This window comes from Leptonychotes weddellii, chromosome 2, assembly GCF_054177405.1.
Source record: "Leptonychotes weddellii isolate Sample4059 chromosome 2, ASM5417740v2, whole genome shotgun sequence".
Lineage (NCBI taxonomy): Eukaryota > Metazoa > Chordata > Mammalia > Carnivora > Phocidae > Leptonychotes > Leptonychotes weddellii.
The window spans coordinates 125334814-125404430 of record NC_138370.1 but is presented as its reverse complement, the minus strand read 5'-3'; the positions used below and the strand labels follow the sequence as shown (position 1 = coordinate 125404430).

At 37.2% G+C, this 69617-nt stretch overlaps 2 protein-coding genes across 2 annotated transcripts in view; both read left to right on the top strand.

Annotated features, from left to right (window-relative positions):
* The first annotated feature begins 32954 nt into the window (after nucleotides 1–32954).
* ALB (albumin) lies at nucleotides 32955–49155 on the top strand. Its single transcript, XM_006729806.3, has 15 exons — nucleotides 32955–33085; nucleotides 33992–34049; nucleotides 34924–35056; nucleotides 36568–36779; nucleotides 37344–37476; nucleotides 37989–38086; nucleotides 39447–39576; nucleotides 40491–40705; nucleotides 41875–42007; nucleotides 43381–43478; nucleotides 44521–44659; nucleotides 45242–45465; nucleotides 46949–47081; nucleotides 47707–47773; nucleotides 48986–49155. Exons 1-14 carry the CDS (start codon nucleotides 33007–33009, stop codon nucleotides 47746–47748), a joined length of 1827 nt encoding a protein of 608 aa, XP_006729869.1. The 5' UTR covers nucleotides 32955–33006; the 3' UTR covers nucleotides 47749–47773; nucleotides 48986–49155.
* Nucleotides 49156–62038: 12883 nt separating this feature from the next.
* Nucleotides 62039–69617, top strand: part of AFP (alpha fetoprotein) — a 20208-nt gene continuing 12629 nt past the window's right edge. The window contains exons 1-6 of the mRNA XM_006729807.3: nucleotides 62039–62145; nucleotides 63147–63198; nucleotides 64124–64256; nucleotides 66279–66490; nucleotides 67611–67743; nucleotides 68652–68749. Of these exons, the coding sequence (XP_006729870.3) occupies nucleotides 62061–62145; nucleotides 63147–63198; nucleotides 64124–64256; nucleotides 66279–66490; nucleotides 67611–67743; nucleotides 68652–68749 (713 nt within the window). The 5' untranslated portion in view covers nucleotides 62039–62060. The remainder of the gene's footprint in view (nucleotides 62146–63146; nucleotides 63199–64123; nucleotides 64257–66278; nucleotides 66491–67610; nucleotides 67744–68651; nucleotides 68750–69617) is intronic.

Genomic DNA, 69617 nt, shown 5'->3' with positions numbered 1-69617 from the left:
AGATTATCTAGATTGGATTGGATCTCATTGATAGTATTTTTAAGGTCTGCCAATTCAGCTTTCATTTCTGCCCTTAGAGACTCTATGTTGCCATTAATTGATTTCTCCATTCTAGCCATTGTCTTCACAATTGCTAGCCTGAATTCCATCTCTGACATCTTGGTTATATCTGCATCCATTTGGAAATCTGCAGCATAAGTCATAATCTCTGAGTCTTTTCTATTTTGGGGGCTCCTCCTCCTAGTCATTCTGTTGATGGGTGTTTGAGGGAATGTATAGAGTCCAAATTATTGACCAGAACCCAAGCAAGATGCACCCGTTTTCTTGGGACCTTAGGGTTGCTGGCCTCTTGTTTTCCCAGCCTGTCTTCTGGGGGAGGGGCCTGCCATGCTGTTACTTAGGCAACCCTGTTTTGGCAGAGTAGCTCTGCCTCCCTGTGGCGGATGGGCTCAGGGGGAATCAGTTTTGGGGGCTTTTGTTCTCTGGCGCCTTTCTCTGGTGGCTTTCCGCGTCTTTTCCGCTAGTCAGAGCAGAAGAGACCGTTTCCAACCCTCTGCCTCAGAGCAGAGAGACCGCAGTCTGTTCTTCAGTGAGCTTTCCAGACCACACTGTCTCCGTTTCTGTCCATGCTGCTATAAAGTGCAGCGTCCTGGGTCATGCGCCCCTCCACAGCGCTCCCAGTCCTGCCTCCAGGTCGGGGCCCATCTCTGCCCTTTGTGCTTCTAAAACCGCCAGCCGCCCCAGATTGCAGGCGCGACCCCGCCACTCAGGGTTTCCGCCCCAGGGGCTGCCCTAAAGTCCTTTCCCTGCCGCTACCGGTCTGCGAGTCTGTGCCCTGTCTGCAGCACGCGAGGCTGTCGCTCACCGGTGGTGTAGGATCCCCAAGGCCAGGCACCCTCCCGCTGCCGTTTATCCTCCGATATCTGCCGGCGGAATCACGGCTCCCCACTTTGTACCTCAAAACCAACCGCCTGCGATATTCTGTTTGTAGAGATCCAGATCTTCTTACATCTCAGGCTGGTTTCCTGGGTGCTCGGAGTGGTCTGGTAGATATCCAGCTCAATTCCGGGGACCAGTTGAAATAGGGTCCCCTACTCCTCTGCCATCTTTCCTCTCCTCCTGGGCAATCATTTTAAAATCAGAAATAAATAATTATTAGTGTAGAATATTGCTGGAAAAATATGATTTGCTAAGAGAAGACTTATCACCCCACTGATGATTTTAAGCACGTGAAAAATTGAGACCTATTCCTTAAAATGGTAGTGGGATCACACATGGATTGCTTTAGTTCACTTTTATCTGGTGGCTTGAGAATGGTAAATGCTATTGGTTATTTCCCATTTATATTCTCTCCTGTGTGGCCAGATATTTTAAAATCCCATTGAATACAATTTAGAAGTAAAAAAAAGGTCAGAGAGAGGAAATTCTCTCCATGCAAGTGAGAATAGGAAAAGTTAATTTTTAGTATATTTTTAATTTATGAGTAAAGTATATTTTACTCATATTAAAAAAAAACAAGGAAAGTTAGTAATTCTTGTAGGTTGTCTAAAAGTAAATACCAAAGGTCTGTTTAAAATAAAGGAGATATGGCATTTTGTTCAGAGTGATGAGAAAATATTGGCAATAAGAGTGGGAAAAGTAGAAGAAAGAGATGCCTGTCCCAGGTGGTTTTCTTTTTTCTTTTTTCTTTTCTTTCCTTTTCTTTCTTTCTTTTTTTCTTTCTTTCTTTCTTTTCTTTCTTCCTTTCTTTCTTTCTCTCTCTCTCTCTTTCTTTCTTTGTGTTCGGAGCAGGGTGTGGAGGGTGGAGGTGAGTGAGCTCTACCTGGAGGTAGTATGTGACCTCTAACCCCGTGGTTAGTATTTCATGACCAGAGTCAACAGGCTATCTGTAGGAGTAGTAAAATTTTGTGGTAGAACACATAGTAGACAAACGTGTGGGTGAGTTCTCTGCAATAAGACACATTGTGAATGTTCTCTATTTTCCATGTGACATTGGACTTAGTGACTAAACTGTTGCCAAAGGGACTATTACTCTCTAGTGGTCTGGGCTACTCTGCTTGAGACCTGCCCAGAACAACATGTTCTTATCACAAGGCAGTTCTAGAAGGTCAGTATTGATGATCAAAATGATGGTGACTGTTCAGAACTTCATTGCTTTTTGATTTGGTACTAACTTAAAGGAATAATTAATTAGGATTTAGCTTCCCAAATGTTATTGTTGTAGACTTCTTTTTAGTCTTTTTCCTAGTATTCCTGAATTTACTTGTCCTATTCCACAAGATTCTACAGTGTGCTGTCCACACAGGGCAAAAAATGCTAAATTCAACCTTATGTACTTAGGATAAAGCTCTGTGAGGGCCATATTTGGCTACAGTCAGATACAGTAACAGATGAATTAACCAAATAGGGTTGCCCTACCCCAACTTCAAACCCATGAGATAGGCATATAAGCTTACTGCACATACTTCATTTATTCATGTAAAATGTAATTATAAATTAACAGAACAGTGTTGTAGATCACATAAAAAGAACTCTGTCATTATGCTGTTGTGTTAACTTCTGCTCTGCAAGGGCATCCTCATGTTGGCCCAGGTGAACACCCTCTCTCCTAAGAGTTCAAATGGGAAGCAGTAGAAACTGTTTTGGGCTTTCTCCTCAACTTAGCTGTGTTTCTATTTTCATCTTATTACCCTTACTGGGGAAAATAGGTCTCCAAGTGACATTAGTTATGTATTCATCCTAATTCATTCCTTTTGAATTTCCCTTTTGCTCCTTCTCTTCTTCCCCTGGAAAGCGGCTCCACATTTTATTGCTAGATAGAATGGAATGTCCCTTATTCACACTCAGAGTTCTCTCTATCTAAAGCCTGTAAAGGAAGAAGAAGAAGAAGAAAAAAAGACAATGTAGGTTGAGACCATTCAAGTTTTGCTTTTGATATTTGGATGAACAAAACTAAAGTAAATCTTTTCTCTGAACAAAAATCTCTCAAGATTATTGTGTCACTTGAAAATCTAATAATGATAGATGAATATTAACACTTCTTTCTCTTTGCACCCTTGCTATCACAGTTTTAATCCTCCCCAAGGCATTGAATAGGGATATCATATACAAGGAAGCCAAAAACAAAAATATTAAAAAAAATCATGTTAAATATGTATATATATTAATGATTGTGTCTATTTATCTTGTCTCTGCTTTCTTGCCTTCAGTAAATTGGCTTTATTCCTTAACATTTGCTTCAGAAATAATTGTATGCTCTCACTTCAAGGTTCTCCTCTCCCTGTCTCTGTGAGATACTGTGGATTACTGTTGCGATCCAGATCTTTATGGATATTACTACTTTTACCTTCATCTAGCTCATGCTGTTTCTAAGTACACTGTTTCCTCTTATCTACCCCCCCTTTTTTTAATCTGTCACATTGGATCCTCAACCTATCCCAAGCGTATTTCTTATATCTTCTATATACTTTCTTCCCCTAATTGAAACCTGGCTCTCCAGTTCATGGACGAGCATTCATTGAACACCAATTATGTACAATCTTCTCTTTTTGGCATGTTGTATGTCACCAATCCATTGGCTTTCACTGCCTTGAAAGAGGCATTTTTATCCCAGTTGGTTGAGTGATTCAGATTCTGAAAGGCTCTAATTTCTGGGCTAAAGAGAAGCAGCTTTTCTTTGTGCACCAAACACAGGGTTCAGCGCATTATTTGTTTGGATTTTATTTTACAGGCAATGGAGAGTCAATACAAATTTTTGAGCCGAGGGAGAGTAATGATAACACATGACATTCTGGGAAGATATTTGTGGGGGCAATGTGCAGAATTCCTTGTGGTTTGAAGTATGTACATCCATTAATACATTACAACAGCAAAACAGAAATGAGAGTGAACAAGAGACTGAAAGCAGAAAGAGCTAAATGATTTCTGACTGATTCAGCAGAAGACAAAGAAGCCCTTGGTTGGAAAATAAAAAGGAGAGCTGTTACCATATAAGAAAGAGAACAGTTGGTTCAAGAAGATGGGAACTAGAATAAATGGTGTTTCATGGGGGTCAACATAATAGAGGCAAATCAAATGCCACTGACTGAGTCCTTTCATTGGTATGAAACACGTAGCAAAAACTTTCCTACTGGAGGTGAACCCTTGGCATGAGATGCAATTTCCCAGCAGTGGTGGAGACCGGAACCACTTGGAGGGAATTAAAGGGGAAATGAGTAGTTGTCATATAGCCATCATTAGCAGATAATTGTGTGTGCAGGATCCATGGCTATGACACACTTTTCTTTTGGTCGGATCTTACTTCAAGTTGAGCTGAAAATTCCTGTTAAGAACTGAGCCCTATGTGTTGATTCATGTGCCTTGAAGGACTTCCCACTTTGATAATCTGTCACCTTTAGGGAAGCCTGCCTCTGCTGCTGTCCAGGCATCTTGTACTCCCAGGATTCCTTTTCCAGAGCAGGAGTGAGGTTTGCAAAGCTCCAGGTGCCCTGAGACTCCCCTTGTTGGTTGTGGCTACATATATATATATTTTTTTAATTGGGGCAATTAAAAAATTATAAATGTTTCTAGATTTTTAAACAATCAATTTCTTCTTACTTGTCACGATAAAGGAGAATCTTCCTGAGGTTGTCTTTGCTCTGATGGAATACGAGTCAGTTTAACATAAGAGTTGGAAAATCAACTGTCTACCAAGACCAGGCAGATGTGGCCCGAATGTCTGAATTAGGCTAGATGTAAGATTATTGGGATTGGCCATCCAGTAGTAAACTGGATAAGGGAAGCCTCACCCAATGGTGTACAAATTAAAATGCTTTTAAAATACTCTTTACTATAAACAACATGAAAATATAGGCATTTGAACAACATGTTTTAATACTGCTTGTGTTGGATTGAAGTGTAGAGGGAAGGACTTCCCACTGAATTTCTGCTACTGTGACATTATGGGCTAGTCGTACAATATGCCCTATATGGATATTCAGGTTGGACCTCAGCTTTTTTTTTTTTTAAAGATTTATTTATTTATTTATTTATTTATTTAAGAAAGAGAGAGAGAGAGTGAGCAGGGGGAGAGGGGCAGAGGGAAAGGAAGACAAATCCTCAAGCAAACTCCCCACTGAGCATGGAGGCCAACCCAGGCTGATCCCAGGATCCCAAGATCATGACCTGAGCCTAAATGAAGAGTCCGATGCTTAACTGACTGAGCCACCCAGGCTCCCTGTGACTTTAGCTTTTATATCACATCTTAGCTTGTGATTGAGTTAAAAGTTTAGGAAATGAAAAAGCAATAAAAATCATTCATTGAATTGTCGCTATGATTAGCCACAGTGTTATGCTAGGGCTTGGGATAGGTTAATTTTTACATTGTTAGTACTTGAATTCATTCTAACCTCCATCTTTGTCTAGCCTAGTCTGAAGCAGTAGAAAAACCTACACAAAAAGTAAAAGCAAATGTATTTAAAACCTCAATGGAAGACAAAAATATAAATGAATACCGTTGAAGTTTAACATGGCTGTTTATTTTCTCTTTAGTATTTTTATTCCAAGCTGTTGTAATTATAAGCCAATAATGCTATTAACATTCTGAACATTATTGTCAATGTTTATGGCCAATTAATTTCTTTTATTTAATTAAATAATTCAAATTTTATTTGTTATAGAATTAAATGTGGCTTTAGTTTTTCAAGGGGTTATATTTTTTCTTATAAAAATTTGCCTATGATTTTTCATGAAATCCAATAGAAAAATGGAATTACACTACCAGAAGTTTACTTAGGAAACACCTCTGTATTTGAATAAAAGATATTGCAAAGCAAAAATAATGAAGTTTTATGATATTTATGATATTGTAGTAAGATATTTTAACATTAATTTTAAATAGGTATAACTCCAGATCATACAAGATCATTCTCTTGAAGAATAGCAGAAAGGTAGAGATGTCTTTTCAAATAAAGTGTAGGTGAGAGAAAAGACAGGAAATGTATTTTTTTTTTTCTTCAGTTTGGGACTATTAGGTTTGGTTTGTACTATTTCATTCAATTCCTTACCAGTGAAATTTTCCATTTGTAGGGGACAATCTCATTAAACAGCATGTGTGTATGTCCAAGGGTTTGTTTAACTTAAGGAGATACAGTATCTACAAGTTTTCCAAACAAAAATGGCCAGTTCAAAGTTCTATGACCAGTGGCATGTAAGCTGAAGCAATCAGTGCAAGACTGGTGATGTTCTGTTAAAATTTCAAAGGTTACTATGCGTGGGCTTTAGAATTTGTTCAGAGAAGCAGTGATAACCTTGACTCTCTTTCAGTGAAAGTACAAATTTATTCATCTGAGACCCATCATCCACAATTTAATCATTAATGTTTACCTCAAGAGTCAGGTAATCTTATTCTGCTATGGCTTATGTGGTTCTCAGAGCTGGGTGACTATATTTTGTGTTTGCTTTGTCTCGTGCCCTGCCATTTTAAGTTGTTCTTTTTCAAGTTTAATTTTAATGCCATTTATTCAACTCAATGTCAGGTGGCCTAAAATAGTTAATAGGGGTCTTCAACAGTCTCTGTGCAGACAATAGGATTAGGCTTGCAACGTAATTGCTGAACTCAAGTTTAGGCTTTCTGGTGTTTAGTTTCTTAGTTGCTGAAAGATAAATAAAACTTGATTTTATTCTATAAACTGGATATCTCACTTTTAAATGAAGAGGTCTTTTGCTCATTGGTTAACAAAGACTGATCTTTCAATGAAAACATACCAACAATAATTGGTTTGGGTTGAATTTGCCATCAAAACTCATTTAATAGATGCTTAGTATGCAAGCACATTTAGTTACTCATTGAGTACCTCCTAAAGCTCATTCAAGTTTCCCTTTTCCCAGTTTTAATGTGATAGGTTCTGAGTTTTCTTTAAATTTCCCAGAAGAACAAACTTGCCTTTCTACTCTACAATGCATAACCAAACCACAATTATCTTCTGATTTCATCCGTTCACATGACACAAAAATAAATCTTTTTTTTTCAAATGTTGCTCTTAAGGTATTTTATTTGACATATATATTTAAAATATATATTTCTTGGATATTTGGATAGTAGTTGGTAAATCTTCCTATTGAAGGGATTCAGAACAAGAATCCCCAAAATGTATGACTGGCATGTGAACTATTTTGAGCTGAAGGCTCAATTGAGAGACCCTGTGGGCGCAAGAGAAACTTTTGCCTATCTGTTAACTACATAGAAGCATCTAAACTGGGGATCTTTCTGAGAATAAGAGTTATTACTAGAGAAGTTTTATCTCAGAGGCCCATCTCAGGATTTGGTAGGGCAAACATCTAACTACCAAACATCTCTACTTATTACCCTGTGAATTGCCCTCTTCCCCTTTGAAGGCCCAGGCCCCTGCTCTATTCCTTAGTTCAGGATGCATATATACCTCATTATACCTCTCTATCTTTGAACCTTTCATGTATGTGGGGTTCCATACATAAGAAATTAAATTTTATTTTCTCTTGTTAGTCTGTTTCATGTCAGTTTAATTCCGAGATGAGCCAGAAGAATCTTTAAAAAGTAGAGAAAAAATTTTCCTCCCCAACACTATTCTTTCATAGTTAATCTATTTTAGGTATTTTAAATGAAAACTAGGGTAATGGAAAACTACTAGACCCCAACAAGAAGAACCTAGTGTTTTGTCTTGGCTCTACACCTATTTGCGTTTTAATTTTAAACAAGTTTGTTCTTCTCTCTGGACTATTCTCATTGTCTCCCAGTGTTGTTGGAAGAATTATATTTAAAATTATACAAGAAATTATGTTGCATTGATATATAGCATTATTATAGTCATTATAAGGTCCTGGAATAGAAGACTAGTACCTAGTTAATTAAATTATGTGGATCATATTTTGAACTAAAAATAAATACTTATGGTCTAACAATTTCATTTTTATTTGTGAGTATAAATAGCAAGCTTTAAAATGTATTAAATTAAATCATATTCAGTTATTCTTTTAAGTGAAAACAATATTGAACAGAATAAAATTAAATAAAAATTAATTTGTCTCAGAAAATTCAAGTAATGATTTGCTATACACAGGGACCAAATAATTTGGTTCCAAAAGCAGTAAATTGATCAATAAAATACTGGAGGTAATACTGATTGCCATTAAATGTAGTTATTTTTTCATAAGAAGAGGGAGCAGAAGAAATTGGTTACTTGTCTAAAAATAATTTTACATGTTTTATATTATTAATTCAACAAACACTTGTTGGACATCTACTCACTCATTTAACAAATATTTATTAAATGTCCAGTATCATACCCACTGGGGATAGAGTGAGAATCAAGACGGATAAAGTTTCAATTCTCAGGGAGTCTACAGTCAAGAGTGAGAGTTGCTGGGGCGCCTGGGTGGCTCAGTTGGTTAAGCGGCTACCTTCAGCTCAAGTCATGATCCCGGGGTCCTGGGATAGAGCCCTGCATCTGGCGCCCTGCATCTGGCTCCCTGCTCAGCAGAGAGCCTGCTTCTCCCTCTCCCTCTGCCTGCCTGCCGCTCTGCCTACTTGTGCTCTCTATCTCTCTGTCAGATACGTAAATAAAATCTTAAAAAAAAAAAAAATGAGAGTTGTTTTATAATTAAGAGTGAGGACAAATCCACTGAAGACCTTTAAAAGGCAGGGTGAAAAGTCAGATGAAATTCAGACTGTAATAAGAAGAATGGCCAAGAGCTGAATTCCTCATGGAACTTTCATTTTTAAAATATAATAGCAAATATATTATAATGTTGAATGGAATTTCAGGGTTATGATATTTTTACAAGGATAGGTTACTTTTTTTTTTTTTAAAGATTTTATTTATTTATTTGAGACAGAGAGAGAATGAGAGAGAGAGAGCACATGAGAGGGGGGAGGGTCAGAGGGAGAAGCAGGCTCCCCGCCGAGCAGGGAGCCCGATGCGGGACTCGATCCAGGGATTCCAGGATCATGACCTGAGCCGAAGGCAGTCGCTCAACCAGCTGAGCCACCCAGGCGCCCAAGGATAGGTTACTTTTAACAACAGTTAAATCAAATTTGTAACATCAGGAGTTTTGAGGTATTTCCTTCCAGAGTTCTGACAACCCACACATAATCAACCTTGCCCTTTGACCTTGGTTAATATGTAGGGAATCCGGAAGAATTCTATGCATCTTAAATAACCAATTAACTACGTGGATAAAGTCTGTGGGCTCTGCAAATCTTAGGCATATAGCAGAGTAGAGTAATTAAGAGAACTGATTCCTGAAGGCAAACTGACTGGGTTTTCATCCCGGCCCCTCTACTTACTAGTGTACACCCCTGAACAAGCTAAACTACTCAACCTGATGCTTTAAGTTTTTCATCTGTTAAATGAACGTAATAATAGTACCCATCTCAGTTGTCAGGATTAAGTTCATGCATATGTGGGAAGTGTTTAGGACAGAGTCTGATCTGTCATAAGTGCTTTTTAATTGTTTCTTCTTAGGAATAAAATCTCATTTCCCCTGCCCGATGCTACCCAGCTTTGACTCTTGGGGACTTACTACTTTTTAGACATGGAGAGAAAATTCTTCACTTTTTAGTAGTTTCAGGGGAATCAAAATTGTGGAAAGAACCTTCTGAATCATCCAGCTCCACCTCTTTTTTTTTTTTTTTAAAGATTTTATTTATTTATTTGACAGACAGAGACACAGTGAGAGGGGGAACACGGGCAGGGGGAGTGGGAGGGGGAAGCAGGCTTCCCGTGGAGCAGGGAGGCTGATGTGGGGCTCAATCCCAGGACCTTGGGATCATGACCTGAGCCGAAAGCAGACGCTTAATGGCTGAGCCACCCAGGCGCCCCCAGCTCTATCTCTTTATTTCATAGATGAAGATATTGTGACTCGAAGAAGTGAATTACTTGTCCAACATCACTTTAAATAAACTCCTGTTAGGCAGGTAAACCTGATATAGCTTTGTTACTGATAGTCATCCTAATCTAGCTGGGGTTATAAAATATCCAAATGACTTGCACCCCCTGGATTACAAAAACCCACAAAGTTGAACTGAGATCTAAGAGCTTCAATTTACCCAAGGCAACAGAGGAGATAAGAAAACCTAAGCAAAGCTCAGGTTTCCCCAATATGCATTTATCATCCTTCTCTGATTCAAGATGCTCTTTTTGTGCATTTAGATTTTATGTGTGCAGAGAACCTTGTCCATACGTTTTTCAGAATTTCAGATTTCAAAACCCCTACTTTGTGGTGCTTCTCCAGGTCAACTCTGACTTTTGTTTTCTGGTATTTCTGGTGGGTCACGTGAGTCCTAAGATGAGAACCTTTGTTTAGATGGAGCAGTGTAAAGCTACAGATGCTGAAGACAGATCAGCTAAATGAAATACTTCTATTTATCTTTGATAAAAAACCAAAAACCAAAAAACAAGAGGGATTGGTGGATTATGAAAATCACAGAACACTGAGGATAAAGCAGTAGTTGTCTAAGACATTTTCTAGAAGGAATTTACTTTATCAATATGTTAATTTATAGCAAGATCAAGAAAAATCTATAGTAAAAAATATCCTCACTGTATTAGATAAAACAGGAAAAGTAACTTTATTGCAATGCTTGTGTCAGCATGAAAACTTTTAAGTGTGAATTAACTAAATTCAATTTGATTCAATTGACCATGTGAAATCTTGCCTGCCATACTGGCTGAAGCACCCATGAAGAGAGAGGCAGTAACAGTGGCGTTGTATTAAAGGACAGCTATTATTTATAAGGAGCATTTCCAGAAAAGTATTTTTCCCCTAAAATTTTGATATCTGTTAGTTCTTTGTTGGAGTCAGTTGAGTCTCTGGACCCTCAGTCTTACTTTTATGTCATTCTCTGGAGTTCAATACATATCTGTGATGGTGGATCTCTAGAAATTGCAGATTTAACATTCACAGTTTTAACTATTTTCAAGCAACTCCAAAGGTCCTTTGCATATACAGGTTTATCACTGCCCCGAGGCATACATTTTAATTAAGGATGTTGGTATGTGGAGTGAGTCACTCACTTTCTTATTCACTGAACAAGGTTTTGTTGTGCATTTACTATATGCCGACCAATCACCTAAGAGGTCTAGCCAGCCCCACATATACTTCAATATTGCTTTGTGTGTTTCTAGTTTTCATGGCTTTGTCCAGTGACTCGTGAGTGTGGTATTAGCAAATTCATTGATGGGGAGGTAATTTTAAGATCGACTGTACATTCTCTCATATAGTTCAGTCTTTAAAAGGATATTTAATATGGAAGAGTCATTGTGACTAGGTCTGATGAATTGGGTTTGATACACTATTTCTGTTGCTTGATTCTCTAATTATTTGAATGGCACCACATACCTCTTGGTTTATTTTTTCCTAGCACCCGGAATCCCATCTTTTGTGTTAAATTGAATCAAACTGAATTAAATTGTTAAAATGTCCTGAACTCATTAGCTCTATAATTTCTCTGTTGGTATAGCGAGTTTACTATGGGGTGTGCTTATAAACATAAGGTTTGCTACAATTTATTCTAAAATTTTAAAAAATTATGGGGCTCCTGTGTGACTCAATTGGTTAAGCCTCTGGCTCTTGGTTAGGGCTCTAGGCCTGCGTGGGCCTCCACACTGGGTGCAGAGTCTGTTTCAGATTCCTTCTCTCTCCCCCTCTGCTCCTCCCCACTCACATTCTCTCTCTCGCTTTCCCTCAAGTAAATAAGTAAATAAAATCTTTAAAATTTTTCAAAATTGAGACCAGAATATCAGATACTACAATGATCTATGAATTTGATGTATACTCAAAATTGATAGAGTATACGAGAGGGTATGTGTGATCTCTTAGGTATTAGAATCAGCTGAGCAATTCTGATGGCAATGGATAAGTTCAAAAAGATTTGTGATTCGAAGCACTGAAGCTTCCTGTTTTGCTAGATTTTTCCCTGAGGAAAGTTAAGTCTATTAATTTTTAAGGAACAGGGTCATGTAGATTTATATTCTCTGCACTCAACTGAGCAGTACAAATAATCCTCTTGGATGGAAATAAAATACTGACTTCAAAAGATGGCCTTTAAAATACCATAGTTCCCTAATCTAAGATGTGCATTTGTTTTATTGTTGTAACATTTCTAAAATTTGGAAGTATCAGTTGATTTGTGTTTTTAATTTTATTTTTTTGATGTGTTTTTTAGTGCTTTCTTTTTCTCTTCTTTCCTCCCCTCCTAAAGGTTACTATTAAATTAAATTATTATTAAATTATTAAATTAAGTCTATAACTGATGTCATAGTAAAATGGAAGAATAACGTAAATAAAATGGAATATGAGATGATCAGTTTTCATTTCATTTTAACTTCATGAACTATATGTAGTTCAAAAGACAAATTGAACAGTTATTTCTATGGATTTTTCAAATAAATGGCATTTCATTAGCATTTCCAATTTCCCACAATTTTAGCAAATTACAGAATTCTGGCAGTTAATCTCACGTTGCTATAATCTTTACGTATACACTGGATTTTATGAAAACATATTAAAAACTTCATGTTGAAAATATTTACTGTTAACTTTATTTATTCAACAGTTGTGTGTTGGGAAGAAAGCATTTTACTTACTTTACTGTGCAAGCCCTCAGTAAATATTTGGGAGATAATTAACTAAAACAGTGAATCTTTACTATATTTCTTTTTTTTTTTAAGATTTTATTTATTTATTTGAGAGAGAGAGAATGAGAGACAGAGAGCACGAGAGGGAAGGGGGCAGAGGGAGAAGCAGACCCCCTGCTGAGCAGGGAGCGCGATGTGGGACTCGATCCCGGGACTCCAGGATCATGACCTGAGCCGAAGGCAGTCGCTTAACCAACTGAGCCACCCAGGCGCCCCAAATCTTTACTATATTTCAAATGAACTAAAGATTTCTCTAAAACCTTGACTAAGAGTATATGATTAAATTCTATAAATACACTTAGTAAAATAAAAAAGAAAGATGTAGCAAATTTAGGTTGTCAGATTGAATCAGAAATCTGATTCTCATTGCTTAAACATAATAACTAGTAGAAACTTGAAAAATTTTATGTGTAGTCATTGAATATGTGCAAATATATGTAGTTTTGTGACTATATATTCAAAAGGTTGATTTGAAGATACTAATGTAATCAAAATGAAGGAGCTTTTGAAAATGGCACTTACATCTGGTTTCTTCTGAAAATGTTTGAATATTATGTATTTTCACAAAATTATATAATTTATAAATAATAGAAAAATGAATCTGAATAATTAAGTGATTTTTTTCATTATATGTGATATCTTGGTTCTTACATGTATCATGCAAAAACCTTGGAGTTTGCTAAAAATTGAGGGTGACATAGATCAATTTTCAAAGTATTTAGTTTTAATTTACTTAAATATATATAGGTGTGTGTATATGTGTGTGTCTATGTGTGTGTTTTGTAAATAAAGTAGCTGTGTAAGAATGTAACTTTTTAAAATTTTTTGTAGCTCAAATTCATTTCAATTTTGAACCTGCCAAAGTGGAGAAAGTTTCATCTTCATCAATTTAAAATTGCTTAAGACACACCACACAGTTATTTCATCTAAGTTCTTGTACCCTCCCAAAGCCCTTCCTGGGGTAGAACACAGGGCCCCCCTCTCTCTCAAGACACTAATTTTTTCTTTACCTTTCCTCTGCTCTTAAAGAAAAAGAGAGTCTCTCAGGCAAGCCTTTCTTTCCATCCTCCAGGGACCATATCCATATTCTTGCACTTCCCTCTCCCCAGCCTGATAGGTTATTTTTAGTATCTTCCCATGTCCTTTGCTCTTCCTCAAGTATTTCTCCCAAGCATTTTGTCTACTTCAGGAATACTTTCAGCTCCTCTAAGAGCTTAAGTTTTAAAAGCCAACATCAAAAGGAATTCTGTCCATGTTTTTCATCATGTAACATCCCTCTTCCTAAGCGTTCAGAACAGAGTAGCCTATGTATGACCAAAAAAAAAAAAAAAAAAAAAAAAATCAACCATTTTTTTGGGGAAAGGAAGAAAATTTACCAGATCAAATGTTATTCTACTGCATAGGTACTGGTATTTCATTTTGTGGGGATAGGTCATCTTCAGTTTCAATTTCTATTTCTATTTAGTAAATACCCAGTGATTGTAGCATCAACCCCAAAGATTTTGGGAGTCCCCATATAAAATAGGGGGATCCTGAGTCATTCTTTATTGTCACATGAGGATAGAAGGTAAGAATCTTTAGAGAAATGATCTCTCCTATGACGATTGGGAGAATGATAAAATAGGACTGTCTAACAGTGAGCCTTAGTTTATTTAAAAAAATTTAAATAATGCTGAACACCAGAGGAAACTTATGAATAATACACAGTAACTATTATCCCTTGCATTTGTTGCTGTAATGTTGAGTCAGAGAAGTAATTCACTCCAAGGTCACAACCTGTTAATGGCAGTCAGCAGTGTTTTAACACTCATCTTAGATTAGGATTCTGCTAGGTGTCTGGCACTATTCTAGGCACTTAGCATGTATATAGAAAACAAAACAAAACAAAAAGATTTTCTAGGTTTTTTTTTTTAATTACCCCCCCTTAGGGATTCCAGATTAATTTTGGCTGCTTCTTTTAAATTGAAGTATAGTTGACATACAGTGTTATATAAGTTTCAGGTGTACAACATACTAATTCAACAATTCTATACCTTACTCAATGCTCACCATGATAAGTGTAGTCATCATGCAATGTTATTACATTTTTGACTATATTTCCTATGCTATGCTTTTCATCTCTGTGACTTACATATTTATAATTGTAAGTTTGTACCTCTTAATCCCTTTTATCTATTTTGCTCATCCCCCCACCCAGCTCCCCTCTGACAACCACCAATTCTCTATATTTAAGAGTCTGGCTTTTTGTTTATCTGGCTGCTTTTAAATGTATCATTCTAAGACTTTGAAATGGAAAATGTAAAGGTTCTTTACAAGCAGTATGTAGGTTAACCTTGCAAATATTTCCTAGAGTTACTCTCCACATAGTAGTAATGAAGAACAGGATGTATGTGAGTGGGCCTGTGTATTTTCTCCTCTTTTTCCCTCTTGCCAGCTAAAGTATATTCTGCTTGCTAAACATCTTGGACTCTTTGTTCTCATTTGTTTGCTTGGTTTTTTTTAGACACCAAAATATCTACATCCACATGTACTTGTGTGCAGACAATGTGTAACAATAATAATAGATGTAATAATAATGGAGTTTATTAGGTTACTTGCTATGTGCCTGGTACTTTCTAGGCACTTTACATGCATTAAATCACTGAATCCTTTCAAACTAATACATATCTCCAACTTACAGCTGAGGAGACTGAGGCATACAGAAGTTAAGTAACTTGTCCAATGTCAAAAGCTACCAAGTGGCAGAGGCAGGATCATATCCAGACAGTCCCTGTGCTTAGTCACTTCCCTATCTGAATATAGAAGTGGCAAAGTAAGATCTACGTGTTCTCCTTGTAACACATCATGGGTTTTTGACAGCAGATTAGAGGAAGAAAGAACTTCTACAAGCTAAGTTTAATGTCTCTGTAATTGTTTCTCTAATTTGGGTGTACTATGGCCACCCTTTGCAATATTTTAAAAAATTTCACATTGGAAAAGGTAGAGCGATCTTCCCAGGTAGAGAAAACTAATATTAGAATCCCTGGTTTTACTTACCACATTGTCCCTTACAAATGTCTTTCCACTGATGTTTAAAATGTGCTTAGCAGAACTTGTGAGACATAACGAATATTTCTTAGTATTTCTGCAAATTAGGTCCCTATCATATTTAAGTCAGTGATTGTTTTATTGTATTTATCATTTGTGCTTTTCAGAGTTAGCTGTCACCCACATTATAGAATGTTGGGACTCATTTGTTGAATCTCTGCCCATAAGATCTCCCCTACTGATAATACAAATACTGAACTCAGCATTTCTCCCCCTTCCCCCCAAAGCTAGGCTACTCCCTGAGGGTCATTATTTTGTGTGGACTTTCTGTAATTCATTTGCCCAGAGTATACTTTTCAATGAACATAGTTCACTCTTTGTTGATTAGAGTTGTAAAGTATTTGCTGTCCACCTGAGTTTTGCAAATTATCTGTGGTAAAGGTTTAAGTATAAACATCAGGTCATTGACCCTCAATGCAATGGATGGTCTGATATTATAGTTTAAAAATCTTTAAGTGAATTCATTCTTTAATACATTGTAGGATTTCTTCAGGATACTTTGTTGTGTGCAAAAGGAATTAGGAAAAAGTTCAGATGTGATTCTAAAGCTTAAGTGGTTGACTATTTCTATATATTAAAATTTTAAGGCACCATGAACGAGCAAAAGTGCATATTATTTGTATCTCTATTTAGCATTCATAGCCTGATGTTTTGTATTATAGATTTTGTTTGGCCCATCTTTGTTTTTTAATTTGTAAAATTGTTAGGGGAAATTGCTGTGCATATTCATATTTTTGTGCATTTCAAAGAGGCCCCCAATTGATTTTAATATAGTGTATATTCTCAAGAAAGATTTTGAATTAATTATTTGTCCAAGTCAAACATAACTATAAATCAATCTCATTTTTTACATAAGGTTATTTAAATCTTAGGGTCAAGATATACAGGCCTGGTCACCAATTACATCACTATATCAGAGAGTGTGATGTGACTAATCAATAATTAATAATTGTTCACAAAGATAACCAAATGAGATTACATAGAGATATCCATTTGCAATTCAGCAGAACTACAGATAAGTAAAAATAGAAATTTATTATCTTTCCTATCAAGGTAAACTTGGTTTTGATTGTGTCACATGTATGTATAATCAATCAACAATTACTTAGTGAGTTATCACCATATATTTCACCATATATTTAGCTCTGTAGTGCTGTTGGTGATGCAGAAATAAGAGAAGTAGAGACTTAAGGCCTCCGCTGTCTTCAAGGTACTTACAAAGTAACAATAGCTGTCCTAACTGCCAGTAACCAGCAACATTACTTTGCATAAGTATCTGGGTCTTCGTTTCTAGACTGCTACATCAAAGACACTCTCGAGTTTTCCTCTTACTCCATAGCCACTAATGAGTGTTCCTCCTCCACCCTCAGACCCCTACATCTTATAGTACTGAGGGTTCTGTCCTCAGCACCCATCTCTTCTCTGTCCACATTCTCCTCCTGGGTGATCAGATAATCTCACTTAAATCCATGCCTTTGGACACATCTCTGTATTATTTTTTCAGATTTTTATCTATAGCCAGGACTTCTCCCTTGATTCCAGATTCACATATTGAACAATATGATATTTCTACCATGATGTCTAACAGGTATTTTAAACTTAACAGGGCCAAATGGCGCTATCAATTACCTTCCTTAAACCTGGTGTATCTTCTCCCACCTTTCCATCTCCATCCCTTCCCTAAACCTTTTCCCTCCCCATAAATGGTTCCAGCATTCTTTCATTTGGTTAGGTCAAAATCTAAGATTCATTACCGAATGTTTCTTTTTCCTCACACCTCACATCCAGTTTGTCAGTAGGAGCTGACAGCTCTATTCCTAACATATATTCAGAATCTGCCCACTGATCACCATTTCCTCTGCTAGAATCCTTGTCTAAGCCACCACCATCTCTCTTCTGGGTTAGTGCCATGGCGTGCTGGTTTCCTCACATCCACTCTTGCCCACTGTGTTCTAGGACATCTAGACGGAGGTCTCTCTAAAGCTTAAATTAGATCTTGCCATGCTGTTGCTTAGAGATTGACCTATGACTTTGCCCAACTGCCAGAATTAAGTTCAGCCTCTTTACTGAGGTCTAGAGAACCTAACTTGTGCCTTCCTCTGGACCTCTCCTACTCTCCTCTTGTTCACTGTACTTCAGCCATGCTGACCTCCTTTCCAGCCCCTCTAGAATCTTCTCTCTTACTATATTTTTTCCTTTGAACATCCCTTGCCTCCTGCCCCAATCTCACCATGACTGTCTCTTTTTCATCATTTAGACTCAAGTGAAATGTCACCTCCTCAGGCAGGCCTTGTCTGATACCACTTTGTAAAGCTGTAGCCCTTCACTGGTCAGATTCTCTCTCAGTACCTGATTTTATGACCTTCAGCTTATCAGTACTTGAAATTAGCTCTTTATTCATTTATTTACTTGTTTGTTGTCTTTCTCGCTGGAATATAATCTCTTTGAGGTCAAGGAATATGTATGTTTTACTCAATGCTCAATCTCTAGCACCTAGAGTAAAAGCTGGTGGTGGTAGGCCATCAAAAAATAGTTGTTGATGGGCTGGCTAACTGGTCTTTATAGTCTTACCTTATTTATTTATTTTTTATTTATTTATTTTTTTCAGTGCTATATTCTTACCTTTAAAACAGAGGGCCTGGAACCAATTATCTCTAAGGACATTTCTAGTCCCAAGATTTTGCTCCAGTCTGAATGAAAATGAGAGAGAAAAATATGCAGTAGCAGTTCTATGAAGTTCTATGAAGTGCCTATATATCTCACTCAGAACACTCCTAAAGAATTATTATGAAAAAGATGCTCATTACCAAGAGTACCTTGTTTTTTTTCTGGTGTCTGCCTTTGCTGTGGCTTACATTTGTATTTATCATTCCAGTCCACTCTCCTTCTGCTTAATCCAGCATTTTTGTATCTGAGCACCCATCTGTCTTCAAACAAATTCCACAGATGTCTCATCTAGCCTACTCAGCTTAAAAGGCAATCATCAGTACAGCTAAACTGAAAATAAACTCAAACCTAATCTCCTAGAGGACCAGGTCTTTGTGTGGGTTAGAAGACTTTGCTTTTAGAGTTATGGAAGAGTGTTCTTTCTACATCTACTTCTCTAGAAGTGGGAAAGCAATAACTGAAGAGAATATTGGTTAAGATATTTTTAAAATAAAGCTTTGCATGACTGTTTTAAAAAGAGTAGAATAAAACAATTTGAAATAGTAGATTCCAGCTTTAACGTGATGTCAGATTACCTGAAATTTGAAATACTCATGGATATTTTAGTGCTGAATGCCCAACATGGTAGCTGGTGCCTGTCTTCCTCTCTGCCTTACAGTGTCACCTCTACCAGCTATCTATCTTGCTGCTGTAGCCACTGGGATTATAAAAAGCAAGGCCTGTGTGACATTTGGAGACCTTATTTTAGGGGAATGAAGAATAAAGCATAAAACAAATATATCCTCATGCTCAGACCCAAGGAAAACATATTTCAGCTGCCAGTGCCAAGGGATGTAGCTTTGTGAAAAGAATGAAAGTTTTTAGGGACTATCAGTAGAGAATAACTGCCCAAGTTTGAAAGACATCATAGATTAGATCTATACCTAGATTAAATCTATACATAGATTAGATCTATACCCTCCTGTCCCAAGACTGCGTGAGTTCATAATCCTTGCTTTGTTGCTCACTAACTTTTGACCTTGAGCAAGTTACTTAACCTCAGTTTCTTTACTTTAGCCTCAGTTTCCTCATTTGCAAAATAGAGATAATAACAGTGCTGCCTTCATAAGTTTGTTCTGAAGAGTAAATGAGCTAATGCTGAGCACTGCTGAGAATAAGGACTGGCACATTGTAGGCACTTTATAAATGTGGAATAAATAGCTGTCATTTTCCTTCTGACATATTTAGCACTGCTTTAGCAGAGTTGATACAGTTTGTTTGTTTAAGTAGGCTCCATGCCCAGCGTAGAGCCCAACACGGGGCTTGAATTCACAATGCTGAGATCAAGACCTGAGCTGAGATCAAGAGTCAGGCGCTTATAACCAACTGAGCCACTCAGGCACCCCAGAGTTGATATGGTTTTAACCTAATGTAAAGTAACTTGAGATTTTTGCATTTGCACCCTTACCACGAATAAACATAAAATTTCTATTACCATTATTTGCAATTTTGACAATAAGCTCATGAACTTTTATTATGCTTTCATGGATATCAAGGAGTTGATGGACCCTAGACTGGAAACCATTCATTCATGCAACAAATAATTGTGGATCACCTACTACATGCCAGGAGTATATGTGATTATTTACATGAATCTTAAGTTTGCTAGAGATGGATACTCAATTACCTTCCTCAGTGTTTTCCACAATATAATAACTTAGCAAATTTTTACTCATTTGATTTAATTCATGGGTTTAACAACTATCTACTAAGTATCTAATACTAAACTGAGATTTTGCCGAGAATATAATGAATTGAAAAAAATCCTTATTCTCATAAAATAATTAACTTTTAATAAAATCATAAAAATACAAAATATATGACTAAGAACTAAAAAAGTAATAGAGATTATCAGAAGAGAGTGAAAAGAATGAGACCAGGGAAAGAAGGTTCTGAGGTATGTTCTGAAGAGGAGGAGGATTTCTATAAATAGAAAGCAGGGGCCAGCCATCATGGTGGAAGACAACCTAACACGCAGACACTTTGGTCTGGAAATGAACTTGGCATTCTAGGAAGCCATGGGGATGACTTCTCAGCACCTTACACAGCCTTCTCACCTATAGTGTTGCATACTTTGTGTAGGCTTGCAAAAATGTTACAGTGAATATCACTGACTTAATGAGGGAACTGACATGTGACAGAGAAAGAAAAGATACGCTACAGAGACTGTTTCTTCACTTATTTGTTCATTCATTTCCTCATCCATTCAACAAATATTATTGAACACATAATATCACTGGGAATATTGCAGTGATGGGGCAAGATAGAGCCTCTGCTTTTATGGATATTATAAACTAACCAGATTCTTGAATATTTTGAATACTAGGGAAAGGAGCCTGGAATTTATTTAAAATAAACATTACAAGACTTTAGGGAGAGGAAAATTTTAGGATTAATCAGTCTATAGGGACTCGAGGTATGAACATTAACTAATGTTTATTATAATAACTCAGGCATGATTTGGTGAACCAAAGGGGTGTCAGTGTCCTGGGATAAGGATAAATGTGAGATTTCGGAGGATGGATCAGAACTATTTAGGGACAGATTGGATACTTGAGGTTATGGAGAAAGAGGTGTTGAAATTACTATCAGGGAATAAAATGAGTGACATGGAGAATTATGGTATAATAAACCACATGGATAAATTTGGAGAAGAATTAGATTGAGGGTCATGGTGGGAAAATGCCAAATTGATTTTGAACCTACTGACATACTGAGCTTATTTGAAATAGATTTTAAAGGTAGGAAATGATCTTTAAGTGTTTTGATGGTGACCATAGTAAGAAATACATTTTACATGGTGACCTAATATGGATGTATATAGCAAAAATTTCACAAAACAATATTTACCCTACTATATGTAATGTACTCTGATCCATTCTATTCATTTTATTTTACTAAAAAATATTGACCATGATACTCTAAATTTATTTCATGACTTTGTTTGAAGAACTGTTCTAAAGATAGTTGAAAACCAGTATCTTATTGTAGTTGATGGATTGCAGAGATTTTTGGCAATAAGGAATAAGCTAATATAGATTTAGGATTGTGATATAGGGCATCAGGAAATAAGTAAAAGTGCACAGGGTGTAGAAATTCTTCCTAGATGATCATGGCTACAAATAGACTCCAACATATGAATAAGTTAGTTACACACACTACAGAGTGTGGATAACAAATAATATTAAAAATAGTATGCAATATGATACTTTTTCCCTATAAAAACATGTGTGAGTTTAAAAAGAAGGGTGTCTGTGTTAATGTCTGATTGCACCAGATTTTTCTTACTGAGTAAAGGAATGATCCTCATATCCTCCCCTCCCCATCCTGGTAGACACATTTCATATTTTATATTTCCCAGGATAGTGCTTAGAATTTTAAGGTATAGTTAGAACGAACCGAAGAATAACTTGTACATGGATTGATTTAGGTTAACTTAGCTGTCAGTTTCATTTGGCTAATGAAGAAGCAGTAGCACTCATGTGGTCAGTGGCCCAGACAGTTTCTCTACAGATGGCCTTGCCTCACAGGGTGGTTGAGTCGTTGGAAAGATTTTCATATTTGAACTCCATATTTGAACTTTGCTTACTCACCTACACTGAATACAGAAGAATATAAATGTGAATTAGTATTGGCTTTGGACATGGTTGGATATGGATGGAGATGGCAAAGAAATGTCAGCTGTATGGCATATGCTGAGAATTGAGCAACATTCTGGGCAATGAATGTGGCTCCTGGGCCAACAAGGTGTATCACTGAGCTATTTAAATAGACCTGGTATGCCTACTGGACAGAATGTTTTTAGTTTCTTAAATTGTTCAAGATCAAAGTAAGTCAACTTCTGCTAGCCTGTTTACCTTGATTTTCTCTCTCCAACTAAACAAATTCCCAGGTTGAAGTTCAACGAGAATGAAGAGTATGGAAGGACATACAGTAGGAATATCAGATTACTCAAGGCCTCTTATCATATGGGTGCAGTTGCCTCTTGATTAGTCAAATTAAACTGACATTCAGTGAAAGTTTTGAATGGCTCCTATAACCAAGGAATGCTTGGATCCAGTGTTAGATATGGTAAGCAGAAGACATGGTTTATGCCTTCAAGGACCTTGTTATGTTGGGGATGTAGGACATAAATTGCAGCATTTCATCTGTAAAGAAACATTGACCTAACAACCTTAATGGTCAAATGAGAGAGAGAGAAAAAGAGAGAGAGAAGTTTCTGAACAACCAAATAGAGATTCCAAAGTACAAACACCTGTTCAGGCCCCAGTGGTATTTATAAGGTCAGTGAATATTCTGTCCTAGTAGGTTAGGACCTACCTGGTGAGATTTGAAGAACCATGGGACCACTGCCTCAGGTTCTTTCCTTCACTTTGTTAGCTCTCTGAGATTCAATCCACTAGGAATTCACTGACAGAACAGCAGTCCCTTCTAAAATGGCTCTATTTCTAGGAAAGTTAGGTGTGGTTTTGTGGAGGAAACAGTGTTGAGAAGATTGAGAGCAGGGGCCTGAGATAAGGAGAGGCTCTTAGATTTTGTGGATTTAGTTTCATACGATTGTTGATCTTTAACACCTACCTGACTTTGCCTGTAAATTCAGACATGACAAGTTCGGCATGGTGTGTCCATTAGAGCGGGGGCACATGGAACTTGGAGGCAGGGTACCAGTGGAGGCTTGAGGTACCTAGAAGAAGAGTAGTGCTGGGGTGAGTCTAAGCCATATGTTTGAGGTTTGCAGAGGGCAGTGGAATGTGAGAAAGGGATTATTATGAGCCCCAATGAGGGGTCAGAAAGGAAGATGAGAGCCATGATGAACTTTTCTTACTTTTCAATTTAGCCCAAGGCAGTAAGTCTCTGCTCAGTGCACACCTTCATTTCTTCTGACTACAGATTTCTCCATTTCCCCCAAATATTCAACTCCAAGCCCTTTATTAATTTTTTTTGTTTGTTTTTGCTTTTTGAGCATAGTTGACACCCAAACACTTCATTCTTAACAATCACTCTTTTACAGAGAAAATAAAGTCACAATCAGTGGAACCCTTCTCACTGGCTTCTAAATGATCACAAGTAATCATTGTCATTGACTCTCAACCCTGTTTCCTTGCCCCCCTTCACATCCAAATTTCTTGGAAGAGTTATGTATACTGCAGATTTTATCCTCATCTCCTATTTACTTCTCTAGCAATTCCAATCTGGTTTTCAGTCTCATCATTCTACCAAACACAGCTCTATTTAGGACATTAGTAACCCCCATGTAACAGATGCTTTTTTTTCAATTCTTGTCTACTGTCCCTGTCAGTAATATTTGTAACTCTTTACCTATTCCACTTTAAATACCCTCCTCCCTTACATTCCCTGGTATAACATTGCTTTGATTTTTTTTCCCCCTCTTCTTTGGCTACCTGTTCTTTGTTTTGATCTTTGGTCTTTCTCAAGACTCCATAATGGGCCTCTCCTTGTTTCATGCTACACTCTCCCCAGGCTATCTCAATCTTGTACTGCTTAATGACTCACAAATAATATTCCAAGCTTAGGCCTCACCACTGACCTCTAGACTCTATAGCCATCTACTTGACATCTCTTCTTAGATGTCTCAAAGATGCCTGAAATCAAACATGTTTAAATCATACTAATGATCTTTCTACATAGCTCTGGTCTTTGTCCAATGTGCCATAGACCAGTGAGTCATACCACAATCATTGAATTATACAAGGCAGAAAGCTAGAAATCATTATGACACCTCAATTTTTCTCACAGCTTATTTTCAACCCATCAAATCCTGCTAATTTTATCTTCTTGGAGTTTTGTGCTGGGAAGAATAAGCCCCAACCTCTGGCCCATCTCTCCTTTCTGCCTACCTCTGGCTTCATTCTGTACTATGAAGAGGTCTCAGGTATGTACATGTGGAAATGCCTCCTCATATATCCCAGCTCTATCCACACCTCCTCCAAACAGTTGTCTCTTGGCCACTTCTCAGGCCTAAGAGTAAATACATCAGTGACATGGTCTGCCTTTGGGAAGATATAATCAAGTTAGAGGCCCTCTCAGGCTCTCAAAAAATTTCAGGGTTGTTTAGACAGGGAGTTTTAGAGTCTGGGTGCTGTATCATGGTTCGGGAAAGGAGGAAGACAGGTTTTGGTGGGCACATACCCTTGGTTTTACTGACTCTATGCCCTCTGAGGCAGAACATAGCCAGAGGAGGCCTTCTAAATCACGGATTTTAGAGAAGAGGATTTCTTGCTTGGGTCCAAGGCCAGTGCCACCCCTAAACATCTCTTCAATCTGTCCACCTGTCTTTGTTTCTACATCACTGATGTAACTCAAGATGTAACCATATGTTGCTAGGACTACTGCATTAGTCCCCTGACTAGTCTTCCTAAATATATGCTTGCGCTCTCTAGTCTCTTCCCTATGCTGCTGCCAAGTTAATCTTTCTGAAACATAAATAAGATTATATCATTGAACTAATAAAATCATTCAACTTCTTCTCATTGCTTTCAGAATAAAACAAAAATATTGTAGCCAGGATGACATACAAAGGCATCTAGTCTTATATCTCATCTCACACAGTGCTTCCCTCCAACTCTGCCTAGTTTCTCAGTTTCTTTCATGTTCTCTCTTGCCTCAAGCATTTGCACATGATGTCCCCTGTGCCTGGAAGGCTATTTTCTTCCCTCATTCTTCATGTCCGTTTAAAAAAATTCTCAGTTTAAAGTTAGATCCCTAGAAAAGCCCTCTCTAACTTCTAGGCACATAGTATTGTTAAATAAATAGGTCTTGAATCAGGAATAATTTTTCATCACTAAATATTTGGGTGTTCTACAACTTTGTCAATCATCTTAGATAAACTATTTTCCCATGGACGTTTTGTAACTCTCCATAAAAACGATTTTTATTGTGTGTGCTTGTAATATTAAAATGGCCAATCTCATCCTTAGCTTTACCTGGAAATCCAAATAATTGCAAATTCTGCTTTTCTTTTCTGCCTGCTAGTCTGCCTTTCTTTTCTTTCTTACCTCCTACAAGAATTTCCATCATCTAAATTGGGGCCTAACTCTTTGTTTTCTGCATTTTGGCCTTTTATCAAACATTTAGAAATTACATATGTTCATACACTCCTTATTTCCCTTAGTCCTATACCTACTCATTCCATTTCTTTGGGAAGAGTTAATTCATAAGCAAAAATGAACTCAGGGGGCGCCTGGGTGGCTCAGATGGTTAAGCGTATGCCTTCAGCTCAGGTCATGATCTCAGGGTCCTGGGATCGAGTCCCGCATCGGCTTCCCTGCTCAGTGCAGAGCCTGCTTCTCCCTCTCCCTCTGCCACTCCCTCTGCTTGTGCTCTTCTGTCTATCTCTCTGTCAAATAAATAAATAAAATCTTTAAAAAAAAAATGAACTCAGAGAATGCAAATTTGAAGCTTTATAGTCTGTTGAGTTATAGTTAGTTAAGAGGTTAAGAGCCCACACATCTTATTTACGTATGAGATTGCCTTTGTGTTTAGACCTTCTCTACTACTACTTTACTACCCCAGGATAACGTATTTTGTATCCTACATGCACAGTGATTTACAATGTTGCATTATAATGATCTTTCTATGTGTCTGTCTCCTTTATTAGATTGTGGGCTCCTTGAAGTCAGCAACTGTCTTATTAATCTTTTGTATCTTCATAACCTAGCAAATACTTGACCTTCAGTGGTCAATCCATTTTTAGCATGAATGAAAGACTAGATTGTGCTACTTAAAATAAATATAAAGAATTATTTTCTGGATTGTGCCCTGTCAGCAAGAACACTGGTGTTCTTAAATAAATACTGGGTTTGTTGATGCCAGGACAATGTTTGCTTTAGATACCATCTTTCTTGATGTGCCTTTTTTTGCCAACTTTTCATGTAACCACAAAGAGAGATTTGGACTCATCAATAACAGTCATTTGCCTTTAAGACATTAAATGCCATGAGATTAATTCATGTAATTTTAATGAATGAATATTTAGTGTGCATATACAATTAAAATTAAATTAAAATAGTAATTGTATGTATTTTGTCTAATAATTTAAGCTATTGATGTGTTTTGGAAAGAGAGTGCCGTTATCCACATCATATGTTACTGAAATTATTTCTTTATGCTACTTGAATGTATATTTTTGTTGCAATAAATTATTAAATGAACTATATTTACATACAAAAAATTTAGTCCTATAAATATTATTTTAATAAAAGAGTTTTGTTCTTTTCAATGTCTATATAATGAAAAACTAATTTTGAAAAATTCAAAATATGCAATAATTATATTTATTTATTTATGTATTTATTTTTAAAGATTTTATTTATTTATTTGACAGTGAGAGAGACACAGCAAGAGAGGGAACACAAGCAGGGGAGTGGGAGAGGGAGAAACAGGCTTCCCGTGGAGCAGGGAGCCCCATGTGGGGCTCGATCCCAGCACCCTGGGATCATGACCTGAGCCGAAGGCAGACGCTTAACGACTGAGCCACCCAGGCACCCCATTATATTTAAAAATATAATTTTGAAAACATTTACATTATACAGTTTATTATAATTATGCTACAAATGAATTTCTCTTTAAAAGAGAACTAGGTCGATTATTTATTTAATGTATTTCTTAAGAGTTACAAGTTTAATTCACTTCTTAATGTTAGCCCATACACAGATGCTTGAAAATTTGATGAGAATTTCAAGACTTAACTTCCAAGGCTTAGCTGGGTAGTGGGCCAGAGAACTTTTAGTTAGAGGCTGGCACTGGGAGATTACAAAACATCTACCAAATTCTAAGCTTTAGAACACATCAAGAAAAAAAATCATACTTTAATGAAAACTTTCTAAACTTGATCCACTGAAGTTTTTTTGTTGTTGTTAGTTTATTTTTTATTTTTTTTAAGATTTTATTTATTTGACACAGAGAGAGAGCACAAGCAGGGGGAGTGGCAGGCAGAGGGAGAGGGAGAAGTAGGTTCCCCGCTGAGCAGGGACCCTGATGCGGCACTCGATCCCAGGACCCTGGGATCATGACCTGAGCCGAAGGCAGACGCTTAACCATCTGAGCCACCCAGGCACCCTGTTGTTGTTAGTTTTTGTTAGTTTTTTAAATTAAGTTTCTTATTTTAATTCCAGTGTAGTTAACATACAGTGTTATATTAGTTCCAGGAGTACAATACAGTAATTCAACAATTCTATATAGTACATAGTGCTTATCAAGATAAGTGTACGCTTAATCCCCATCACCTATTTCACCCATCCCCCACCCATCTTCCCTCTGGTAACCATCAGTTTGTTCTCTAGAGCCTGTTTCTCAGTTTCTTTCTCTCACTCTCTCTTTTTTTCCCTTTGCTTGTTTGTTTTGCTTCTTAAATTCTACATATGAGTGAGATCGTATGGTATTTGTGTTTCTCTGACTGGCTTATTTTGCTTAGCATTATGCTCTCTAGCTCCATCCATGTCATTGCAAATGGCAAGATTTCATTCTTTTTTATGGCTGAATAATATTTCATTATATATATACATATATGTGTGCACACACACACATATGTATCACAGATTATTTATCCATTCATTTATTGTGTTAGTTTTTTAAATTTGAGTATAGTTGACATGCAGTGTTACATTAGTTTCAGGTGTATGATCCCTGAAGTTTTAGCACAGGAATATTTTAGCTACCTAACCTTTGTTGTTTTGCAAGAGATTTTAAGAAGTCCAATTTTGTAACTTTAAATTAACCTCTTTTTATGTAGTAAGTCTCTTGAATTATGTTTGGAAAAAAATATAGACTATGAGTAGACTAAGCACATTTAAACTCTCAGTAGCGTATTCATTTATTTGATTTCCATTTGTAGCTATTATTATGAGAGAAGAATCACTAGCATCAACTTCAATTTATATGTTTATAGATTCTATTGGTTGTTAACGTATATGAAGAATGAATAAGCATGGCTTTCAGACATTAGCTATATTTTTCTTGGAATGGAAAAAATGATAAAAAGATATGGGAAAGTGTCATTTTACTTGTACAAGGCAAGTTTAAAGGATCTTTTTATTTCTTAAAAATGACAGCCTGAACTAGATAGAGAGTAATCCCCGAGGAGCCATTGGGCAGGTCAGCAATGAATAAATTCTCAACTTTGGATCTCAATTCCCTAACTTGATCTATTAATTCTACCTTCTACCAGTGAGTCCGTTTTGTCATTCTATAAGACTGTTACATTGGAAATATGGAATCAGAAAATGCTCAAGGTGAAGAGTTCTTAAAGATAATTTCATCCAATTGACCCATACGGCATGGAGGTCTATATGGATCTGTGTGTTCGAATTCAGAGCTAGAAACTGACATTGAGCTGAATTAAACTGCATAGTAAAAAGTTGTGAAATTTGAAGTATATTCCACAGGCCCATTGTACCATGAGGAAAGGCAGAAAAAGGGATCCTTCTGTCATGGGAGCTTTGGAGAGAGATACTTAAGAGATGGAACAAACCAAAGATGGTTATCTAGTGTGGTTTTTATAATGTAAGTGTTCTTCCTTCCTTCCATTGTCTTCTGTGATATCTCCAGCAAATTCTACATTTCTCATTAATGCAAGAGGGTATTTTGGGGAACACTGGCTTATGGAGGAAGATAAGGGGACAACTGATATTTGGATTACATTACAATTTTTTAATTTGTGTTAGAAACATCTATGAAAGTCTATACATCTTGGACAATTTATTATCTTGTTTTTTATTGGGAAATGTACCTTCACAAGTGAATAAGAAATTAAACTGCTTAAGTGTTTCAACTGGTTAGTTTGATGCTTCATGGTCTTTCACTGGTCTCCTTTCTGTATTCCTTACATAGCAGTCCAGGTCCTTCATGATAGCAAGGATCTGCATGTGTCCATAGGATAGTAGGAAGAAAGCTAAGGAAAGATTTTCCTGTCACTAATTATCTTTCCAAATGGATCCAAATTTCTTGTATTTTGGAGTGACTTTGGGTTAAGCGGTTGTTTCTAGAAAGTCTCTGTTAAAATATGAGACTGTTATTAGACTTTTTTTTTTTCACATTTTTATGCATGTTCCATTTTATTTCCAGGAGAAGGTAATTGAGAAGTAGTAATCTATTTCAGAGGGAGATAGCATTAAGGACTGGACTAAGAAGATGGCCAGCTAGAGGGAAACCTGGTTTGAATGACTTGCTGAGAACCTTCTGGGATCTAGAAGGTAGTAGAAAGGCATAGGTTTAAGGTGACAAGGAAGTGAGGGACTAGTCCAAGGAGATGTTTCATATGCTTGAAAACTGTGCCTTTTCCATCCTGTCAAAAAATAAAACAAAACAAAACACAGGACAAAAGGGATTAAGACTCAGATTTAATTTCCAGTTATATTTCAATTGAGCTATTTTTTTCTCTTCTAAATGATCAGTATATTATTATTTTTTCCATATGAAGTAATTTTCTTAACCACTCACTCTTTTTAAACTTCTCCCACAAAAATGGAAAAATGTTTAAAAGTCATTGGAGCTAGTTTCCTATTTACTTAGAAACTAGATTCTGTAGGCCATATTTATAACTCCTGGTTTAAACATTTACATTTACTCGCATGCCAGAGTCCTTTGATGACTAACTTTGATGACATAAGAGTTTAAAAGCTTGAAGAACAGAAGATTTAGAAATAATTAACAATTTTGTGGCTTTATTTCTTTATGTACGTGCAGAACTAATAGAAGATAAATATAGGAACTCTTACTTTGGGAATCCACAAAATGTAAATGTTCAAGGTTTCTTATTAATTAAGATGGATTTTAAGTATGCAGATAATGTTATGAATTAAATGTTTTAATTTCTTAACCATCTATTAATCTCTAATAAGGATACATCCATGGAAACTCCTTATTGACACTGTAAGGGAAAATTCTTTCAAGTGTTTTCAATTTTATATTTGAGATTATGAGATTGAAAACTATGGGATCTTCATTAAATATAGGAAGATCAATTCTAAGTTTCTAGAACAATGATGAATTTGATTTTTTTGGTGTTCTATATTTAGCATTGTATTACAGTATAGTATTGCTATACAAAGTAGATGGAGAGACTAATATTATTTTCATTTGTTAAATGAAAGAACATGCACAAAGTATATGTGTGCATGACAAAGGCCTGGTTTTGTGAATAAGCAATACAATTACGTTCAGTGATAAGGACAGCATGTTTGATCAGGCCTTCCCCAAGGATTTATATAAAGAAAAAGCTAGGGTTGGACACTGACTTCAAATAAAAGATGCCTACTCTTTCTCAGAAGCCAAAAAAAATAAATATAATTTACCAAAAAAATTTTTTTTCTATTTACAAAGTTAGAAAGCTAGGATAGGATACTTTTTTTCTTTTCTAATATAGGTTTTCAGACTTAAATAAAATAGTTTTCTCCAATGGGAATAATTCTGCAGGCAGACATTCTTTTATTTCTGTTCATCTGTGGCATAAAAGATAAGTCGGACTCCATTATTAGGACTCCTTGTGCTGCTTAGGAAAAGGCCATCTATCTTCTATCTATCTATCTATCTATCTATCTATCTATCTATCTATCTATCATCATCTATCACCTATCTATCTACCATCTATTATCTATTATCTCCTATCTTCTATGTATCTACAGTCTCTTCTGTGTTTATTTAATTAGCACCCATACCTGAAAATGACATAAAATAAAATATGATCATAGAAAGTATATTTCTTCCATCATGTGACTGAAAAAAAGTAATGCTTCTCTTCAGTATTTGTTAGTCTCTGTGCCTCTGTGCCATAGGGCACTTGGCTGACAGTTTTGACTGACTCAGTTATTTAATTAAGTGAAATGACTGGCTTGAAACTAATTATTGTTTTGTAGTATCAGAGAAAGTCAATTTTCCTACTGGTTGAAATGTGTCGTTCTTTATCTTTAAAGCAAAAGGGCAGAGATAGAGTAGCCCTTCATAGGTAGAGATCAGAATCTTGAGTGGGGAGAATAAGGGAAGCAGTTTGAAAAAATGTTTTTGATAATCATCTTTGCTTCGCTTTGTTTTCAGACACAATGTTAAATTTATTTTGAAATAAAAAAGTAACATTAAAGAAGAACATGTGACGCTTTCATTAAAAAGGAGAAAGGGGGTGCCTGGGTGGCTCAGTCGTTAAGCGTCTGCCTTCGGCTCAGGTCACGATCCCAGGGTCCTGGGATCGAGTCCCGCATCGGGCTCCCTCCTCCAGGGGAAGCCTGCTTCTCCCTCTCCGATTCCCGCTGCTTGTGTTCCTGCTCTCACTATTTCTGTCTCTGTCAAATAAATAAATAAAATCTTAAAAAAAAAAAAAAAGGAGAAAGGAAAAAAGTGTGAAGGAGGGATGGAAAGAATATGGTAACTGGCGAAGGTTTAAGATTCTTACAACCTCTAGAGGTGTAATCAAGGCTCAACCTACATTTTTTTTAAGTAAGCTCCATGCCCAGTGTGGAGCCCAACATGGTGCCTGAACTCACGACCCTGAGATAAAAATCCAAGCTGAGATCAAGGGTCAGACACTTAACTGATTGAGCCACCAGGACGCTCCTATCCTATATATATTTTTATGGCACAGATTGTCATTACTGTCATTGCGTTCTTTTTTTTTTTTAAGATTTTATTTTATTTATTTATTCATGAGAGACAGAGAGAGAGAGAGAGGCAGAGGGAGAAGCAGACTCCCCGCTGAGCAGGGAGCCCGATGCGGGACTCAATCCCAGGACCCTGGGATCATGACCTGAGCCGAAGGCAGATGCTTAACCATCTGAGCCACCCAGGCACCCCCATTTTCTTCCCCATGTCTCCTTAACTGAAAATTCCACAAGATATGCCTACATTACATCTAAGTATCCTACCAGAGGACCTGAATCACATGTGGGCCAGAGCTGGGATGGGAGTGTAGAACTTCTGAACATCCATTTTCGTTGTTATTGTTCCTGTGGCTTTTTCTTAGTTTGCACTTGAGGCAACATCAGCTTTTTTTAGACAGAACAATTTTAGGAGAGTGAAAAAGACATGGGAGCCTTCGTGTGTGTGTGTGTGTGTGTGTGTGTGTGTGTGTGTGAATTTTTCATTACTTATTGACAAAAGCATACCTGGAGTTAATAATAGATACAGTTCAAACCTTAGCTCTTTTAGTAAGTCTTATTTTCAAGCTAAATCATTGGTTTGGTTAGAATTTTGCAAATATTAAAAACTAAAATGGTCAAATGGTAAATCACAGATAAAGAACATGGTAATGAATAATAGGGACAAATTGTTTAAACTCTTATGTAAAATTTGATAAGGTGTTTTACATAACTAATGAATTGACAAGGTCTTGTGGAGAAAACAGGTCCAGATGGCAAACATACGCAACGGATTTAGTCAAACAATTTTTTTGGCAAGAATAATATGAATTTTGTAATCAGTCGGGGGCCAATGAAATACAAAGATGAGTCTGGTTAATAATCTACAATTATTGGTTAAAGAAGTATATTAGTGCAAATTTCCCTCTGTTCGTCCTACCTGTTCTCTTGTATCAACCCCACAAGCCTTTGGCACAATGAAGTGGGTAACTTTTATTTCCCTACTCTTTCTCTTTAGCTCTGCTTATTCCAGGGGCGTGATGCGTCGAGAAGCACGTAAGAATTCTATTTTCCTATTGTTCAGCTTTTACTTTATTTTCCTAGTGAGAGAAAATTTTAGAAAACCCTGCATCTTTAAAGAAGTGTTTTCTTTTAGCATTTATTTCTAGGTGGTGATGATATTTTGTATTTGTGATCCCTCAGGAAGTTATTTTTTAAAAAAAAAAGATTTTATTTATTTATTTGAGAGAGAGAGAGAGCAGAGAGAGAGCACCAGTGGGGGATAGGCAGAGGGAGAGGGAGAAACAGACTCCCCGCTGAGTAGCCCAGGACCCTGAGATCATGACCTGAGCTGGTGGCAGAGGCTTAACCAACTGAGCCACCCAGGTGCCCAGGAAGTTATCTTATTAATACATTTCTAACATCCTAGGTGAAAAAAAATGGTGAGAATTGATTTAGTAGCTGTAACTTCCTTCTGCACCTGAAAGAACTTAGACAGAGTGACTTAAACTTCACAGAATATAGTTGATGTTAGAATTCATAGCTCCACATTCCCAAAGGCTATTGCACCTTGATTTATAAAAAACAAAAACCTGTACTGTTCATCTTATAAACAGAACTTGTATTTATATTTTTCATTTCAGACTGTCCTCCCAGAAGCTGTTAGTAGACACCACAAGAGCATTAGATCTTATCCAAATCTGAATATAAAACTAAAAGTATTTAACGATTTTAATGATTTTTCAAATAGTATCATCAGTGATTGAATAACTCATCTGTTTAAATGCAGAACAAATAGTTCATCATCATCTCAAGATATTCTGTAGGGATCTGAGGTCAATATTTTAGAGCAAATGAATACCTAAGTCACATGGAGAGAAACACAAAAAGTAACACCATAACTAAGTTGTTTTCTTCAGAATGTAAACAAATCTGTTTTGTTTTTTCTTTTTTCCTCTCCAGAACAGAGTGAGGTTGCTCATCGGTACAATGATTTGGGAGAAGAACATTTCAGAGGCCTGTAAGTTAAAATACTGAACAGTCAAATTTAATGTTTCTAATAGTGTTGGTTATTACTCTGAAGTTCTTATATTCCCTTGTCATCAGAGTCCAGCTTCTAGGACCATCCTATCCAATAGAATTTTCTGCATTGATGGAAATATTCTATATCAGTGCTGTTCGGTAAGGTAGCCACTGGCCACATGTGGCTAGTGAATACTTTAAATGTGGCAAGTGCAACTGAGGGTCAGAAATTAAAGTTGCATTTAATTTTGATTTATTTAAATCTATGCAGCCACGTGTGGCTACTGGCTACCGTATTGGACAGTGTAGCTCCAGAACGCTTCCATAACCTGATGGTAAGAAAGACTTTAATATATGGTTCCTTTTGCAGCTCACTTACTAAATTCCTTTACCTAGTAAATAGGTCTGTGGTTTCTTGAGAGCATTTTAATATTTTTTATTAACACGTGCACACATGTGTTTAAACATGGTATAAGTACGTGTCCTCTTTGCTCAGGAAGCCACATATGCCTGTTTAGGCTTCAGATAACAGCTGATCTGAATAGACTTTCTGGCTAATAGTGAGGTGTATAAAATATAGAACATATACAGACAGTTTGTTGTCCAGCGTAGCAAGCTACTTTATATTAACATTTCACCATGTTACATTTTTCTTTTTTAAAAAAGATTTTATTTATTTATTTGAGAGAGAGAACACAAGTGGAAGGGAGGGGTAGAGGGAGAGGGAGAAGCGGGCTTCCTGCTGAGGAAGGAGCCCAATGTGGGGCTCGATCCCAGGACTCTGAGATCATGACCTGAGCTGAAGGCAGAAGCTTAACCGACTGAGCCAACCAGATGCCCCATGTTACATTTTTCTATGTCCTTTGTTTCAGGGTGCTGGTTGCCTTTTCTCAGTATCTCCAGCAGTGCCCATTTGAAGATCATGTGAAATTAGCGAAGGAAGTGACTGAGTTTGCAAAAGGTTGTGCTGCTGACCAGTCAGGGGCCGACTGTGGCAAATCCCTTGTAAGTACATTCTGATTTTGAGTGTTATTTCTTCTTTTTGTAAGTAGTCCTGATTATTTCAAAGGAAGAGCAATCCCACTTTTGTTTCCTCAATTATTAATTTGTAAGCAACTCTCAAAAGTGAGGGCAGCCATTATTTCTTCTATGACAGAGATGTTCTAGCTATACCCACAGTTTTAAAGACATTTCTTTATGAAGACCACACACAACAGTAACAGTGCCTTTAAATGGAAATTTGTGATTTGTAAAAGTCTCTTTTTAGAATTTGAAGTTTGATTTCTTTTCATTGAGGCTAACAGTGAGAGCGTGGTTTTTATCTTCCGGAGACACTCATCTGATTTCTGTGTTGATTTTGTTTCTTAGGTAAAATAATAGTACAGTTACATAGTCCTCATTTTAGGGATAGTTATATTTTTACATAGAATAAAAAATCAGGGCATTTATTCACTTTGAAGGACTTTGAAATTTTGGTATTTCCAGTAGGTTTTCAATTCAGGGAGAGGTTTATGTTTCTCTCACCACTCAGACCTGTATATACCTTTCCAGGGCAAGGCCAGGGTTTATGTATCACTGAAATCTTTCCCCCTCTTATTTCTTTCTCTCTATGTATCTCTCCCTCAAGGTAGAATCAGTACTTTAACTTGGTATTTTTAACACAGAGTTAGCGCTGTAAATATGAATTTTAAAAAATATTTTTTGGGGGAAAATTAATAAATTCCATCATCAGCAGTATATTTTCCTGAAGATCCAATTACTTTCATAATAAAAATTAATGGGGACAGGAAGAATACATTTAATGGAATGTGTTTTGAGGCAAATGTTTCTAGACTAAAAAAGATCTATATTTTAACATAATAAATAATATACAGTAAATTGTGTTACTCAGTTTTTGAATGGTACCTCCTTAAAAGTTGGACCTTTCAGAAAGAAGCAGATCAAATGAGAAACTATCTGAATACTTTCTTCCCTAATGTGAATTCACCTGCAACTTAGAGGATTATCTTCCCTTGATTTTTTTTTAAAGATTTTATTTATTTATTTGACTGATGGAGACACAGCGAGAGAGGGAACACAAGCAGGGGGAGTGGGAGAGGGAGAAGCAGACTTCCCGCTGAGCAGGGAGCCCAATGCAGGGCTCGATCCCAGGACCCTGGGACCATGACCTGAGCGAAGGCAGACGCTTAAGGACTGAGCCACCCAAGCGCTCCGATTTTTTTTTTTTTTTTATCAGCTCTCCTAGCCTGTAGCGTGAGGTAGAAATAGGAGCCGTGTTCATGGCTTCGCGCTGCCGTTCTGTTGTACCCACCCTAAGGAATCGGGTGACGGTCAGTTCTTACGAAAATCCCATGGATGGTCAAATCAAGGGAAACTCTAAACCTGAGAAAAAAGTGTACGTGTACATGAGTTCCCAACCAAGGCTTACCGATGCTTTCAATTTTTTATACTGTTCTTTGGGTACAAAGGAAATAAAATACCCCCCGGTGACCCGAAGCCTGCTCTCTTCCACCTAGCACACGCTCTTCGGAGACAAACTGTGTACAGTCGCCTCTCTTCGCGAAAAGTATGGCGAGCTGGCTGACTGCTGTGAGAAACAGGATCCTGAAAGAAATGAGTGCTTCCTGACTCACAAAGACGATAACCCCGGCTTCCCTCCGCTGGTGACCCCGGAGCCGGACGCCATGTGCGCCGCCTTTCAGGAAAGTGAACAGAAGTTTCTGGGCAAGTAAGTCCTCAGATCTTTACGCTTCAAAATGAAAAATTACTACAAAGGTCGAGACTTATTATAGGCAGTACTACAATAAAAAATATTCTGGATATTAAGGCTTAGAAGCGTTTGTTCTAATGACAGTTTTCAAAGCAGTAATATTTGATGCCACAAAATTCTCCATGGTGAAAAGAATTGGATCCAAGATCTTTTGGAGTTCATTGAAACAGCATGTGATCTGTGTAAGAAAAACAGAGATTGGCTTGTGTTAAAATATTATGAAGATATGTATTTATTCTCAAACTGATTTCATTTTAGTCAAAACCATTGCATTACCGAAGTTTATTTTATATCTATGTGTGTGTATATGTGTGTACATATATATAAAACATATATATGTATGTACACAATTTATATATAGAAGTTCAACCTTTCACTGACTTCTAGAATGACAAAGGCAAGGTCATCATGTGCAAATTGAGAGTAACTGGTAAATTAGATGAGAAGGTTGATTACAATGGTTTCCATACCACTGTTCGCTATAGAAAAGTGACTGCCTGTTTTTCTTTTTTGAAAATGTAGATACCTGTATGAAGTTGCCAGAAGACATCCTTACTTTTATGCCCCAGAACTCCTTTACTATGCTCAGCAATATAAACAAGTTTTTGCAGAATGCTGCCAAGCTGCTGATAAAGCTGCCTGCCTGACACCCAAGGTATTCCCCAGAAGAATAGGAGGAGCAATTCATCATCAAACCTCAGACTTTGAGCATCTTATGGCTAGATTTAGGGAATTCGTGTCTCTGATACAAAGTCCTTTACATGGTCAAAAAAAAACCTTCCTACCTCTTCTAGGGAGTTTAATGATGTTGGGAGAGTTGGTGGAGGAGGGGTGAAGATAAATTATATGCAAAATTAAGAAGTCAGCAAAGTTATATTTTCTGGGATGTTAGTGGACTCTGTTCTTCCACATTTCCTGTCAGCTCCCTTTTCCTTGGCAATGTCTCCACTCCGGTTCTTAACTACCTAGGGGCTTCCCCTAGGACCAGGCTGATTTTGCTCCCCCTGCATTGCAAAATAATTATTTGCCAATAGTGGGCACTTGGGAATTTAGGTGTAAATTATCTCTTTAAATTTTAATTTGGCACAGTCTCATCTGAACTAATGAAGGGGTGTTTTGTATAGAATTTTCCTTTTCTAATTTTTCCAAAATAATTTCTTTTTGCAGATTGATGCTTTGAGGGAAAAAGTACTGGTTTCATCTGCCAAAGAAAGATTCAAGTGTGCCAGCCTCCAGAAATTCGGAGATAGAGCCTTCAAAGCATGGTATTTTAAACTTAGTTTGAATCTTTATAATGACGTAAATGGTTATGGTTCAGTTGACAAAAATGTACATTTATATGGCATTTTATGTGGTGCTTTTGCATACATCTTTCTGGTTGTTTTGAAGGTAGAAATTTAACAGTGGTGAAAATCAGAGCATCAGTGACAATTTCTCATTATTTTTTATCATATTTCTTCTAGGTAGTCACAGAATTTATGGGGTATTTTTTTTGTCATTCTAGGACGGGGATTTAAACTTCTACTTATTTAGAAAGACTAGGGACTTATTCTAATGATCCACTCTTTTTATAGAGCAGTCGTCAGGGTCTTCTTAATTTTATCCCCCCAAACAACACCAATTATCTGGAAATGTTTGTTCTTTTATGTTCTGATAATTAAATTTAGCCATCAGGGTTAGTTCTCCTTTTCTCATAGCTCTAGCTCTGTGGTTAATCCCTTGGTTTTGTCTGGGTCTCTGTTTTTATATTACTTAGCTGGTTCTAGGAGCATCCTTCAATTTCTAAGCCAAGAAAAATCCCCTCCCCCACCACTCACTTGCTAGTCAACAATGAATCCACAGCAACAGGAGATAAAATGAAAATAATAGACATCCTGTAAACTCTCTAGAAACCATAGTTTGAGCTATCTTTGCCTGCCATCCCTACCCCCTACACAACCACCAAGATCAACTACCTAAATCAGTAAACAAAACAACCCCAACATGAAATGATATGCGATTAAACAGGCTGTGATTGGTTTGGAGGAAGAAGCAGCTTTGATCCGATTAGGAGACGCTGACATGATTTGGGAAAGCATGTGGATTTTAGCCTTTTCCATGTTGTCAGAAGGCTTAGATGCTGTGCTGGATCAATGTCTTGGTTCCAGTTTATAAAAGGCTTTCATATGGATTAACTAATTTAATCCTCACATCAGTCCTGCAGTTTAGCATGCTGTTGTGACCAAGTAGAGGCTGAGGGTCAGAAAGGCTACGTAACTTGCCTAGTGTCCCAATGCTAATGAGTGATAAAGCCAGATCTAGAAGCCAGGTCTGGGTTCTAAACCTGATGGCTCTCCACATGTTGCCTCTTTTTGAATCTCTCTTTGATTTCCACTTTTATGAATCGCTGGCCTTCTATCCACCACACACACTCTTATAATGGCTAATTTGCCCTAAGGAAACATTTTGCCCTCAGATAACCATGTGGTTCAGAACTAGCAGTAAAGTAAGGACAAATGGATTTCACAAATTATATCTATATGCTATTTTGTCCTGAAATTTCGTGTTATAAGTACTATTTTCCTAATGCTTTGACATAAAATATTGTGTGTTAATCACGTTTTCATGGCGGAATTTTCTTTTTAGGTCGATAGCTCTCATGAGCCAGAAATTCCCCAAAGCTGACTTTGCAGAAGTTTCCAAGTTGGTGACAGATCTTACCAAAATCCACAAGGAATGCTGCCACGGTGACCTGCTTGAATGTGCAGATGACAGGGTAAAGAATCTGCAGTATGCTCTGTAGTAACTTACATGCTTCAGTTGGTAGGATGAATTTGCTTAGTATTATCCTCGAAGCCGACAGTGGGTTGAGATTGTATTCTATGCCCAATCTGCTCACTTCTTTCCCTGCTTTGTGGTACTTTTTTTTTCTTAACCTGGCTTCCCATTCACTAAATGATCTGACAAACACATTCACTAATTTGTAACCCTTTTAGTCATATTGTGAGAACAAAGGCTTACACTGAAGTAGGATGGCTGCTACAAAGGGAGATTTCTAAGAAGACATTTTTGGGAGGTGGGTGGAGTTGGAGAAGGGCTACTACCTGAAGAGATCTTGGGAAATTATGTAGTTCGCCGCCCCCTTTATATTCTCTCTCAGTTAACCATCTGTGTTAACTAGACACATATTTAGCATGATATCACATTTCTCCAAACTTAAAAATATGGCCAAATACCAGCATCTTAATCTCTCAGGATACTTTCTGGAAAATTTAAGGCAAAGATTTTACATGTGTAAGTAGGGCCTGTGACTATGGTCTTGACTAATTATCCAAAGATCGCTCACATTTTATTTAGTTATTTGGTTTCAAAATGCCTGAAGGGACTATTTGGAAAAATAGTACTGAGTTTTAATTTAGAAACTTAAGTGCCTTGACAGTCGAGATATAAAATTAATAATAACCGAGATGGGTCCCTGTTACTGACCATTTTTTGTAATTAAGTGGAAATATTTTAGTAGTTCTGAGTCTCTAGTCTTAGGAACATGGACTGAAAGTATTTATAGAAGTCATGTTTTATGTGTATGGTCTTAGAATATAATAAACATGTTTTGCCAACAGAATAAAGGTCTGGGGAGAAAGTGCAGTGATGCCAATTTACATTGAAAAATTTTTATCAACTCGCTTATAGGCGGATCTGGCCAAGTATATGTGTGAGAATCAGGATTCAATCTCTAGTAAAATGAAGGAATGCTGTGATAAGCCTTTGTTGGAAAAATCCCACTGCCTCACTGAGGTGGAAAGAGATGAGTTGCCCGGTGACCTGTCCCCGATAGCTGCTGACTTTGTTGAAGATAAGGAGGTTTGCAAAAACTATCAGGAGGCAAAAGATGTGTTCCTGGGCACGTAAGTGGATAAAGAATAATCCTTCCATAGCTTTTATATGACCTCAGGATTCAGGAAGACAAACTAGGCTTTCCTTTGACATTGCTACAATTTCCATGTTGTCTGCATGCTTCTTTATCCTTCCCTCTCCTAGCTTTTAAATTTTGGGGGAAAAATTAATTAGTTTAAAAAATTATTATAAACTAATTCATGCTTATGGCAAAAACTCAATCAGTAGAGAAGAGAATAGAGAAGGGAAGAGAAGAAATAAAAGTTTCTATCTTTATTCCTACCCCATTCATTTTCTCCTTAGGGATATTCCTGGAAATACCTCTAGGAACATTTTGTGTATACATAAATTATGGACATATTATTCCTTCATTTATTCATTCAAAGAATGAATTTACTACAATAGATATGTGTGAATATACGTAATACATCTTTACATCTCTATATTTCTGGATCTATTTACCTGCCATTTATCTATCTATATAAGGAAGTATAAGAGGAAGTATGCAGTCTGCTACCAGGTGCTTTATATTTGGTTGAACAGACCAGGAGTACAGTAGCATGGCAGGGCAGCATGAAATTAAGTGACAAAATAAATGATTATATATAGTCAGTAAGTGTGGTGATAACTTTGCATTTTTATTTTTGGATTATAATAGTGTAATGTGCCCTAATATATTTTACATAATTGTGTACCCTTCAAGATTTCACTTCTACAAAGAGGTGAAAAAATAATTCAAGAATTCATCTCTATTTATCTATCAGAACCCTTTTGAGGTATAGTCCAAATTATAAAAATATACATAATAATAACAGGTGTCACTCATCAAACACTTAATATGTGCCAGACAGCGTGTGCTTTGCATAGATTACATCATGTATTTCCCACAAACCACCTTATGAGATCGGTACTGTTATTATCCACGTGCTACAGAGAAGGCAACTAAGGCTGTGATGGTTTTAATAAGTTGCTTAAGGTGATATAGTAAACTAAGTGGCAGAGGCAGGATTTGAATGCAGGTAGCTTTAATTCTGAACTGCAACCCTTTAGCCACTAATCTTCCCTGCATGGGGTCTAGTTAAATTCAGACCTGTGGGAGATGAGTTACTCTTGAGGTGAGTTATGTGATATTTCTTGCTCCTTTACCCAGCGAGATCTATTTTATTTTCATCTGAATTAGGTTTTTGTATGAATACTCAAGAAGGCATCCTGAGTACGCTATCTCTTTGCTGTTGAGACTTGCCAAGGAATATGAAGCCACTCTGGAGAAGTGTTGCGCCACCGATGATCCTCCTACTTGCTATGGCAAAGTGGTAGGTTTCTTAAAGGGAAACAGTGTAGCGCTCCGGCGGATGATCCATTTTTTTTTAAATTTTATTTTATTATGTTATGTTAGTCACCATACAATACATCATTAGTTTTTGATGTTGTGTTCCACGATTCACATTTTGAGTATAACACCCAGTGCTCCATGCAGTACGTGCCCTCTTTAATACCCATCACCGGGCTAACCCATCCCCGCAACTCCCTCCCCTCTAGAACCCTCAGTTTTAATCATGAGAAAGAAAAGTAACCCAAGAATGTGAATTGCTACATAGTGCAATTTAGATCTTTTCTTGACATGGTTTCAATCCTGTGCTCTTAAACCTTACAGGAAAAAATAGCTTTAAATGGAATGGTTAATAAGACCTAGAAGAGTCTAGGAAGGAAAGATCTGAAGGGAGCAATCTCTAATTTCACAAAATCTTGACCATGCTTTTTCTCTTTTTTACACTCCCGAGGACAAAATAATTGATAAATTGAAATGTTAGTTAAGAGACTTAACTTAGATATAAAGTTAACCAGGTTCCAAGATTTATCAAATATCAAGAATTAGCATCTTAAAGAAGATTGTGAAATCTATTCATTTAGAATATTTTCAAATTTCGGGGAAAAAGTGTAGGAATTGCTTTACAAGTCATTAAGGAGAGGAAACCTTGAGGATTTTTGCCATATTTAGCTATGCTTTAAGAGGATTTTAACATGTTTAAGATATTTAGCACTCCTGGCATATGTAGTGGTTTCCAAACTTCAGAATCACAGGAAAGTAATTCTTTCCTCTATCAAGAACCTACTATATGCCAGGCACCAGACTAGAGCCGATGACCAAGGTAAAATCTCTTATCTCAGGGAGCTCAGAATCCAACTGGAGAGAGGGCTTAATAATAATGATACAGTCATAGTCATCATTTATTAAGCTTTTATTATCTGCCAGGCACTGTTTTAATTTCATTAGCTCAGGTGGTTTGTAGAACAATCTTCGAGGTGAGTACCATCTTTATGCCCATTTTCTTTCTTTCTTTTTCTTTTCTCCCTTCTTTTTTGTTAATCTCCATTTTAGTGGTGAGGGTTCTGCAGCTTGGAGATAGGAGGTATATTTACACAATTAGAAAATGAGTCGGATGGCCTGGCTTGAACACCAGCAGTCGCACTCCACAGCCTTAGCAGTCTTAATCTCTTATACTATACACCCTTGCCAAATAAAATAAACAGTTTGGACATATTATGATAGATTTGACATCAAAGATCTAATTACATGACTTTGGGCAGAAAGGAGGGAGGATCTCATTCTGCCTAGAGTGGTGAAAAAGAACCTGCATGTGGTCCTCGGATGGAATTCTGTCAACACAATTCTTTTATCTTTCAGCTTGATGAATTTAAACCTCTTGTGGAAGAGCCTCAGAATTTAGTCAAAACAAACTGTGAACTTTTTGAAAAACTTGGAGAGTATGGCTTCCAAAATGCGTAAGTATTTTTGTTTATCAGCTGATTTTTTTTCTTGATCAACTTGTAATTATTTAAGACTTAATATATATACCATCTATGATAGAAATTTTAATCATGAAAATACAGTATATACTTCTAATCTCTTTCCATCAAGAAAGACTAGAGAGGGAGAAATAAAATGGTTAGTGGGATGGAGAAGCTTATATTTGAGTGCAGTTTAAAAAGTTGGCCTCTTGAGATCAGGAAGGAAAATAGCAAATCGTGGAATGTAGGAACTGAGGATGCCCCTTGAAGGTTAAGGAATAGCTTGTGGGCAAACAAAATGCAGCAATGCTTTACAAAGGAGGAAGTGGTAGCCTTTGAATAATAGTAGCTCAAGAAGTAATATATAAGCTGAGAGACTAATGTCCTGATCCACATAGAGTCTTATCTATGGAGGTAAAGATAAGAGACACATCAGTCAGTAGATATTTATTGTTTGGTTTAAATATTTTACCACTCTTCTAACAATGGGTGCTAGGGATAACAACAGTGAACCAGATATCATCTTTTCCCTCGAGTAGATTGTAGTCACACATGACTTTCAGTGGTGATTAGAATTCTTAGTATGTGATTATTACGTGCTAGATACCATGCCAGGTTGATTGCATACTTTATTTTAATTTAATACTTGCACCATCCCTATGAGTCAGATATACTTTTTCCTGTTTTATAGATGAAAAAACTTACACATACCTTTCAAATTTAGCATGGTGTTGATATATATTAAGACCTCAGTAGGTTTTATGGAAAGAAAGAAGCAATAAATAAATATATTAATGTCACTGAATTATAATAAGTCACTTTCCTAAGATGATACAGCACAGCTGGAAACAATGATAAGCTTAACTAGTTACTCAGGACAAGGTCTTCCCCCATACCATTCAACCAACCTGGAGACAAAGGTAATTTTATGGATGGAAAGTCATTTTAGTTAATTTTGCCTAAGTGTTCTCTGCTTGACCTACTATGTTAGAGAAAGACATGCCTGGCTGAAAACACATGAACTATTTTGTTACAGGCTCTTAGTTCGTTACACCAAGAAAGTACCCCAAGTGTCAACTCCAACTCTCGTGGAGGTCTCAAGAAAACTAGGAAAAGTGGGCACCAGGTGTTGTAAGAAACCTGACTCAGAAAGAATGCCCTGTGCTGAAGACTATGTGAGTCATTTAAGTATAATAAGTGAATAATGATGAATTTTTGCCTTTAGGTAAGGACAAAGCTAACTTTCAGAAACAGGGGTGAATTAACATGTGTGTGCATGCACGTGTGTGTGTATTTGGTAGTGGCAGCCAGGACTTGGTCACCTATATTATCTTGAATGAGGATTTGTATAAGATCCCCAAAATGATAAATTGACAAAAATTCCATGAGTTTTCAATGTTTCATCCTGCCATTTAAAAAACCTTTCATATTCTTTGGGGTCTTTTAAAAATATGTATCCATATAAGACTGTTTCATTCCCACTCCAATACATATCTCAGGACTCACGTCAAATTATTTCAATCAATTATTTTCTCAAGGGAACTATTGTTAAAATGTAGACATAAAGAGAAAATACTTTAAAAAGTCCCCCATTATCTGTAGTTCTAAAGTGAAGCAAATAACTTCCTCAAATCAACCTTGGATTCAATATTGCTAGTTAAAATATAACACGTCTTTTGGTCCATTGGAAAGTAGGAGTTCATGGAAAACTTTTATTATCCTTCTTTTGAATGTCTGGTCGCCCACCTGTCCTTTAGCTGTCCGTGGTCCTGAACCGGTTGTGCGTGTTGCACGAGAAGACCCCAGTGAGTGAGAGAGTCACCAAATGCTGCACAGAATCCTTGGTGAACAGACGACCATGCTTTTCTGCCCTGGAAATTGATGAGGCATATGTTCCCAAAGAGTTTAACGCTGAAACATTCACTTTCCATGCAGACTTATGCACACTTCCTGAGGCTGAGAAACAAGTCAAGAAACAATCGTGAGTACTATTTCATTATTGTAAGCATTTAGAGTCTTGAGAGTGAGAATTTTAAGTTGAAATGGGTAACTTTTTCTGAAGTAGTGATTATATTCTTTAGAAAATAGTATTTAAGTACTGGTGTTAGTAAGCTGATAAAAATGTCAAGAATAAAATGGATAACTTTTTGTTTTCTTAGCAAAAAACCTCTATAATATAACCTTGCCTACAAATCATTCAGAATAATCTTGTGGATAAAAGCTACAGTGGAATAATGTCTTAACATAAATCCAGTAGAAAAATATGAACGATTAACTGATGCATTTGTGCAAATAGCAAATTAGTTAGTAGAAATCATAGGAGAATTTATTTCTAGGCATGAATGGTTATTTTAAGTTTGTTCTATGGCAACCCACAGGCAAGGCAAATTCTCAACATATAACTTTTGAGAATGGAACTTGGGTGAAAAACATCTAGAAAAATGAGTTCTGAGGCTCAACACCCTATTGCTGTCACAGGGGTTAGAAATGCATGAAATTTAGCACCATAAATTTATCATCTCAGAGATTTTAATCATAGCCATAGACTTGTGAGTAATATTGCAAAAACCCCCTCTCCCTCTAGCACTATTATCTCTGTGAATGTCAATGAAAGAAAACCACCAGCTCCCATAAGTTTGGATAGTTTTATTACCTATGGCCTCCCCAGTATTAACTGAATGGGGTAAATTTCACAGACCAAATATAAAGACTCTCAGGTCAGAAATTTTTTAATGGAGTCCAACAAGATAGTTAAGCTTTTAAGGATCAGTTTTAGCTCTTAAATCACTAAAAGTTCAATTCGATGTGGTATAACTCTTTTTTTTCTTTTTAATATGGCATAATTTCTAAAATCTGAATAATGTATAAATACAATGACATCCTTTCCAGAGACTTACCGAAAAGAGATCTATTGATTTATTGAGACTTATTGGTACTAGAGATGTTAAGCAATTTACCTTGATTATCTCATTTGATTCTTCCACCAACCCTATGAAGGTGACTTTTATTGTCCTCATTATGCAGATGAGAATATTAAAGCTCATAGTGGTAAGCCTGGGCCTCAAGCTCAGAGTCGCCTGGCCAAGATTCATAATCTTCAACAATACTACTACTGCCTTTACCATCTCCACTTTTCTTTTCTTTTTTATTTTTTTTATTCTTATGTTAATCATCTCCACTTTTCTTTTTCCTTTTTTTAAAAAGATTGAAGTGTATTTGACACGCAATGTTAAATTAGTTTCAGGTGTACAACATAGTCGTTTGACAAGTCTATACATTATGCTGTGCTCACCACAAGTTTAGCTGCCATCCGTCACCATACAATATGATTACAGTACCACTGACTATATTCCCTATGCTGTGCCTTTTAATCCCGAGATTTACTCATTCCATTACTTTCTTTATGTAAGTAAACTTTTTTTTCTGATTTTTGTTGTTGTTGTTTTGTTTTCATTCAAATGCAGTGCACTTGCTGAGCTGGTGAAACACAAGCCCAAAGCAACTGAGGAACAACTGAAAACTGTTATGGGGGATTTTGGAGCCTTTGTAGAGAAGTGCTGTGCAGCTGAAAACAAAGAGGCCTGCTTTGCCGAGGAGGTACTGGAGTCTCTTCATTGCAATATGGCTCATTTCCTTTCTTGTCGCATTTGATCTGACCAGGGCTTAGGGGTTTATATATCTGAAGGACACTCTGTACATTCCGGACCAGAATCTTATTCCACATACAAAATTATCTGACAAAATTACTTAAATAGCTCTCATTTTTTTTTTTTAATCTCCTGCTGCACTGGAGTATATTAGTAAATCTTCATAGTATTTGCTCTGTTTCCAAAGTTGTGATGTTTATGAATATAGATAGAAATATTTGTAAGGCTCAAGTCTTTGAGCCAAACATTAATTTATTGAAACATGTTCTTGAAAAATGCTGGTTTGTGATTTGGTTGAATCTGAGTTTGATTTTATAGGTTAAGGAAGGAAGTTTATATTTAAATGTCTGAATCATTTATTATTCCCTCTATGACTTGAGGGTAATGTTTTTATTCCTTTGGGAACAATGGGTGTCAGTAAGCTTCCTTGTAGAGATTCTAGTACTAAACTGGAATTAAAGAATGTGATTCATGTAAAATTAGTTTGTAATTACAAATGGCTGTATAAGTATCAACTTTTCATCTTAATAGTAATGCTAATATTTTCCCCAAATCTGTCATTTCTTGATATTCAGGGTCCAAAACTTGTTGCCAAAGCTCAAGCTGCCTTAGCCTAAAAGAACACCATCACAAGCATCTCAGGTAACTATACTTTGGATTTTTGTTTTAAAAAAGTAATTATAATAGTTACTATTAAAATAGCAAAAGTTGACCAATCATTTACCAAGAGCCATATAGACCAGTGCCAGTCACTGTTCTAAGATCTTTATGTGTATTAACTTACTTAATTCTCAAAATAGTTGCCTAAGTTGAGTGTCATTATTTTTCCCATTTTTCAGATGAGAACATGAAGGCACAGATAGACATGGGTTCCATAATTTACCCAAGGACCACCCAGCTCGTGAGGGGTGGAGCCACAATTCAAAATTCAAACCAAAGCTTGAGAGTTAACCAGTGTCCTGTTCTGACCTAATGTGACACAGTAGACAGAATCATTCAACTGAGCAATGGCTTAGCAGTGGGGTTTCTAGGTATTAGGCTGGACCATATGAAAGTGCATTTTTTAAGGTAAAAGACAGTTGAATAGCAACGATTTCACATGGTTCAATCCAACAGCCCAGTAACAGATTAATTTCATTGGAGAGTATGACAGATCTACCTTATGTGAACTTGCACTTTATAGTGAATAACTTGCTACTGAGGCCCACTTTAAAATTTAAATGTTTGAACATAAACATGTTTCACCCATTTTGGTTGTAATATTTTGTGGGAAATTAAAAAAGATAGTATCAACTCTCTTTTTTAAAACAAATTGTCCGACTGTTTTCTAGCATGAATTATTTTCATATTTTCCAAACTCTGAGGTCTGTTCCCACTATGAAGTTTTCACTTACTCTTTGCCCACCTGAGAATACCTACATATTGTGCATTCAAGTGAGGAAGCAACTTCATATCTCCTGTAAATTTGATCTTTTCAAAGTGTGATTTGTTCTCATCCTAAATGGCAAGATTTTCTTCTGAAAGGTCTTTGAGAGACACTTGTTTTATTGGTAATTAATTTAGGTAAGAAGTAGGTGTTAAGCAAGTGACTCTGAGGAGTGATGATGAAAAGCTTGGGACTTTGAAACCTGAGGAGCTGATGACATCAGTGACAAAGAGAGGACTTTACAATATTATTGGTGTGTCCTCTCCCCCAGCCCAACAGAAGAATTCAGAGTCCAGGACAGGCTGAATGATTTTCTTTGGTGGAAATTGCAGGAAGACAATCTAAGCAATTCAACATTCATTTGAATAGATTTCAAAAACTCATAGCATTTTACAAACAGTCCTTATATTTGTCTTTTTGTCTTTCAGCCTGCCCTGAGAATAAGAGAAAGAAAGAGAAATGAAGACCTAGAGCTTATTCATCTGTTTTTCTTTTCTGTTGGTGTAAAACCAACCCTCTGTCTAAAGAACACAAATTTCTTTAAACGTTTTGCCTCTTTTCTCTGTGCTGTAATTAATAAAAAATGAAAAGAATCTAACATTATTGTCCAGGACTGTTATTTTTCACAGATGTATTGCCATCCTGGAAATTTTGTAGGTTTTGTGAATGTCCCACTGTTCTCTCTTTTCCCACTTCAGTCTAGTTCTTTAGGGGCTGGCTGATTAAAAGAAACATTAATGATCTTCTGAGTTATGGATCATAAACATGCAAAGGAATATTTTAACATTATCATAATTCTGATAAAAGAATGAAAACTGGTATAGGCTTTTCCTTACTAAGGACTAAGAAATGTGAGGGACAAAGAAGATAGAGATGATTGTAAGGATGGTTAATTGAACTGGAAAAAAAACACTGAGCCTCAAAAAAATGTAAGGAAGTTTAGGATGGCAATACATGAACAGTGTAAGAAGCTTAACCAGGTTGGAGAAGCCTTGCTGGAGGAGGGAATCAGGAGAGTGTGTGTCTCTGTGTGTGTGTGTGTGTGTGTGAGAAATGCTCTTCTCTTCCTTTCATATGAAGGAGCACATGATATTCGTATGATTTATTGCCAGGGATGTTAGGATTGAGCACATGGTTAAGGTAGTGTTTGCCAGGTTTTTCTACTCTAAAGTTACTATTTTTCCCTTTCCATACTCTATTTTTGGAAGGCAGTCACTAAATCTAGCCTACACTCAAACTGAGGGAGGGAGAGGATGAAGTTCCTCGAAGGAGGAGTGTTGACATATATTATTTAGAATCCTTCTGTAGGAAAGATTTGTCACTTCACTCCATTTATTTATTTATTCACTGTATATTAGTATGAATTCATGTATATTTACTTTGTACTTTGGGTTATAATTCAATGCTACATAATGTATTTTTTTGCTCAAATTATTTCAGCTTTGGCCTTTGTGAGTGCTTTTAGTTTGGCTTCTGTGTCCCTCTGACTGGCCCCCCATATTTTGTTTCTTGAGTACTTCTTTACTTTCTGGCACTTTGAGATGATCCAAGTTCATCTTGTTATTTTCCCTTCCCCAGACCTGGAAACAGCCATTTCTTCAAGTTCTGGTTCTATCGACTAGATAATGGTGTTTAAACAATAATCTGAGCACTGGTTGTACTTGTTAATGAGGTCTCACCACTTCTAGACTCTTTCAGGGAAGAGAGCTAAGAAATGTGGGTTTGTGTACTAACCCATGTACACACACATACCTGTAATTATTCTGTATCTATCTGTCTATCTATCTATCTTTCTATCATCTATCTATCTATCATCTATCTATCATCATTTATCTATCTATCTACCTATGAGTTCATACTGATGTCTCTGACTATTCCCAGAATCACAAAGTTCATCCAAGCCTTCCTTCCTTTCTTTTTTTTTTTTTAAGATTTTATTTATTTATTTGACAGAGAGAGACACAGCGAGAGAGGCGACACAAGCAGGGGGAGTGGGAGAGGGAGAAGCCGGCTTCCTGTGGAGCAGGGAGCCCGATGCGGGGCTCGATCCCAGGACTGGGATCATGACCTGAGCCGAAAGCAGACGCTTAACGACTGAGTCACCCAGGCATCCCTCAAGCCTTCCTTTCTTGCATATTTATTACTTCCCTTTTTGATAGTGAGAAACTTGGCTCCCATTACCTACCATGCATGTACTTATTTGTTCAACCCCAGATACAAAATTATTGACCCATACCTCCATATAAAACAATTTACCAACTAGAGTACAGTGTCTATATGCCTTATAATTTCCAGTCAAAACCTTATTTTTCAAAGTTACTTAATTCCATTTTTCTCCTACCTTCTTCAGTGAGGTTGTGACTGGTGAGTTTTGGGTGACTCACTCACTCACATTGGACACAAGATGAATATAGGGCCTGGGAGGTTGACTGACTTTTGGCTTGAGCTGCATGCATGGGCTTACCTAGCAGATTTTTCCTGTATGTGTTCCAATAGGATAGCCTCTGTCTACTATATGCAAAGGTGGTAGGGGGTGACAGGAGTCCTTTATGTACTCCCTTCCCCTGGCACCCAGGATGGTCACTCCAGTCCCTCCACAAACTCCACATCAAGTCTTCAGGAGTGGACATATCTATTTCTTCCACGGGCTTTGGAGACAATTGGTCTGCAATGCCACTGGGCCTTTCCAGTTGATGTCCTCTCTTGCCTCTGTCAGTTTGGTTATATCATGCTTCCCTGCCAAATATCTTAAACTCTGCCAAATATCCCTTATAGGAATGGAATTACTCTTCTTGCTTCACCACAGGGCCCTCACCTATCATCCCTGTTGGTGGCTGTGTGTGGAAACCAGGAGTGCAGTTAACATTGAAAGAGATTGCATTCCTAGAAATGCAGTGATTATGATCTAAGAGTTCAGTAGAAAATATGGGTGGAAGATGTGCTGATCTATGTTTATGCTAAGAAAGTCATAATGATAAATTTTTTTTAAAGATTTATTTATTTATTTGAGAGAGCGAGAATGAGAGAGAGTACATGAGAGGGGGGAGGGTCAGAGGGAGAAGCAGGCTCCTCGCTGAGCAGGGAGCCCGATGCGGGACTCGATCCCTGGACTCCAGGATCATGACCTGAGCCGAAGGCAGTTGCTTTAACCAACTGAGCCACCCAGGCGCCCCCATAATGATAAATTTAAGGTGACCAGAGACTTGCATTTGTGGTTATCATCAATGAAGCACAATGATAACATTCAAGGGAATCACTGGAAGCCAGAATTCATGGTGACATGATGAATGATGCATCATTGTGAATAATGATGTAACCAATACTGCATTAAATAGACGATAATTGAGAACTACAGAGGCAAGGAGGGAGATTTATTTGTTTCAATACAAATAAGGCTCCAAAGGGCCATCACATCATGAATAGTAACAGCATTGCCACCTTTTTCTTGAGATGGCAGATAGAAAATTAGCCAGGAATGAGATGCATTTGAATAAAGAAGATATACCAACAAAGAGATGGTATCTGGACCTGAACAGGAAGATATGCTCTCTGGATATTAGGAAGAATCTTCTTGTGCACTGACTGGACAATAAACAAGCATGTAAGTATCACTTCTCTCTCTATTCACTATTTTACATCTTAAATAATAAATTAATATAATCACATGGGCTCAGTGTGATGAGCACTGTTTTATACCGGATGTGTGGGCTATGTGGACATTACACATGGAATCACACAGTTTCCACCCTTGCTTCTCACCTGACGACTCTCTTTGCTCCTCTTCAGGCACCTTATAAAGTGATTATCGTCCCCATCTGTTTTTTCACCTTCCCTTCAAGATTCTAAGCAGTTTGAACTTCATGCTATTCCTTAACACACCATGCTTTTTTATGGATGCTTTCTCCTTCTACCTGAGATGTCTTTCTCTCTCTACTTTATCTGCTTAATTAAACTCAAAGGTTACCTTCTTTGAGGAAATTTCCCTGCATTAGGTTAGCCACTTCCTTCCCTGATGCCTCTTCACTTTTTGAACTTGAATTATTATAGCATTCACACTTTATTATAATTATGGTAGATTTTATATTTATTTTTTAAAATTTTAATAATATCTTTTATTTAACACAGTATACTACTTTAAACATGTAAAATCTGAGACCTAGACTTGGAATTTGAACACACATGGTGCTGACTCTTGAGAGCAAGCCCATTTAATGGTATCAGTTCACTTCTATATCTCTCTTCAACTAGATAGTGTTTCTCACCAGAAGGGACATGAATTGGAAGTTCATGTGTCTCTCTTGGCACTTAACATAACCTGGTACATAATGCATATTCAATAAAAATTAGAGGAATAAACTGATTTATGCTAAGGGATATAAATATTCTAAACTACAAATTATGGAATCTGGATTACAATAATTTCTCGAACTTCCAAAACAGTAGATATAGTAAAATGAATTTTATGCGAATTTGAATCATGCAAGTTTGTGCTTTAAGATAATAATAATGATACATTTTACTTAAAAATGTGAAATAAGGGGCACCTGGATGGCTCAGTTGGTTAAGCAGCTGCCTTCAGCTCAGGTCATGATCCCAGGGTCCTGGGATCGAGCCCCGCATCAGGCTCCCTGCTCAGCGGGGAGCCTGCTTCTCCCTCTCCCTCTGCCTGCCGCTCTGCCTACTTGTGCTCTCTCTCTGTCTGTCTCTCTGTCAAATAAATAAAATCTTTAAAAAAAAATGTGAAATAATGAAGATTACCCCAAATTATGATACCTCAAGAACTGAAAGTTCTAGTAATGTCCCATATGATGGTGTCAGTTTTGCATCAGCTCAATTGATCTAAAATTTTCCAAGTTATCTCTCAGGTGAGTAACTGACAGATAAGTACATGAATACTTGTATGACACCAAAGAAAGTGCTTTAGCATTTTGAGATATGTCTTTTGGGAAAGGTAGAATATTTTTTCTGACTAATAAATTTGTTTTTGTTTATAAAATGTTACATATGATGGTTGACCTCTAGATAGATGTATTTTGTCCACTTAGTTCATGTGAACCTCGTGTAATTTCTTTAGCACTGGACTATTAGCAGTTACGAGGACAACATCTGAAAAGTACCTCATGCAAATGAACAGATTCTTTTTCCATATTTACTTTTTGTCTCCACTCAGGTCTTAGTTCTGTCTGTTGCATATTTCTTCCTTTATTCACTTAGTCAATTGATACCTGCACCCTAAGGGCTGGTTCCTTAAAGAGCTGGTCTTAAGAATCTCAAGGGAGGAATTGAATTAAAGACAGTGTCACTGGAAACTAAGGAGCAGTATCCCCAGGGGTGTAGTAAGTGGCAGAGAGAGGAAGTCCATCCTGTTTGGGTGGATGAAGGCTCTTACCCACTTCCGGTAAAGTAATTAGTTTGGTGATGTGAGGAGCCACACAGCTGAGTATCAGGAGTCACAAGCACTTCCAGTGATGGAAGGAGACATCAACAAGGCAGAAGAACACTCTGAAGTTTCAGATATGACTAACCCATGCCTTTGGGCTTGGCCCTTGGGCACAAGAGTAGAGGCCATGAGGGAGCAGCATGCAGAGTTAGCTCCAGTGGCTATCAAGCAGAATGTGTGCCAAAATTAAGATGATTCTGCATTACTGGAAAGACGATCCCTTGATTTCTGTTTTTTAAAATTGCAATAAGAAAAAAATGTAGATCATCACCAAAAGTACCCAGATATTGGATCCACTGCTTTCTTTTTTTTTTTTTTTAAAGATTTTATTTATTTATTTGAGAGAGAGAGCACATGAGAGGGGGGAGGGTCGGGAGGGTCAGAGGGAGAAGCAGATTCCCTGCCGAGCAGGGAGCCCGATGCGGGACTCGATCCCGGGACTCCAGGATCATGACCTGAGCCGAAGGCAGTCGTTCAACCAACTGAGCCACCCAGGCGCCCCTGCTTTCTTTTAATGCTGAAAGATTAGCTCTTCTATATTCCGAACAGTCTTGGATAAGAGAGCTGACCTCTCTAACTTTGTGATGGGGTGGACTACAGAGTCATTGCTTGAGACAAAACTGACTCAATGCAAGGATGATTGTGAGATACTGAGGAGGGAAATGCAGGTCTGCTTTGGCCCGTTTTATTACCTTTCTCATGACAGAAATTGTGAGGCCACAATGCAATCCGCTCACAAACTTCTTATCTCCTACACAATACTGGAAACACGTATGTTCTTATTCTTTTTTAGGAACATCAAAATCAAGCAACATTGCCTTAAATAAAGAGGACTTGTTTAGAAATACAAAGTCTATGTTCTGGGAAGCAGTGTGATTTGCTTAAGAACAATAGATAATAATTCTAGGTTTTTTATTCCATATATTTTCTATGAGAAGAATGTATATTTACAGGGATATGTGTGTGTGTGTGTGTGTGTGTGTTAGTCTGCTCAGGTTGCCACACAAAATACCATAGCCTGGGTGGCTTAACCTGAAATTTATTTTCCTGTAGTTTTGGAAAGTCCAAGATTCAGTTTCCGGTGGGCACTCACTTCCTGGCTTGCAGATGGCTGTCTTCTTGCATTGTCCTCACATGGCAAGAGAGAGAGAGAGAGCTCTCTTGTGTCTATTCTTATAAGTACACTCATCCCATGATGAATATCCTACCCTCATTACCTTGTCTAAACCTAATTACCTCCCCATCTTCAAATATCATCACATTGGGGTATAGGGCTTCAACATATGAATTTTGAGAGGGCACAAACATTCAGTCGATAACAGTTATATGAAATCTCTGGATCATGTAGATGATTTTTCTACATTTCCTATGACAATGAGCCTTTTCTCAACCTTGCTATGGAAAGGAAGTATCTAACAATTACCCTGATGATGGCAGAAGGCCAAAGACTCCCTTCGCTATTACTCATAATGTGCCATGGCTACAGCAGGTAGGAAGAGAGGGGCCATAAGTATTTCCTCATCAGAGAAAGTATATGCCATTGCCAAAAAGTACATAGAAAGTGCTTTTTCTGTACAAGTTATTGTGCTGGGACTTTTGGGAGATGGTCTCAAAGTATGATGGTTTCCCTCCAGTAGTTTATCATCTGTTTGAGTATGTGGGCCAGCTCAGCTGTTTCAAGGACCCATGACTAGCCTAGCAGGAGCAGCAGACCCATATAAGGAGAGATGCTTTTAATGGAACATAGGTTTTTGTGAAATGTATTTCCAATTGACCCTTAACTGACTTTGTTCTATCTCTGCTTGACGCACACTGATGTCTTACTTCACCTTGCTGACCTTGTGACACTGTGATCCTTTCAAGTTGGGCAGGAAGATTGCCAGCTTTTTCTGACTCTGACCCTCTCACTTTGTTTTTGGTCTAGGAGGGAAGGAAAACATGTTTTCTCCCTGAAAACCAGAGGCAAAATCCCTTTGATGAAGGAATGAAGGAAAATACTTTGATAGCTTCATGGGGCGTGTGCGGGCAGAGGGAAAGCAAATGTGAAAGGTGGCCTCCTCCTTCCAAAGCATGATTTAGACAGGCTCAAATGAAACAGAGGGAGAGATGATATGCTCTGCCTGAAGATAGTAATAAGAAGGGGAGTAGGAGGCAGAGCTAGATGAGAAAAGATAAGAAAAGAGCAGGGGAGAGAGCACAAGAAGAGAGGAGGTTGGTCAGGGCTCTATGAGGAGTCAGGTGGTGTTGATATAGCTGAAAAGTCCTTTTCATGTTTGATTTCAAGTTCTTTGATACAAACTTGTGTTGGGGGCTCTTTGAAAAAGCGATTGCGGGATATGCAATATGGGGTGCAGGACAGGGAAGAGACAGCACGTATAGGAGAGAAGATAAAGCACAGAGAAAGAGAATTGAGCAGCACCAGGGAATAAGAACCAGAGGTTTCAAGGATAAATGCAAGCAGTCCTCCCCTACTCTTGGATTCTCAGAAAACTGGAGAGGGTGATGGTGGCAATTCTGGTTGCTCGCTATAGGTAGGATAGCATGGGGCTAAATGTAATTAAATCTGAAGGGACAGGAGGACCCAATTGGACTGGAGGTCTTCGAAGACATTCATCCTACTGGAATGTGGGTTATGTCTGCTCTGTGGAGTTTATTTTAAGCTACAGGACTTGCAGCTAGACTCATCAGCTTCCTCCCGAGACCCTAGGTATTGTCCTCTTCTTAGATCTGTCCCAGGGCCTCTAGACTCTAAATATCAGAGAAAATATAAATGCCAACATGAGAAGGGTATTTGAGTCAAATGAATGAATGAGGGCAGTTAGTACATAAATCTTGGCTGCAACAATCTAATTCAGTGCCATGCATTTCCTACTTAAAAGGTCTGCTTTGTGCCAGACAGTGTCCTAAGCATTGTAGGAGTGACCAAGAGGAGTCCTTGAATCCAAGAAGTCAACTATTTAGGAAGAATCGCATAAGCTTACAAACATGATAGAAGGTCAAGGAAGTCCCATGTGAAAACAATCTAAAGGTGAGAGGGTTTGTTTTTTTTTTTTAAGATTTTATTTATTTATTTAAGACAGAGAGTGAGAGGGAGCACGAGGAGGGGGTGGGAGGAGGGGCAGAAGGAGAAGCAGACTCCCCGCTGAGCAGGGGCTCGACCCAGGGTCCTAGGATCATGACCTGAGCTGAAGGCAGACGCTTAACCACTTAACCGACTGAGCCACCCAGGTGCCCCGAGAGGGTTCTTTTCTAGTTAGGGAGTAATCAAATATACATTCATGGAAAATTATTTGATACAGATCTTAAAGGATGGATAAAGTTTTTACAAGCATTGATGAGGAGGGGAAGTGACATAAAATTTAAAAGATGAAAACCAAACTTTCAAACAACTACCCACTCAAACCCACAAAGATCAAAATAGATCCCAGAAGAATAAGTCGTCTGGTATTGTCTGAGGGGAAGGCATTTTTCTAGTAACCACATGTACAGCTTAACTGCTTGGAAGAAGAGTACATCTAATACTTAACACTGATAGCAATGGTAATCATGATGATAATTATGGTTATTGAAAAAATGTCTTTAGGTATCAGATACTTTAAATACATTATTTCATCTATATATAAAAAAATTCAAGGGAAATATTATAATTTCATTATAAAGAAAATTAAGAATCAGAAATTATTTGCCTAATGTTATATGACTAATAATTGGCACAGCTGAGATTAGAATCTGTCTGATACCAACATCCAGTTTACCATGCTATGTTGCTTTGGAGCATCTTCATAGATTTATGAAAAAGTAAACAGAATCAGCAATGGAAAAGCGTTTGACCTGAACTGTGTACTCAGGGCTACACTTGGAGCAATGACACATATAGATCAAGGGTTGTTTGCAGTTAGTAGGCAAACTGTGGTTCAAAGCTCTTCTTTTTCGTTGTCTCTTAAAAGAGAGGGTACCTCTCTTCACGATGATCTCTTTTTCTCTTCCAATCACATGCCTACAAAGACCCTCTATAAGTTGATGATTCCTGAATCTCCATCTCCAGCCTTGATCTTGTCCCAAAGGACAAGGAACACTATTCAACTGCCCATCAACTTCTCCACCTGGAGGTCTTAAAGATACCTCCACATGCAAAACCAAGGTGTTCGGCTTAATAATTACCCTAAGTCAATAGGCTAAAACCCTGACTTTTTGAGTAAACTGGCCACTCTCTCTTAAGCTCAGTAAGCTCATCCCAAACTGAATGTGTGTTCAGTAAGTAAGTCCCTGCGGTTTTGTCTCACTCATATCACTTGACTCTACCCACAACTGACATTTTCCATTAGTACTACTCTCATCCAGGCTGCTTCCTGGACCACTTTATTGCAAAAACTTCCTAAGTGGTCTCCTTCATAGTCTTGTTCCCTTTTATAACAAGAGAGATGGTTTCAAAACACAAATGTGATTTTTATCAGTTCCCTCTTTAGTCTGCCATTCTCTTAGGATGAGGTGTAAACTTGATATAAAAGGTCTTTGAGATGGGACCCTGCAAACCGTGCCAGAAATTCCCTTTGCAGAGTAAATTTCTCCATCTTTAAACCTTTGTGTTTCATTGGAATTGCATTTTGGGACGTCTGGGTGGCTCAGTCGGTTAAACGTCTGCCTTTGGCTCAGGTCATGATCCCAGAGTCCTGGGATTGAGTCCCACATCAGGCTCCCTGCTCAGTGGGGAGCCTGCTTCTCCCTCTGCCTGCGGCTCCCCCTGCTTGTGCTCTCTCTCTCTCTCTGACAAATAAATAAATAAATAAAATATTAAAAAAAAAGAAATTGCATTTCTTCCAGTTCCTTAAATACGCCATGCTCCTACCTCTGGGCCTTTGCATTGCTCTCTACATTTGTCCAGGACATTCTTCACTCTCTTTATTTGGCTCACCTCCATTTTTTCCTCCTGGTCTCCACTGAGAGGTTACTTATTCTTTGAAGCCTTCCCTAAGCCCCCTGAAAAATATCAGATGTTCCTCTTTTCACTCCTCTTCTCACTGTATCTATCATCATGTTGTGATTGCCTACATAACTGTCTGTCTCTCCTATTAGGTGTAGTTCAGTGAGAGCGGTGATGGCGCCTGTTACTTGTCAAGTAAACTTCCCATTCATTTGATGGTTTCCGTTCATTTTCTGTTCCCCATGGCCACCCTAGGTTTCATCTCCTAAGGAACAGACTAACAGAAACAGTCCTTGCTCTTTACTCCCCACTGAGAGGTTTTGCTGATTATTCCCATCAAAGAACAGTGTCTAGTATGCAGACTTCAACTTTTGAATGAATACATAAAACTTCCATTTATTAAGTGCTACTCGGGGCAAGACCCTATTCTGAGCCATTTACATTCATTAATTAATCATTCAGTCACGAAGGAGGCATTATCACTACCTTCATTTTATGGATGATGAAAATAAAGCTCAGAAGGATTAAATAACTCACTCGAAGTCATGCTGGGCTAAGGGGTAGGGCAAAAATTCAAACCGGGTGCTTGAGCTCACTTGTCTAACAGTGACACTGTACTGCCTTTCTAATCACAGGGCAGGGAAGAGCAAAGACCTGCTCCGCAAGAGAGAACGTGGAAGGAGATCAAAGGACGGCACCAAACCAGCTCATTATCACAAGAAAGATTCAAATAGGACCTGGACTGACGGTGAGTTGTTAGTCCTGGTTTAGTCTTGTCAGTCCTGATGAGTCAGTGGCTGACAGAATATGCCTCAGCTTGATGTGCACCTATTATTTGTAGCTATGTGTCTATTTATTATATTGAAATAACCACGTTTAGTAAATGCCTACTACTTGCCAGGCATTTTGCATATGACCCTCTAATCTCTTGATGAAAGGATGTGATTAGATTGTCCAGCCTCGCAGATTTTATATATATATAATATATAATATCAGATAATAATATAATAATAATCAGATTATATATATAATATATATATACACATTAGCATAAAACTTGAAATATGGTTTGTCAGGTCACAAAGATATCAGAGCTTATAGAATCTGAGATTTGCCAGATGCACTCTCATCCTCTACCTTCAATTCCTGTCTTTGAACAAATACATTCAGCATTCATTCAGTAAATGTTATTAAGGGTGAATTATGGACCAGGCACTGTGAAAGGCTTTGGGATATTTTGCCCCTGCCTAGCAACATTGTTTACAGTTTGTTCCATAAAATGCGTTCAGTTCTTCATAATCAATGCTGTTTCTTTCATATATTTGAGTAAAGAGCCCTCTTCAGGATAGTAGGAGAGTGGTAACCCACTCATACTCAAATGGGCAGACAAGGTCAGCCATGCCTCTCACTACGGAGGAAGGAACAAGGTTTGTGCCCGTCAGCGTGTTCCTTAGGAGACAAAACCTAGGGGGGGCCACATGTAGCAGAAAATAAACAAAAATTATCAAACAAATGGGAATTTTACTTGACCAGCAATGAAGAACTTATCTTGCTATGCTAAATCTTTGTATCTCCTGCCTCCCACCCACCTCCCCTATGGTGACCATCAGTTTGCTCTCTAGAGTTAAGAGTCAGTTTTTTGGTTTGCCTCTCTCTCTCCTTTTCCCTTTGCTTTTTGTTTTGTTTCTTAAATTCCATGTATGAGAGAAATCATATGGTATTCATCTTTCTCTGACTTATGCAATATAATTTATTTTTTTAAATACATTCAATTTTTTAAACTTTATTTTTAAATTATATAATCAACCTTTCATTGAACAAGTTTTGAAAGAGAAAAAGAGTGAGGAAGAGAAATTCACTTGTAATTCTACCATTTAGAGAAACCCAGTGTTAAAACTTTGTGATCTTCTACACTGTTTTTTTTTGTTGGTTTTTTTTTTTTTTTTTTTTTTTGGAGCAGGGGGAAAGACAGGAGAATTACAAAAAATGGGATTATTTGATATCTTTTTCCCTGTTTCTTACTTAGTGAAATACTATGAGCCTATTTCCGTATCATCAAATATTCTTCCACAAAATTATTTTGATGGCTGTGTATTACTGTACTCAATGAAGGCACCATATTATTTATTTTTACCTGTAGTTCATTATTTTTTTTAATCTTAACTTTGGAAGAGTGAATAATCTGTGAAGTTTTAGAAAATACTGACGTGTAGGTCTCACCTCCAAAGGTTCTGATTTAATTGGTGTGGGGTGCAGTCTAGGCAAAGGGGATTTTAAAAGTTCCTCTAGTGATTTAAATGTGCAGCTAAGATAGAGAGCCCCTGACAGACAGGGCAGATAGGAGCGGAACCGCTCCTGGAGTGAGGCAGGCGTTCGAAGTTCTTCTTAGTATTAACATAATCATTTTGAGTTGCTGAATGAACAGTGCAACTGATCCACTTCAGTTTGAATATACATGCAAAATTATTTTGTAACAAATGAAATTATTATAGGGCTTCGTTCACCAGAGTGTGTGCTCAAAGTTTTCTGTTAAGCCATACACAGTATAGATTACTTAAAAATGGACCTTATTGACATAAAATCAGGTGAAAAGGATTTTTGAGCTAAACAATGTAATAATCAAGCAATGTATTCTTCAATGAAATCTGAGTTGGTCAAATATGGTGTTCAGTGCCTGGCATATGATAGGCATTCAATTAATATTTTTAAAATGAATGATTGCATTTAGTTGAATTTCATAAGAAGCCTGGGGATTTTATCTTTATGGCTCCATTAACTTTTTAATTTGAAAGGAATTAATTATTGTGCAATTTAGGAAAAAAAGATTTCTTTAAACATGCTGTAGATTGAGAAGAGTATTTGTTATATTTGCAAAATGGGATGAACTTGCAAGTTTTTTCCCCTTTTTTTTCCCCTCCCAAAAGAAGTCTGTGTCCTTGAACATAAAATGCAAATAATCCCTGTGCTGTTAATTATCGACAAGTTGTCCCATTTGCAACCTAAGGAAATAAAGTAACAGATATCCCCATACACTAACAAAAGATTACTAATTAACAGGCATTGCTTGAGAAAGGTATAAAAGAATTACAGCATGATTTTCAATATTCTCCCCCCCACCATTGCCAACAACAAAATAGCAACCATGACGTGGGTGGTATCAATTTCTTTAATTTTCCTACTAAATTTTTCTGAATCCAGAACAATGCATAGAAATGCATATGGAATAGGTAAGATATTTTGTGTTTTCTTTTTTGTCTTTTCTCTATATCAAAGTTCTTAAATTTGCATTTATTCATTTGTCCTGATTTATTTATATTTTCTGTTCCACACGGAGGAAAAATATTTAATGGTGAATATCTTTAAATGAATGATAAACTTGTGACTTTACAAGAGGTTTACAAAATCATGGGGTGCTTAACATTATCTATGAATGGCTTATATAGTTAACATTGAATTAATGTTTTGTATATTATTTATTTAATTAGTATACATATTAACTTTGAAATATGTGTATCTATATTATATCTCTATCTAGCTCTATATATGTGTCTATAATCCTGGTTCCTTTACCTACAAAACCCCCTCAGACTGGTAAAATAAGTAACATCTTTGTTCTTTACTTCCGAAAAATGGACCATTATTTGACTAAAGAAGAAACGGTGTGACTGGGATATAAATAGGCAAGCAAACTGTGGTGTAATCATGTTCAAAAGGAGGACTGAAATGTATTTTTGTTTTAAAGATTTTATTTATTTGACAGAGAGAGACACAGTGAGAGAGGGAACACAAGCAGGGGAAGAGGGAGAGGGAGAAGCAGGCTTTCCGCTGAGCAGGGAGCCCGATGTGGGGCTCGATCCCAGGACCCTGGGATCATGACCTGAGCCAAAGGCAGACGCTTAACGACTGAGCCACCTAGGCGCCCCTGAAATGTATTTTTAATCCTCTGATTTCCAAGCTAATTAGAACGTCGCAGTACAGGGGGAAACCAAACAATTGGATTTTAGTGCTAGCTCTACCATAAATTATTCTTGTTAACTTAGCTATTCCTTAGTCTCCTAGTTTTCTCAAATACAAAATTAAGGCATTTGGATAGATGCTCCTTAATGTCTTCTCAGTTGTATGGTTCCAAAATTATATAGTTCTAACTTAAACACAAACATTTCTGTGTAACAATGTTCATTTTCCTGGTGCAGTTGCCATTTCTCATGGAGTTTATTTTGCTTTTCAGCTTCCATTTTGGATTCTTCCCAATGTCCTGCAGAGATGAATTTAGTTGACCTGTAAGTTTTGCTCATATAAATGCACTTCAAATATGAAGCAATGATAATTTTAGTGGGGTAATTAAATGAAGTTGGATAGCCCTATGAGTTCTGGAAAGTACAAAAGTGAATTGAAGACCTTTCCTATATTGGATATCAAATTGATATTGAAGAGGTTGAACTGTTGGCCCATGCCTTAGATATTAACCTCTAGATTCCTTGAAACTCCATGGGAAAAACCAAATCAGATTTTAGAAACTCAAGATTAGTATCAAATCAGTGGTGACCACCATCTATAAAGGTAGGAATTTCCCACATCAATACTGATAGATTGATATTACAATATGCTCTATTCTGAATACTATGTAAATCCTAGTAGCAGATAATAGAAGTAAAACATTCTACTTTCTGTTATTTGTAGAGAGTGTTTTCCTTTTGAGTGCTGTCCATTCCACACTCCTGAAGTTTTTAATAAGGAATTTAAAGTAGTATGTTACTGCTACTACTTGCACCCAGAAACCTGTTAAAACAATTCTTTGGGTCAATCCATGAGCACTGTCTTGGATCAGATCTTGATCACGCTGGGAGTCGATACAGATAGAGGTTTAATGACCAATTCTTTGCTTAAATTTAAAAGGAACTATAGAATATAGACACCCTCAGTTATAGCTACACTGCAGTGGGTAGGTGACCACAAAAGCAGGAACCACTCTTATGGGAAATCCACTTTGATTTTTTAATAGATATATGTATATTTTAGGGGGAGGGGCAAAAAGACTGACATTTCTTTCTGGATGACTAGAACCTAATTTCACATACATTTTTAGCAAAAGTCACCCCTTAAACAGGTCACATAACAGAAAACCAAAACAAACAAAAACTACTCTTGAGCAAAAGCAGTTTGACATGTCTGTTCCTTAAGCATTCATATGTATTTTTGTTTCAGAGCTACCATATTTTTTGCTCAGTTTGTTCAAGAAGCCACTTACAAAGAAGTAAGCAAAATGGTGAAAGATACACTGACTGTAATTGAAAAATCCACTGGCAGTGTGCATCCTGTAGAGTGTTTAGAAAACCAGGTGAGTGAATGATGATAATAACAATAATAATAATAATAATAATATCCCACTGTGATATTTGACCAAAGTTTAGCAGGCAGAAGAGCAGACACAGGGAAGGCATGAGAAATACATTTAAATATTTGAAGAGCTGTTGCATGAAAGAGGAACTGGGTTAACTCTGAACTGCTGAGAAGGGCAGAAAAGAGTGGGTGCCTGTTGTGAAGAGACAATATAAGCATGGTGACTAAGAGCTAAGGTTCTGAAATTCGAGTATCTGGGTGACCATGAACGTGTTACTTAACTTCTCTGAGATTTAGTTGCCTTATCTATAAAATAAGGAATAATAATAGCTTCCATTTCAGGGTTGTCATTAAGATAGATATAATAATAGTAATGGAAGGTACTTTTTATTAATCACACAATGTGACAGGCATTATTCTAGAGAGTATTACATACCCGTTGATAATAAAAATATTTTATGACCTAGAGCATAGCACTGATGAATCAGGTGGATGTCCAGTGAGCCAGGAGACCCTTGCTGGGCTCACTGGTAGAATATCCGCTTTGCCTACAAATATAAATTTATTAAATATTTACAATAATCCTAGCAGATAAATGCTATTCTTCCAGTTGAGGAAGCTGAGGCACAGAGAGGTAACTTTTTTAAGGGAGCCCAGAATCAGGATTTAAACTAGGCCATCAGGCTCCAAAAGTACCACCTTAAGCGGCTTTGCTACACTCTACACGATAGTGAATGTGAGGAACACAGCACGTACTGAGGATTGCCAGGATTAGCAAACAAGCCATAACCAACTATGAAACTCACTTAAATTTGAATTTCAGTTAAACAATGAATAGTTTTTTTAGTATATCTTAATGTAGAAGGTCAAGAAATCATTTATTGTTTATTTTATCTCAATGGAGAAAACTAGGAACTTTATAATGATTAGAGTGACCCAGTTATGGAATGAAAGGCCCAAAGAATCATCTGTCATGGTGGAATTGATGAATGGCCAAAAGTCATTATATCTGGAATATTGTAGAGGAGATGCCCTTTTAAAGATATAAAATATTTTCCAACTCTGAAATTGATGATTTAATTAAACTCCCTGTTTGGCATCTTTATTTTTGGCTTGTCTTGCTAATCTAAAAGCATGTATAAAAGAAGCAAAATACATTCTGTATTGCAATTTTATGTCCAATGCGAGGTTCATGATAATGTTATAGGTTGATGATTTATCATTGTAAACTTAAAGGCATGATTTTTATGTGGATTGGGATTTGAAAGTCTTACTTAAAATTTCTAGGGTTTCCTAAATTTTAGCAGTTATACAAGCTAAATAAAACTTTCCTGAGAAAAATGAAGCCTGTATTTCTCAGAGGCATTCTTTAGACTGCTGGTGTAATCATCTGATTTTGGTAAAATTAAGGCAACAAAAAAAGTGGTTTATGTATTTTTTAAATAGCTTCTAGACATCATGGAGCCAAACTGCTGATAATATAAAAGGGAAAAATAAAATATTTCAAATATTTTTGGGGGGAAATAAAATATTGCATGGCCTTTTTCTTTTTAAGATAAAGTAATTTTGTCTAACAGTCACGTGTATTTCTCAAGGTTGGAAACCAAAATTCCATTTCCAAAAAGCCATGAAAGAAAGCTCTCATAGGCTGAAATTAAATATATTGGGATTTGTATAGGGAATTGTTTTTTAATCTGTAGTTCTGATTTTGGATATTAGAAAACTTCTCATGTGTTTTACAGAATTTCAAAGTAAACTTAGTTGTCTTTCATTAAAAGCAAATCTTTCTTGGGGCGCCTGGGTGGCTCAGTGGGTTAAGCGTCTGCCTTCGGCTCAGGTCATGATCCCAGGGTCCTTTGATGGAGCCTGCTTGGGCTCCCTGCTGTGGGGAACCTTCTTCTCCCTCTCCCTAGGCTCCTCCCCCAAGTCACGCTCTCTCTCACTCGCCCACTCTCTCTCAAATGAATACATTTAAAAAACATAAAAACAAACAATCAAAAAATCCAAATCTTTCTTATAGCTATCTATCTTTCTGGAAGAAATTTGCCATGAGAAGGAAATTTCTGAAAAGTACGGACTTTCAGATTGCTGCAGCCAAAGCGAAGAGGAAAGACATAACTGTTTACTAGCACACAAAAAGGCTGCTCCAGCATCGATCCCACCCTTCCAAGTTCCAGAACCTGTCACCAGTTGTAAAGCATATGAAGAAAACAGGGATATGTTCATGAACAGGTAAAGATCCAATTTAAAGGTAAATTAAAACTCCCGTAGGAGAGCAGTATCAAGCAGAATCTAGTATTACTGCAATTTAGGGATATACTCTAAAATATGGAGAAGTGGCAATAATGTTGCACCTGCTGAGGTCCTGCCCTGGAAAATTAGGTGAGCCATTCTGAGTGCAACTTTGTTTCCACAGCATGAGTGGTAGATGTGGTACAGACCACACACCAGACCCACCAGTTTTTCCCTTAGTCTCCTGAGAGGTACATTCCCCCCCCTCTTTTAATCTTTCCATTTTAGCTTGCCTAAGAATATTTTAGTACCACACAAAGTGATTCCTTCTGGAGTCAAATATTTGATGTTTCATGGTCACCAAAATGCCTGGAAATAAAAAAATTTTAGAGCTCTAGGAAGGTTTAAGGCTAGCAATTACCGAGCACTTAGGATGTTGTAGGACCATGTGTTCTTGCACGTCTGCTTGGGTTAATGCTCATGACCTGCCTTTGAAGTCTATTGTCCTTTTTCCTGTCATTCTTCCTCCCATTTTGCAGATGTCCTCATCTGAGGTTTAGAAGGTTAAGATAATTCACACTGCGGACTGAGGGCACAGTGCTAGTACATTCCCAAGCAGGGACTTGAACTCAGGTTCTCCGTTGGGGAATCCTATATCTGACTCTCCATCACGTCTGTCTTGCACGCTGCTCTCTTGCACACCTGAGCCAGAGAAATAGAGAGCCTGCCCTTAGACCATCTCTGCTATGGAGACTGTCAAGGAGGATGATTCCATTCTGTACTGATGAAGAAAAAAAAAAACAACTCCACCTTCCTGTCTTACTTAGTGGAGGTCTGGATTTACTGACCCCCCAAGCATGTCTGAATGTGCTTATTGAAAAGGACACCTTGATAAGAATCATATTCAGCATTTCTGCCTATTTGGTTCTCATAATAAAATATGGTATTGGTGGTCAGATTGTTTCTCCCCCTGGGGATCTCTAGTAAGCAAAATTTTTCTCGGCATATGGAAAAAAATGTGGCTGTTTTCTGACTCTTTAAGCAAATTCCAGAGTCCAGTTCTAGTAGTAGTCCTATTTTTATATGTTTGCAAATCTTACAGCTCCTTTTCATTTCATAGGTACATCTATGAGATAGCAAGAAGGCACCCTTTTCTGTATGCACCCACGATTCTTTCTTTGGCTGCCCACTATAGCAAAATAATTCCACATTGCTGCAAAGCTGAAAATGCAGTTGAATGCTTCCAAACAAAGGTATTCTATTTGTATAGATATCTGAACTAATACTTTAATCTAGCTATGACTCATTAAAACCAAACAAAGTTAAAAATGGAAATATGCTTTGCATGCAGAATACCATGTTCAGAATTGAGCATATTTCAGCAGTCTGATATTCTTTGGGCTAAAACAGCCGGACTTGCTGCTTTGTTTTCATTCCTTTGGTCAATAATTATTATAAGACTAAGGACGGGAGATTGGAGGGGGGAGATGAAAGAAGACAGGGTATGGGTGATAACATAAGCGTAAGAGAGGGGACTAAGAGGTGAAAGAAGATGGGGTAGAAGGAGCAGGAGGAGAAAAGGAGGTACAGAAGGAGAGAGAGGAGAAAAAGAAAACAAACACTTTAAGCTCATTATTTCTTTTGGTCCTTAGAACAAATTTGAGGTGTAAACATCATCATCTAACAAAAGGAAACTTCGGTTTAGAGAAGTGAGTAGCTTTCTTAGGTTTGGAGAGCTAGAATAACATCCACAAGTAATCACTTGCCACCAGAAGTCCTACAAGAAAAACTTCCTAAGAACTGTGACTATTCCCAGAATGTCAGGCTGTGACATTCTTTTTTTGTGATAAAGCAAACGTTTAAGAAATTATCAGGTTTCAATTTGTTTAAAAGTACAGTTGTTTACTCATTATCCCAAGTAAGAAAGTTATAACGTTCTTGTTTTGAGGTATTTTAAATAAATCTGTCTGGCTTCGATGTATATAAACTAATCTAAAAGAAAGAAAGAATAGATAAAGTTCTGTACAAATGTATCACATCTATAATTTTAGTAAAATTTTTTATGGTTTGATGTTTTACCTGTATTGGTTGTTTTTCTAAATATTAGCGCCTGTAAAGGAAAATACATCCTTTCCTGACAACTTGTTTCTTCTGTATCTAGACAGCATTGATTATAAAAGAATTAAGAGACAGCAGTTTGTTAAATCAACATATATGTGCAGTAATGAAAAATTTTGGACCCCGAACCTTCCGAGCCATGTAAGTTTAAGCTGTATCTAGGGAAGAAGGTGAGATCTGCAAAACTACCATTTTGCCGTTTGAGCTCATTTTTCTCATTGTCACTGTTGCAGAGAATGAAGATTCCTTTGATGAGAGCTAATGCGATTAGGATCATGAAATCCCAGGATTGGAAGGAAGCTAACTGACAGTCTGCTGCTTAACACTTTTTAAAGCCTACTTAATTTACCTCTGTCTCATATTCTATCTTTGTTGTTAGGATAAAGAGGAATACAAAAAACCCCCAGACAGTTAATCATCTAGCTCAACCTCTTCATTTTTACATGTGAATAAACTGAGACCCAGAGAGATGAAAGACATTTATGCAGGACCACACTGCGAGTCAGCAGAGCCCAATTTTCTAGGTCCTGATCAGGATTTATTTTTCTTACTGTCTGCTAGGTCAGTGATCTTGAATTGTCTGTCTCCTGACAGCTGAGACTTGGACATGAGATGTAAAAATCAGACTTACCAATGGTTGAAGGCTGCGCTACACGGCATGGCTGCCGCTAGCCCCATGCAGCTCCTGAGCGTTTGAAATCTGCCTGATGTGAATGAGGAACCGTGCTCCGGGTGGAAAAGACATACCAGATTTTACAGACTTAGTATGAAAAAGAGAACGTGTAATATCTTCTTAATAGGTTTTTATGTTAATTGCATATTGAAATAACTTTTTTAAAGAATTTTTTAATTCACCTATAGTTGACACACAAAGTTACATTAGTGTCAGGTGCACAACGTAGTGATTCAACTTCTCTCTATCTTACGCTATGCTCACCACAAATGTAGCTACCATCTGTCACCACACAACACTATTACACTATTGTTGACTATACTCCCTATACTGTGC

Excerpts from the sequence above, each read along its gene's own strand:
- ALB (XM_006729806.3), top strand. The coding sequence starts at position 33,007 with ATGAAGTGGGTAACTTTTATTTCCCTACTCTTTCTCTTTAGCTCTGCT. Across the intron at positions 33,086-33,991 it reads CGTGATGCGTCGAGAAGCAC|AACAGAGTGAGGTTGCTCAT; the intron begins GTAAGAATTCTA and ends TTTCCTCTCCAG. Across the intron at positions 44,660-45,241 it reads TGCCCTGTGCTGAAGACTAT|CTGTCCGTGGTCCTGAACCG; the intron begins GTGAGTCATTTA and ends CCTGTCCTTTAG.